The sequence below is a fragment of the Pleurodeles waltl genome, chromosome 4_1 (genome assembly GCF_031143425.1).
Source record: "Pleurodeles waltl isolate 20211129_DDA chromosome 4_1, aPleWal1.hap1.20221129, whole genome shotgun sequence".
Taxonomy (NCBI): domain Eukaryota; kingdom Metazoa; phylum Chordata; class Amphibia; order Caudata; family Salamandridae; genus Pleurodeles; species Pleurodeles waltl.
Window position 1 is genome coordinate 276369922 of NC_090442.1, and position 72089 is coordinate 276442010.

Below are 72089 nucleotides of genomic sequence, written 5' to 3' on the forward strand. Positions count from 1 at the left end.
TTTTGTTGCAGATCTTTGACATCGTATGGTGCTTCTTTGTTCATTTATCCATATGTAAACTGTTTTTGTGGTCATGCCTATATATTTAGAATTAAAGGGACATATGATCATGTAGACACAGTAGTTTGAGTTACAGTTAGTATGCTCTTTTAGACACCATATACTATTATGTCCAGTCTACAACTCCTTACTTCGTGTGGTTAGATTACACACCTTGCACTGGCCGAAAGGGAAATAACCTTCTACAAGTGAGAAGCCCCAACTTTGGGTAATGCTTTTTATTGTTTTTGGTTTTCTTGGTCTCATATGTACTAAGAAGTCCTGTAAATTCTCTGACCTTATGATAGAGAATGTTGCTTTTCAAGTTGTAAATCGCCTATGTTGAGGATGTTCCATCGTTTATTTATAATTTTCTTGATGTCATTCAATAATGGGTTAAATGTGGTCACTCATGTTAATGTCGGTCTCTCTTTGTTTTCTTTAAGTTCTAACAAAGCCACTCTGAATTATTCCTGGCTCTTTTGTGTGCTTTACAGATGGTCTCATTACGGTAATCCCATGCTTGTAATTTGTTTGACAGGTTTCTCAGCTTGTCTGTCATAATATCATGTAACTGGCTACAACCTCACGTACGGGTAGATAGTGTTAATCCAGTCCAGTAATGCTTGTGAGTGGGATCTCTCTTCCTTCCATATGCTCAAGATGTCGTAATGAAGTGACTCCACAATCAAGCATTTTCCTTGTATGGGTTAGAACCATTTAGGATCCTTGTTATTTAAAAATTATATATTTACAAACAGGTAAGACTGGGGACGAAGGTACTTCGGATTGCAGTACCCTGTACCTGTAAATATAAGATGTCCTCAAACTGGAAAAAGTTTTCTTTGAGAGCCAATGTTGCACATTTGATGACGAAATCAACTTGTGTAATTGAGTGCCATTCCATTGATCAAAGGAGGGATTCAACTAGCCCCACAGTGGCATGCTCATGTATAATGTCTCCACATCCAATGTCATTATGAGGTCAGTTTGACCATGGGTCAATTGCAGTGGTTGGCCTATTGGCTAGCGGGTCACAATTTATCTGAGATTGGTTACTCACCATCACAGATCGCTAAGGGTCAGCGCCATAGGTTGTCATGCCCCGGAGTGCCCACTCCGAGACCCTATTCCCCTCTACTTCAAGTAGCCTTGACCTCCTGGAACCTAGCACTAAAATGCAATGTGAATACCATACTGTATGCACTTAATATCCCTTATTGTGGTATCACTATGTCCTCCGGGACACTCACTGTGGGGCAGCTGGATCCCTGGGAGTGGGTGTCAATGGTGGGCTCACTGTTTCAGGACTGGACCCTGCTATCACATGCAGAATTTGTGCACTTACAAGGATTCCCTGAGATACTGTTTCTGAAGCATGCCAGCATAATTCGGTACACACAGCAACACTGTGCCTCAGATGAGCAGGAACCTGATACCCATGAATTAGTAAAGTCTCTGTATCTTATGGGGGGGTGGGAGACATCTCATTCGTTGGCTCTATTGCGGGATCCGTGCACACCAGGGGCATCCTTGAATTTTCTAAAACAGGTATGGGAAGCTGACCTCATTCGTGAAATCATGGATAAAGACTGGTAACGCATACTTGACTATCAAAGACAAGTACTCAATCCTACACAGGGCATTTCTAACACCACTTAGGATTGCAAACATATTCCCTAATGCATCATACAACTGCCCTCAATGTAAGACTCCGGAGGCTGATTTGTTACATATGTTGTGGACCTGTCCTCGATTAACCCAGTATTGGACAGGAGTAGCAATGGCATTATCCGATTTTATGGGGCTGGATTAGAGGAACACACCAGCACGGTGTCCATTAGGGCTCCATCCCAGACCGCAGAGCTCTAAGGTGGTATAGTGCTTTGCAAATCTTTCTCTATTGATGCCAATACTGCTTATTACGCAGCATTGGAAAGCGCAGACAGCTCAGAGATTGGATGCATGGCGTAGCAAGATGACCCATTGGGGGCTTTCGGAGAGCAATGCTGTTCATCGAGAGGAGTACTGAGGCCTCTGCTTGAAACCCATCTCCCTAGAATGGGATGCTTTGTTGGCGGGATTTAAGTCATGTGATATGGCACCAGATTAACCATCTGTAGTATGCAAAATACACACCCCCTAGAGAGGGTGCAGTATAATTGATAATCCCCACCACACCTGGAACACCCACTAGTACAATAGTGAGTGTTTAAAATGGAATGGGTAGTAGCAAGACTGGTTTCTTTTGCCTCCTCACCCCCTGATATGTCAGAGTATATTATGTATCATAACTCTTCTTGCAGGACAATGTGTCAGCTTTATCCCTCTCCATATCGCAACGTGTACGAGCCATAAGAAATGAATGGTGTGGCCAGTGGGTTAGGGTGGGTGGGATGGTTCTAGTTTACTGTTTCTTATATGCATACTCACATGAAAGTCTAGATAGTATATGATTAGATACGTATGAAATATTGTATCCCTGTGAAATGTGATCCTGACAATACGATGGATGTAAAAAAAGGTCATGTATTACCAAAATGCAATAAAGTTTGTGTTAAAAAAATGAGGTCAGTTTGACTGGTTGATCTCATTGATTAGATTTAGTAGTCAAATAATGTTGACAGTGGTTCTAATAGTGATCCTATCCCATATACAATTGGTCTACCAGGTGAAGGAGTCAGTTCCTTATGTATTTTGGAAAGGGTGTAGTGTAGAGAATTTCCGGGTGTTGGTTGATGAGGAAGTCTGCTTCCTTTTGTGTAATTCATCCAAGAGTCTCAGCCTCATTGATCATTACCCTGATACATTGACTCAAGTGGACAGTGGAACCTTCCTTAATAATCTTACAGTATCTTGTGTCATGAAGATATATCCAACATTCTTGTCTATATGCTGTTGTGGATAGAATCACTGTAGTTCTGCTCTTGTCTGCCGGTTTTATGGTGACGATCTGGTCTTCAGCAGATGATTTAATTGGTCTTTAATTGCTCTTCTCTCTTTATGCGTTGTGTTCTGAAATGGTTTCTTCACTGCCAATTTCTTTATGTCATTCAGTACAGCCATTTTGAATGTGTATTGCTGCTGTTGGTTGATGAAAAACAGAGAGACTTCTTAGACCTGTGCCCATGTGTTCCACTTCCATAGTTTTTTCCTTAAAAAAGACCCTCAGTCTAGTCTTTCTGCAGAAATTCTACAATTCGCAATTAAACCAAAAAATAATCTTCTGGTGGTGTAAAGCCTAAGCCTTTATTGAAGGCCTGTCTTTCTACATCCATCAGCTGTCTTTCTGAAAGGTTGACAACTAAGTTGTCATCTTTGTATTTTTCTCTTTGCTCTGAGTAACCATCTGTGGTTCCTCTAGGATCCGCTGGGCATGGTGTCCTTTTCTTCGATGTTTTCCTCTTCCTTTGTCCCTCCTTCTGCCTAAAAACGGTGGTACAAAGGGTCCTATGGCTAGTGGTGTAAAAGAAAGGTGTTTGTTGAGACCACATTTGGGGATGCTGCTGTGAAGCAAAAGGTTCCATGTTGTAGCCGTAAAATCTTGGGGGTGTTCTCATTTCATCTTCAATGCTCCATTCTTCTGAGCTCGAGAATCTCCCTTATATTTTTCCTTTCTTTTTGTGGTGTGTTGGTCTCATAGCCCTCCCAAATAGAGGGATATACCTCTTTCGGCCACATTTCTTCATGTCCTTCAGTAATTGAGTGACTTTAAGTTGTATCAAACATTCTTCGCTCCTATTAATTTCGGTGTTTGTTGTTGCCTATTTAGACTTAAATGGAGTTATTTGGATACTGCATTTTAAGGTGTTCTCTGCTACTTGTATTTTAGCAATAAGAGCATCCAATAGTCTTTTAGCTCTGTTTATGATTACCACAAGCCTAGTCTCAAGTTCATTTGCACGCTATTTGGGACCAGTCATTGCGGAACAACATGTCCTCCAGAAAGATGTGTGGTGCATTGGTGACCAACAAGTTGTTTATTGCTATGGTTGCACGTAAGTGCTTGGTCATTATCGACCCATGGAGAGCGATTTTTATTCGATTCTCTTTCATGCTGGTAAGTGATTCCCAATCTTCTTTTAAGCTACTGGAAGGTGTATTCATGTCATCCCCTAAAACAGATTGAATCTTAAGCAAAGCAACTACAATATCCTCATCAAAACTGAGCCCTGAGTGTCAGTCATGGTTGCGATCTGGCTTTTGATCAAGGGGACAATTGCTATATGCCAGTACAAGCCAATCCTCCACAGAGAAATTTAATATTTCTTGTTTTTAATCAAAAGTGGAATTTCCACAAGTGTGACTTGGCAGTGAAAGATGGTGGTCACTTTGTAAAGCACTCCAGCCGCCCCGCACTTCATCCGTCAGCATCCATACAGGGATGATCTAATTTGGCGGTGCTACATGCTCGCTAGTGATGCGGCCATCTCCAGAGGGTGAAGGCCACCCTTCTAACTCAAAATTGCAGCACAGTCAGTGAGGACTATGCATATCCTTAAGGTCTGCCTTCTGGGAGGAGAGACCTCTGGTGAAGTCGCTGCCTGGAGGTCGATAGGCCCTTCCCTCATGTGCTGCACCTGGTGCCCCTGCCCCCCCTTTCTTCCTGCTCTCCGATGACCCCTCTGCAGAGATGTGTGACTGTAGGTGGCAAGGAGGCCAGCATCTACTCCTAGGACTAGCTGCGGAGGTCGGATCTCCGGTCAGGTCTGGGTGACCAGATCGAGTCATGCTGAGGGAGTAAAATGGAGATGGAGGCCCCACATTGGTGGGGTGCAGCAGCCAGATCGGACCGCGGAGTAGGTTCAACATGCACAACACCCCTTTTGGGGGTTGCCATCTATGTTTGGGGAGTGTGGCTGGCTTTCTCCCCCACTGGCTTATTTTCACCTCCCCCCATGAAGGATCGGCAGCCGGGTCAGGGGTGCAGCCCCCCCCTTCTGGTGACATGCGGGAGGGCCCGACACTCTGTTGTGGGCTGCCCTCTACGCTTGGGGCATGTAGTGGGGTTTCCCCCCTCTCCCCTGTTACTTGTTCTCACCTCCCCCTGGGAGGGAATCAGCAGCCACATTGGGCCTTAGGGTGCTTTTTGCAGTCCCCCTCTCTCCTCTTGCTTGGAATTGCACCACTCCACCCTCTTCTCATGACGTGTCGGGGGGCCGTGGATCTTCCCCTGCTCCAGCCCATTCAGCGGCCTTGTCGGGGCGCAGCACACTTGTTCGCGTGACTTGAAAACAGGGATCAAAGCTGCCTGGTGGCCATTTTCAGGCCGCAGTGACTGCAGTGACATCTGGTACACCTCTACCTGTAGGTGGGGGAGCCGGGGACAGTCCTCTCACATTGTTCACCCAGCCCTGCTGGATTGTGATGAGAGAGGGGTGGGACATACGCTTGTCAGGCCGATGGGAGAGCCTGGTTGAGGGGTCGTGGCAGTGGATTGCGCGGGCCGCCCTCACTGCAATTTTCCAAGAAGCACCTTTGCTTACTACCTGCCATATGCTAAAACTGTCTAGTGTGTGCTGAGACACCTGGGATGCCCTACTGGCTTGATTGTTCAGGGGGTGCCCAATGTGTTATTTGGGAGAAAATCATTGTTTTTTATACTCCTGAGGCAGCCTGGAAATGGGTGGAGGAGAGGCCTTGTCTGGAGAACAGAGATGCGCCGTCGGGTGTGACTCCACCTCAGATCCAGGGGCCCCTCTGGAGAGATGCCAACTGCGACCCCACCATCAGCAGCCCCAAAGAGAGGTGGACTCCCGGTGATTCAGGGCAGCGATGGGCCCGGTCCTTCAGGCCGCCTCAGGAGGAGATGTCTCCTCATCCCTCGTCACCACTGCCGAATTCAATTTGCTCCCCCCCCTTACTGATGAACACTAATCAGCTGTCTAGACCTTCTGTTGCTGCACTCACAACATTTTGCATGCCAATCTGCCTTATATTTATGCTGTTGACCATTTCATGTGCTGTGAGTCCCTCACAATTATGATTGTAGAGTGCGGGGTGAGTCTCACTACCTTCTCTGTGGACTACCGCCACACGTTCCCTGAATCATGGGTAGGGTTTTTCGTTGGGGTGAGTTTCATGCAACAGTCAGAGAGAGGGTTGACCTCTAGTGAGCCCGCTTGGTGGCACCTTGATGTTTGTACCATGACAGATACGTCTCATTCTCAAAGTACGGTCGGGTGGGAGTGATGGTTTTTTCATGGTTCATTTAGCTGTTGTTTTTGTTTCTGTTAACATCAAACTGCAAGCGTGCACGCTGCTATGATGCTCCCTGAGAGTGCTCACTCCTCATGTCACACATGTGGCTTTATCATTTACCCCCATTGCGGTTGATTTTCAGACGGGTGACAGGCCCGGATTTTTGCGGCTGCTCACCTGGAATATCAATGGATTACTTGACGAAATTGAAAGAGGTGTGGCCTTGAGGGCCGCACGGAGGATGGGTCCGGATTTCCTGGTCCTGCTGGAAACTCACTTGGTGGGGAATAAATGCCCCTTCTTGGCATGCCTGGGGTTGGAATGAGTATTTCACTCCTGATTTCATAGGGGGTCCAGTGGTGGGCTATACTCATTTTAAAAATGTGTCCTATTCCATCACATACAGACTTGGCATGATGCCCGGGGTCGGTACGTCTTAATCTTGGGCCTCCTGGGAGGCAAGCCCTTCTCCCTACTCAATGTATATGCACAACCCCCCCGCCCAGTTCCCCACCCCTCAACACCCCCCCGTTGTTGAGGCATTCTAGTGAACCATACGCACCCTTGTAGTGGAGTTCCCTGCAGCGCCCTGGCTGCTTTGAGGGGATATGAACTGTATGACCCATATACAACTAGACCAGTCTTCCAGGGGCTGGGAGGCTCCCCCGCCTCGGACAATCCTGGTGTGGTTCCTGGACTCATTAGGCTTGCTGGATGCCTGCTGGATTTGTCACCCAGCGGACAGGGGTTACACTTTCTTTTCGGGAGATCACAAGACCTTTTCACAACTTGACTAAATCACTAGGTTACACGATCAGCGAGGTACAGATTGGACTACATGGACTGTCTGACCATGCACAGGTTGTATTGTGGGTGGCGCTGGGGAAGAGAGGCAGCCCGCCTTGATGGCAGCTCAATAATTAGACCCTAGTGGACCCTAAGTTCAAGTTAGCCCTTCATAATGCCAACCAAGACATTCGTCACCATAATCTAGGTTTGGTTGTGTCCTCTGGGCTCCTGTGGGAGGCTTGGAAGGCCACAATATGGGGTTTCATTAACAGTTATTGGGTGACCCAATGCAATTGCACGATGTCAAGCTAGAGGAGTTGGCAGTACTTGAACTGGAGGTTCAGTACCTGGCCACCCCAGACCCAGCAGTCCTTAAGGACTCGCTGCACACTGGAACCATCTTGCCCCAAACCCTGATGGATGAGGCATTCGCTTGGATGGCAACGCAGAGTCGCATCTATCAATGGGTAGACAAATTCAGCAAGACATGTCACTGGCTCTGCTCCGTTGCACTATTGCGGGACCCCATACCCTATGTCTTCAATGCTCGGTGGAATGTGTGTCTGGCTAGCAGCTGATTGCAGATGCTTTTGCAGATTACTATAGAGCACTATATGTCGGACACGATGTAGAGAGCCCCTTGGATGTGGAGTTGTTTGTCCATGACCTCTCTACCCGAGCCCTCTCAACACGCGAGAGGGAATCCTTGGAGTTGGATTTTATGACAGAGGAGCTAGAAATAGCCTTGATGCAGCTCTGACCGAGGAAATCTCCAGATCCTGATGGTCTCCCGGATGGATTTTACAGAGCCACTTAGACACTTGTGGGCCCTCATTTGTTGGGAATATTCCGGGAGGCTCTGGGGGGGAAATTGTTTCCCCTGACCCTTAGGACGACTGATATCATAGTCATTCTAAAACCTCGTCAACCACCAGACTGCTGCAAGTTGTATTGCCCAATTTCACTTCTTAACACTGAGGTCAAGGTGTGGGCCAAGGCACTAGCTAATAGGCTGATTAAGGTCAAATCTACTTCGGTCCAACCGGACCAATCAGGTTTCATGCCAAGCTGTGCTATGAGGCACAACATTTGCTGGGTATGCATTGCTATTGCTTTCACGAAGAGCCACCGATACAGAGAGTGTGCTCTTACAGGTGGACTTCTGCAAGGCTTTTGATTCAGTCTCTTGATCTTTTATGTTCTTTCTCCTGACCAAAATTTACTTTGGTTTTGCTTTAGTAGTTATTTGAAACTCCTCTATACTGAACTATTTGCACAGTTCAGAGTGGGTGGGGCCACTTCCGGCCCCTGCCCAGTTGAGCAGGAAACACGTCAGGGATGTCCCCTTTCCTCGCTTCTGTTCATTTTGGCCGTGGTACCCATAGCGGGCTTGATCTAGGTGGACGCGCAGATGTGTGGGTTCGAGTAAGGGCCAGGGGAAGCAGAGAGGATTGTGTTGTCACTGTCAACATGCACATTTTCCTAACTGACCTCTGTAACTCGGGTCGCGTGCGCTGTGGATACTTGACACATTTGGGAGATTTATGGCACTTTGGACTCATCCTAGTAAGTCCTCGGTTGACCTGGTGAATGGAGCCTAGTGGGTCTGTTCTGGACGACAAGATTCTGGGTCCTTGAGCAGAGATTCCGACACCTGGGGGCGTACATTACTACAAATGAAACCCAGGCGTGGGCCCTGACAATACAACCACAACACTTAAGACTGACGGCTGACTTGAAGTACCAGGCCACATCACCCCTGTCTCTCCTCGGCAGATCTGCCATCTTTATATGAGTAGCCCTTCTGCAGCTTTTATACCAGCTTCAGAACTTCCAGTTTCCCATGTCTATGTCCCACCTCCCCTGTATTGATTAACTTTTGCAAGGATTCTTGTAGAAACATAGTCTGCCCAGGATTGCTTTCTCCAAGTGCTACAAATGACCATATGATGTTGGCATTGCCACACTGGACCTACAGTCCTACTATAGAGCTGCGCAGCTGACAGTCCTAAAGGACTTATGGTTTGGGGGTTGCCGGGAGCCCGCCTACGAATCTGCTGTATGGAGAACTGATCCCTCAGGGCCTTCCCCCAGCGACCAGGGCGGTCCTCGGGGTTTGGAGGGTGGCGGGGAAGTCCATGGGGTGGGGAGGCATCTTACCAGGGAAACCACCTTGTGGGAGGTTACTGCCTTGTGCATAGGTTTAGACACTGGGACTTAATAGGAATCTCTAGATTAGGCGATGTCCTTGACGGAAACTTGATTAAATCTTTGGCTGCTCCTTAAGTGGAATTTCAGCTTTGTCAGACTCAATTTTATAAACACTTGCAGTTTCACCACGCTTTTACACAATATCTCACAGGACAACCCAGAATTTGGTCCTTTAGAACCCAAGATACTACTGACCAATATCCCACAACACAAGATTTCAGTCACATACTCATCAATTATCATTAATGGCCCGGACACTTTGACGGCCCTTTGAAAGGCTTAGGTTTACAGTCTGGGCCTGGTGGAGGAAGAAGACTGGAGAGAGGCGCTGGCATCTCCCCGTGAGCGGCCATTGCTTACCAGTACCGCCTCAGGGGGAGGCTGTGGAGGAGAGTGCTGATCGAATCCGCCACTTGCCTGCGCTGTCAGACTGAGACAGGGGACTTTGTACAGTTTGGGTCTGTGCGGTTCTTGCCGCCTTTCGGAATGGGGCCTTCGACTGTTTAGAAGGGGTGTTGGGCCTGACCCTGCTGCGGTACCTGCAGTGTGTCTCACTACATATAGTGGATGATATTGATGGGAATCGATACCGGCGGAAACTCTTGTGGCTATGCCTTACTGTGGCTAAACATGACATTGCTAGGGCCTGGAAAGAAGCTCCGGCTCCCTCGTCAGGTGCTTGGAAGGAGGGACTGGACTGGTGCTTAGGCCTGGAGAGTCCTATTTATATTGCTAGAGGCTGCACTGAGAACTACTACAGAATCCGGGAGTGCTGGCTGACTACCCATGGCATGAGGCTGGGACCATGCCCTCGGGAGGGGATCTCTGGAATCAGAACGTCTATATCCTGAATACCTTATAGAATGGGGGTGGACGGGTGTGTTGTGAGGTGGGGAGCACTTTCCTTCTTTTTCTTGCTTTCCAACTTGCTAATGGAAGCAGCACTGACAGAGATTGCCTTGTGGTTGTTACTGTTTTTATATTTATTATTTTCGCTGTTTTGCTGAAGGCAGTCAATACCGCCCACATTGCCAGGCAGGATGGCCTTACACCTCCGCCCAACTTGCTGATGCGTCGATATTTTTACGTGTTGACTGTCTGTTAACAATTTACAATTTTCTGTTATAAAAATCTAACAAAATGTTTGGGGAAAAAGTGGAATTTCCACTGGTAACTGAAGCCCCCCAGCTAAGCTGCTGCGCAGAACAATAACATACGTACCAGAGGACAGGCACAGTTGTGGTACAGCACACGTTCTCCATAACTGGAATTATATTAAGTTAACAAAAAGCGTGTAGTTTTGTTGTGAGGAAAAGGGGGTCCCAAAGCCTACACTGTGTCTGGGCCCACACGGCCATCAAGGAATGGCTACTTTTAGAAGCACAGGCCCTCACCCACCAAAGGTGGCATGCTTCATCGTGGTGCACCGCCTCCACTCAGGGCGCTGTGCAGAATATAAACACTATCCCATGATACGCTTCCCCTTCTTTGTTGAACCCACAGAAAGATAAGCGGCGTTGAGAATTCCTCGTAGCTGTATTTCCTTGGCTATAATGGGAGGTCAGGTTCTATGACCTTAGTTGTTAAAATGATTGCCTCTGCCATAAACGTCGTTTAGAGGCTTGAATTACATAATTGATAACTCCATTTTTGCTTCATTTGACAGATTAATTGTAGCACTGCATCAGTATAATTAAGGCATATCTAAACCCTCTGAGTGATTCTACTCCACTGAGAATATGGAGTCTCCTCAAAATAGGTTGTCAGGTGGCAAGCAGCACTCGAGGAAGACTAAGCATTGGGACATGCCTTATGTTTTGGAGGCTGTGGGTCTAGCTGTTGCTGTGGGAGATGCTAATTAGCCTCCTTTTAAAAAAAAAAAATAAGACAAACACTATGGGAGAAGATGCCAGGCTGACTCTTTCTTCTAAGCAGTGGAAAGTTTATTTTGCTACAAGTGTTTTCTGTGCCTCACTTGACGTTTTTCAACCAATCACCACTACTCATTCTGATGGCAGTTTAATGGTAGTGGGTCACACCTCTTCAGCATCCTCTACAGATATAAAGGCAAAGCTTTTTTTTTTTTATATTTTGAGGGTCAAAGCCTAATCCAACATCCAGGGTTATCTGAATGAACGCACACCTTATCCATTTAATTTTCATTCTTTAGGTAGTAGTAATCCTATAGAAAAGTCAAACAGAATATGCGCTCCGCGAGCCCTGTTCCTGGCTCTCCCAAATAAAGTGGCAAAGCCCCCTGAGACTGACCTATTAGTAGTTGCCTTTTTGACCAAGAAAGGCAAAGTCCCCAAAAATGTATAAGTAAGACAGTAATGTCTTGCCAGGAGAAATGATTAGATTTCTTCTGTCCTTTAACCCAGATTCTTGAATTGGCTGATGAAGCAGCAGTTAAGTTACTACCTGTAAATCTCCCCATGCTCCAGGGGTGGTGTTAGAGAGCTGTCTAGCCAACCGGTAATTCAAATCCTGCTTTTCTAAAGGAAAACCACAGGTCTCTATTAATGAAAATGAACACAATATTAATGGACCTAGTGAGAAGGCGTTTGGTCCAGATGCTAAGAGACTTTTGTTCAACGATCTATCCGCAAATAATATTTCTGCTTATGTGCATGCTTTTACAGGTTTGGATAAAGTTCAGTAATATTTGTGGAGTTTTAATCAAGGCTGAGAAAGGCTTGAGTTCACTTGCTCGGACCCTATCAGTATTCATGAATATTGGTGCTTGTACCTTATTCGTTTAATGGCTAAGGACCATAGGTTCCGTTCTATCTGCAGGGCGGTTTCTTATGGAATGGGCAGTATAACAGAGAGCAATATAGATCCATTTCAAATAATAGTAGGTGTTTCCTAATTCATACTTTTTCCCCTGAGAAACATGGGTGACAGACTTGCCATGTTTCTTCATGAATGCCAAAAACTATATTGGACACTTTGGTGGTCCTGATGGTACAGGGACATTAGGCAGAAAGTTATTCTCTCCATTTCAATTCTTTCAACATCGCCCGTTGTTCTCTGGCACATCTCAGATGTTGGTGGACAAGTAAGTGTGCAACTTACTATTGAAGAAGGCAAGAGAGTTAATTCCTCTATCATTGACAGGTTTCTCAGCAACTTGTTTGTAGTAAAAAAACAACAGGACAATGGTATTCAACCAGCCGTAAATATAAAATGGTAAAAGGCTTTATATCTCACCACCATTCCAATTTAGAAGGCATTTACTGTCTCATGAATTCTCTTCTTGACTGTGATTGGACAGTGAAAATAAAGATGAATTAAGTTTGCCTATGGTGACTTAATTTTGAATATGTGGAAGATTTCAGAATGAAAGGAATGTATGCATGTATCTGGTATTTCTATAGCACAGACCTAGCCAAAAGACATTGGAGAGCTGTACAAAGTCAAAGACAAGCATAATGTCAACAAGTGGTCTGAAAGGTAGTGGGGTTGAGAATGCCTAATGCATTGTGATTTAGTGTTCCTAAAAGAGGTGAGCCTTTAACTCTTTCGTTAATTGGACCTGTGTTGATGCGGTCCTGGTGGATACAGGGCTCTTGTTCCAGGTCTTGGTTGCTGTTAGAAATGGGGCCTCTAGTTGGCAGTGGTTTGCACCCTGTCCAAGTAGGGAACCTAACTCTAGTCTGGGTGAGGGAGTCACACAGCTAAGATAACCCCTGCTCACTCCCGTGGTAGGGACCAAGACTCCAGTGCAGGCAGCGGCCGGTTCCAAAGTCGCTCTGCAGTTGTTATGCCTGGTTTCTTCTTGGTTGCACCAGGACTCACTTCCAAGGACATAGAAACTGGATTTTCACCACAAGGAAAGCAAGGTGCTGGCAGATGAAGCCTATGATGTCCCTGTGACATCTTAACAGAAGGCAAGCTCAGCCCACGCCCTTGGAGAACCTTGGAAAGCAGGATGTAGAAAGGAAAGTGCAGTCCTTTCACTCCCAGGACAGTAGCAGCAAGGAGCAGGCCAGCACAACAAAGCAGTCCCATACAGGCTGAGTGGAAGTTCCTCCTACAGAATCCAGCTCTTGTTTCTGGCAGAATGTCCTAGGTCCAGAAGGATTCTAACTTTGTTGTGTCAGAGGTCCATTACTTTTACCCATTTCTATCTTTGAAATAGGCAAACTTCAAAGAGAAGTCTTCGTAGTGCAGGAGACCCTGTCCTTCCCTGCTCTGGCCCCAGACACACTCCAGGGGGTTGGAGACTGCTTTGTGTAAAGACAGGCACAGTCCTATTCAGGTGCAAGTGTCAGCTCCTCCCACCACTCTAGCTCAGGATGATCCTTCAGGAAATGCAGGGCACGCCTCAGGTCCCTTTTTGCGACTGTCTAGAGTGAATTCACAAGCAGCCCAACTGTCATCCTGACCCAGACGTGTATTCCACAGACAGGCAGAAGCACAGAATGGGTAAGCAAGAAAATGGCCACTTTCTAAAAGTGGTATTTTCAAACTTACAACTTAATCACCAACCTCACAAACAGTTGTATTTTTAATATGCAAGTTCAGAGACCCCAACCTCCACATCTCTATCTGCTCCCAATGGGAAATAACAATTAAAATATATTTCAAGGCAATCCCCATGTTATCCTATGGGATAGATAGGCCTTACAAAAGTGAAAACTGAATTTAGCAGTATTTCACTATCAGTACATGTAAAACACACCAGTACATGTCCTGCCTTTTAAATACACTGCACCCTGCCAATGGGGCTACTTTGGGCTTATCTTAGAGGTGACTTTCATGTAGTAAAAGGGATGATTTGGGCTTGGCAAGTGTGTACAATTGCAAGGACGAAATGACAGTTTAAAACTGCCCACATAGACACTGCAATGGCAGGTCTGAGGCATGTTCGCAGGGCTATTCATGTGGGAGGCATAATCAATGCTGCAGGCCCACTAGTAGTATTTGATTTACAGGCTCCAAGCACATATAGTAAACTTTACTAGGGACTTACTAGTAAACCAAATATGCCAATCTTGGAGAAACCAATCACCAATACAATTTACACAGGGAGCGCTTGCACCTTAGCACTGGTCAGCAGTGGTAAAGTACCCACAGTCTCAGCAAGAACTAAATGCAGCACACAGTCAAAACAGGAGATCAGAGGCACAAAGTTTGGGGATAACCCTGCAAAAAGGGTCATTTCCAACAGGTGCATAGATTGAAGTCATCTGCTACCTCTGTTTTTTTTCTTTTTTACTCTTCTTAGTCTGTAGTCTGATTGTGTCCTGGCTGCGGATGAGTTGAAAACCACCAGAGATGATGAAGTTGTATGCAAGATAAGTGGTGTGCTAGTCGTGATGGCTTTGTCAATGATGCAGCTGGTTTTAAAGATGGTGAGGGCCAGCATTGGGAGCCAATTGATATAAATCTAGATGTGAATTATATGATCATATTTCTTCAGGCCATGGATGAGATGTGCTGAGGCATGTAGGATGCCCAAAAGGCTGGGACTTAATGGATCAAGTAGTTACCACCCTCCAGATTCTGAATTTTTTTTCTGAAACAAAGGGTTTCACTTTCTTTAGTCAAGAGAGTTGGTACTGGGCTAACATTGTGTTTTTTGACAGTGTGTTCATTGAGATGAGGCTGGGGCCCAGGGTGAATCCAAGTGATGTGGCATTGGGTGAAAGTTGTGGTTCAAAGCGGTCAAGGTTCATGTCATTGAGCAAGGTTTGTACTTGTTTCTAGTATGTTGTTCTTGATATAGAGCAGGACTTCTGTTTTGATTGGGTTGAGCACCAGGTAGGTGCTGGACATCCAGGTCTGGTTAATATGCTGTCAGTGTTTAAGATGCTAGACGTGAACAAATTAAACACATATAACTGAAAAGTACACAACTTCATTGCTGGATAACACGCACAACTAATGCAAAAATTTGTAGTAGATAGTCACACTTAAGCATTATAAAAAAACACATGAATTCAAATATTGTTTTGACTTAAGTCAGCCTGACTACTAATGCCATGTTAAATGTCAATTTTACATGTTAGGAATAAGAGGCCTGTTTTTTGCATTAAAATATTGTTTTGCACAAGATTTATTTCTCTTTCCACTGCAGATGCTGTAATTTTCCAGACGCCTTCTATTAGTTAGTGAATAGGCATTTGTTATGTTTCAGACAACTCATAGTGAGGTTCTTATTGGGAGGAGAGGAGACGGCAGGAAGAACTATCTGAATCAAAAGATTCAATCAAAGTAACAAACCAAGGACAATATTTTATTGTGCGAGGTCAGATTACTTTTATTGCACATAACTAGGGAGAGAGGTGGCCTAGACCTCAGAGGATTTGGCTGGTGCTGGCGGCGGGGTGGCCAAGAGCAATATTGTGAGAGCATGGGGAGGCAACGCAACCACCAGCTCTCCTAGACTGGAAGAGAGACCTGAATTGGTGCCAAAGGGCTGAACAGGTGATCCACAAGAGTCATGGATGCCCCAAGAAATGTGAAAAGATATGGACCCCCTGAGTTGAGTATAGAGGCTAATATAAGGCACTAGGGATGGGGCTGGGAAGTGCCTGGGACAGACGTGTACCCTTGGTAACATAATATTGCTTAATTACTGGTTGTGAATGTGAGAGGGCATTTATTATCTATACAATGCTTCCCCCTATTGATTCATGATGATGCCAAATGTGTACGCTGAGCAGTTGTTTAATTAAAAGATTTCTAAAAAAATATTCCATAGTGCACTGTGAAGACGTGAGGAACTAGGGAGTTCACCTGCTCCCATAGTCTGCTGGAAACTGATTGGTTGGTGGGAATGGAGAATGTAAGATTTATTGCTGTTGATGTTTGTTAGCATTATATTAGTGTGTGTTCCTTAGATCAGTCAGAGAGGGCCCTTCAGGGGCCTTCCCAGAGAGGCTCTTTCTTTCAGGGAGTTTTCTTTTCTCATCCAGAAAGGTAAGGAGACCTTGCTGCAGAACTTAGAAAGTAAACCTTATGGATGTCTGCTAATTTAGAGCTAATACTTTCCAATGTTTCCTAATTTTGATTCTTTAAAGTGTTGAGGCTTTACGCCTATTCCTTTTTATTTTCTCATCAGAGCCCTTCATTTGGGTTTCTGAAACTGACACCTTACAATCAATTATTTTAATCTGTAACAATGATGACTAAATGTAATACTTACTAAATGAATACATTGATTTGAATTAATTTGTTAATAAACCCTTTACACTCTCACTAAATCTTTGTTGATTTCTGTGAAGACCCAATCGGACTTCACTGTTCATGGTTTTTTATGTAAATGATTGCTCCTTAACATTTCTCCTTGGTATCTAACAATGATCAATGGTGGGGATTGTTTAATGATTATACTCAATGATTGAGATACAAGAATCCCTGCTCCAGGAGATGTCTGAAGCAGAGGTGTCTCTCAAGTAGAGGTGTGTGCCAGCATGTTGGTGAATCTTGATGCTGTTACCTCTGAACAGAGCACTAAGCGTCTCCATGTAGATTTTGCAGATAGCAGGAGACAATATAGTGCCCTGAGGGATTCTGCAGATGCTAGGGATCTTTTGGGACCTGGAGGTGCCCAGGTGAACAATTTAGTGTTGGTTGGAAAAGTCGGAGAAGAACCAGTAGAGGACATTGCCACTGAAACCCATTCATGGTCACATGGTGAGTATGAGGGGATGGTTGACTGTCAAAGGCAGCTGATGGGTCCAGCAATATCAGGAGAAATGGGTCACCTTTAAGGAGGTGCTAACCCCCAGGGCTTTTGGAGGAGGGATCATCAGTCATCAAGGAATCGTGCTTTCTGTCCAGTAAACTGTAAAAACGTCACACTTGTATAGCACACTATTCACCCGTTAGGGTCTCAAGGCGCTGTATGCATACCACTGTGGAACCCCTCCTGGCTTTTCCATGTGAGGCGCCCACTCCTGGACAGCCCCAGGGTGAAGCCAGGCATCCAAGCGCTGTGAGGGCCGTTGCAGAGATTAAGCAAGCTATTGCCCAGAGTTACACCCATTAATTAGATTAGGCACCGAGGCGAGAATCATCTGGTCCAAGGGAATTGAGCCCAAGATCAGCCGAGGTGGGAATTGAACCCTGGTCCTGGGCCAGATCTCTGCATCAGGGTCTGACGCTCTAACCATTGTGCCACACTTCTCCAGTCAGTATATAGGTATTCTTGTGCATCATTGATTAGATGAGATCAGGGGAAACACCTTAATCCTGCCTCAACAGTAGAAGTTGCTAATTTCCTGATCTGTCTTTTGAAGGATGGTAAGGTTTATATGACTATTAATGCTTATAGGCCAACAACCTCAGCAGGTAACAAACTAGTGTTTGAGGAACCAACTGAAAGGCCCATAGCTCTATTAGGATGAATGTTCCTACTAAGTTCAAATTTTCTACATTAAGATACATTATGTATACAAACAAAGTTGGAACACGCTCTAAAAGAAGGAACAGAAATTATACAAATAATATGAAGAATCCATTTCAGGTTGTGGTAAAGTCCATAAATCCTTTTATTCCGCCTCAGGAAGATGAATAAAAGGCTTCAGCGTCTACATAAAATGGTAAGCATTTACAATACAGCAGTTCTTTTCTTACTTTAATACTTAACATGGCCTTATTCTTACCTTTTTACTGACCCTAGCACTTCTATCATGATTCTAACTGGCTTTTGCGTGTTTGCCTATATTACTACTAATTTGGAAGTCCATCAATTCAGGAAGAGTTTCTAGAGTTTTTGTTGTCTTCCTTGATATATCAAGTACTCACCCATGTTATATTTACAATACCTAGCCAACTATTAAGATAGCTTCCTGGCCATGAAGAGTAGGCAGGCCCCTGGTACTCGACACAAGCCTTGCTTCTTCCATCCATTTGATTTGATCAGTCTATCAGTCTTGATAAGGTCCTGTGTGGAAGCAACAGGTGTTGGCTGTTTGTTTTTCCCGTGTGTTTTTCCTTGTGTTCACTGACTGTATGATCTTTTCATCTAAAAGGCTTCATAGACTCAAACAGAAGCTGAGACTGATTCTTCATATTATTGTTGTCATTACTTTTACTACTTTTAAAGTGTGCTCTAGCCTTCTTCGTATACGTCACTATCGTAAGCACCACATAGCTTCTTCAAAAAAATTACGTGTGTTTATTAAACGTATTGTTTTTCATGCATTAATACACAAATCCGGGATGTGCCACTGATCTATTCAAGGCTACCATTAAGATATGTTATGTTGGTACATACACTGTTGGTTTTTTGGTCCTCAAACAATAGCTTTTCTTTTAAATGTTTGTTGCTGAATTGACTATGTCACCGTGTTTCATTTCTTTACGTAGAATGTCTGATTTGAGGATGTGGGCAGTAGAGTTTTATATGTTTCCAGACATACTAAAATGAGGTATTCTTCTATTTCTTACCCATGTTTTCCACATAATGTGCAATTGTGTGTTGTTCAATGTTTGAAGTGTTATGAACAAAAGCACGAACATTCCTCTCTTTCAGCTCCCACTTTGTCTCATTGAATTAATTGGCTTATGGTAAGTAGGGAGAAGAGAATCAATGTATGTTTATTTGCAGTCTATCCCTCTAGAGGAGTCTTGATATTATTCATTTTAGCTTTATCCAGCAGGTTAGTGGATATTGTAAAGGAAGCAGATTGGTCTTATGAGTTCACTTTTAGTATCTTTTATCAAGTCAAGTCAAGTCATGTCAAAAGAACTTAGTTAGCCATGATGGCCATAAAATAATAGTAATGATGCGTGCAGTTAAAAAACAGTTAAAATACAGTCAATATATTGAAATGTAATACAAACAGTTCAAGGCTTGCAATTTGCCAATGTCCCCATATATTTTCTGATTGTGAATTAATGACATATAAAGACAATAACAGCATGGCAGACAGATTCAGTTATCAGACGCTGCAAGAATTTAAGGCTATGGGTCTGATTTAGAACTCGGCAGATGGGTTATTCTGTCACAATGGTGACGGATATCCCATCCACCGAAATCTAAACCCCATAAGATATAATGTGATTTAGATTTTGGCCCACAGGATATCTGTCACCATTGTGACGGATTAAACCAAACACCAAGTTTAAATCAGGTCCTTTGACTGGCCGATCTGGAATTATGGAACATGAGATGGGACGTAAAAATTGAATTCTACGAATAGTATGAAATCTACAAAAAATCATAAAGTGCATAGAGGATTGCTGGCTAATATTCTTGCAGGAACAAATGAGCAGAGAAGAAAACCAGCTGCCCTGTTGAGGAAAAGCAACAAGAAAATGTGCAGTTCTCAACCTACAGCGTGTTTAATAAAATCTGTGCCCCTGGTAAGGAATCCAGACAAAGTATGGTTCAGCACATTCGAGGGAAGTGATCTCCATACAGTAAAGCACATTGTCCATTACCTAAGACTTATTACACCACTTTAGATTGCTATTAGTTTGAAAAAGAGTATGTATTTTATCAGTAGTCAGTGTTTCTGGATCGCTGGTTACTGGTGTGCTTTAAATTGCATAATAGAGCAAAAGCATTATTGTGGCTTCATTTTAGCAGTTTGCTTGGGCACACTTATTTTAGCCTCAGGCCTGTGCTCTTTTACCTAGTTTATTTCATTGATTCCGTTTTATTATGTTAGCATGGCTTCATTTTAGCTGGGTTTTTTAAAAACATTTTATCAGCTGCCTTTCCACACAGGCATTTGTTATTAGTCCCTTTGCATGACATTTCACCTACTGCCTTTGCCCAAGATTGTACATGATAACCTACCAAGTATTGCCTGTCCAAGAGTACAGACTCAACCTTACACAGAAGGAAGTATCTTTCACATCAGGCCAGTACTTAGAAAACAATATGTTTTATTATAAAAATATCACAGTGGCACAATTAGGTTAGAGGGGACATTCCAGCCAGCCATCTTGTACTGGATCATGTTGTTGCAGCTCTCCTGAGCCTGGCCTCGTCGCTTGGGAGGACTGCCAGAAGATCACAGGTAAACCTCTGCCTATTATTCAGGTATGGGGTTGGGTTTTCCTTTCAAAGGCTACCAGGGGCAGAAAAGGGCTATCGCTGCCGTGCTGTCATGTAGAAGCTGGAAGTGTGGGTAGGGATTTAGATTCACTAGTGTAACAGGATGCTGGAACTTTTTACTATTTTCAAGCTCATAGTCACAATAATAATCATATTGTAAATAATTTTCCTAATAATTGCAGCTCATGCTTTTTTACATAGAATGCAGTTACTTCAATTAAATATATTGAAAACTCTCCTGTGTTTCTCTGTCTGTCTTCGTATGTATGAGACTTATGTAACTGAGAGAAAGGGATAAGATTTTTTCTACCACCACTTCCCTGAGGAGTCAGCGTGTCATGCATCAGGCTGCCACAAATCACCTTTACTGTCTGGGTTCGGGTTGCTAGCTAGTTGAAGGAGTTAAGCCGACAGTTGCCAGATGGTGTGGGATTGATTCAGTTGTCTATACGCGGTGGTGCTGCCACTCAAAACCACCAGTCATACCTCCATGGTAAGAGCCCCACAACAGCTTTTTGCTATAGAAATGTACAATCCCTAGAACCCAAGTGGGGGGTTAGATTCTATTGAAGACAGGGAGGAGAGTATATTTTCCTTCTCTCTCTCTCCTGATGGCATGTTGTTCCTTCTCAGTTCCGTTCAACTTCATTGGCTCACATCTAACATTTGTTGGTTGTGCTGGTCATTCCAGTTCTTCATTCAAGTTAATCTCTGATGTTTGTGTGAGTTGTGGTATGAGCTGTTAATTTTCTGGTTCCATGCTTGAGAATCATATCCAGTCCTACTTTTTAATTAGCATTTTAGGATCGGGTTGATCCCACTATAAAATTAGTGCCTTAACTACTCACCTCAGAAACTTCAGAGCTCAACATGGTTTTGACTGTATCGATCTTTTGCCTTCCATGGGATTCTGCAAAGTGGTACAGTTTATTGCTTTAAACATAAGTAAGAGGAGGCAATGTAGGAAGGAAGGGGCTGTATGATTTGGACAGTGTCAAGATTCGAGGGATGTGACACTACTACAGCCTCTCTACAGTGTCCTCTTAAAATGACATTGTTTAAACTACTTTGATGTTTATTTTGTTTTGTTTTTTATTTTCTGTTATGAACACGTTTTATCATTCTTTTCTTTGCGTGTGTTTATGGGTATTTTTTGCTACTTGCCATAAACAGAAACCAAAGCCGCCACTCACATTAGTGAGAGGGTATTCTATATTGGCAACATCCACTACAAGTCCTTATTGTAAAATCTGAATCCTGCAAATTCGAACTATGTCGCAAATGCTTTAAAACACAATGTTAACGATGCTCTGTGAAGGCATTCTACGACAGTTAGTAGCGGCACATACGCAGATACAAATTCAACATTTTTGCAAAGGAAAGTTATGTATTCTAACATGAGGTCGTCTAGAGGAAGGGCGTCTTGGGCTTTTACACTCCTTGCTCTGTTAGCGGTCTAGTTATTTATTGGAATGCTCCGTTGTAAACAATAGAACACCGGCAACTATCTAAAGCCAGATTAGCCGCCATTTTAAGATCAGGCTGACGGTTTAGGTCATATAGCGGAACAGAAGGAATTGTGCCTGACCTTGATATGGTCGCTGCCCAGGCAGTGTTGCCCATGCGCACGTGTGGTCGGTGCCATGGCCGTCGCTACCGTAGTCCGTGCTGGACCCCACAGTTTGCTAACAAGGATCAGGGGTCTCTCTGGGTCAGCCCCTGATAGCATTCCCCGAGGACTGGGGCCAGAGAGGTTGCAAGAGCTGTTGCAGGGCACTGAGGATGCTACGTCTCAAGAGAGGCACAGCCAGTCCCCGGCGGACCGCTGCGTGCTGCTGTTCCCCGGCCAGGGCAGCCAGCACCCGGGCATGGTGGGCGGCAGCGCCCTGCGGTACCCGACGGTGCGCGCGATGTTTACTACCGCAGAGCGCGTGTTGGGCTACGACCTGCTGCACCTCTGCCAGCACGGACCCCGGGAACAGCTGGATAGGACTGTGTACTGCCAGCCCGCCCTCTACGTCTCCTCCTTGGCAGCCGCCGAACGACTCAGCCAGGAGCAGCCCGAGGTGAGAGCCCCTGTGCGGACGGTAAACCGCACGTGGGCAGTCAAGGGCAGACAAGTTTGAAGCTCCGTCAGGGATCTGGTCTTGTGTGCTGTGCAGTGTTGCCAGATTTAGAAACCCCTCCAAAGCCGAAGCTGTTCACTACCAGCTCAAAGTAAGCCCCAAAGGAACCAGTCGTAGCCCAAATGCACCCAGAGTTGTAAGGCTCAAATAATGCAATCCTAGGCCGTAACAAACATTTAGACGCATAAACCCAATTTCAGTTCAAGTCAAATGCCTAGAACTCAAAAGCAAATCAAAATTTAAGGTGGTATAAAGTAGTGTGCTTTGTAGGGAATATTGTGTGTAGAACACTACCAGCAACAAACATGTTACTTAACAACCTGGATGCCCTAAGAGTGAACGCTCGTTTTACACAAACACGTTATGTCATGGTCTGTATTTAAGAATTACTCAATGAATCGCTGCTCCTGAAGCCAAACTTGTAATCATTTCTCAGTTCCTGCAATTCATACATTATAATCTCTAATGCACTTTAAAAAGTGGCATTTTCCCGCAAGGGACTGCATGCCTTACAATGCAAGTACATCTTTGTTTGGACAGCGCACATATTTCAAGTAGGGATGAGCGTAACTCAAGTCTTTTGACTCAGTGAAAAACACAAGGTTCCAGGGAGTGAAAATAACCACGTCCGGCTGCTTGTGCTGTGATTTAGTGATAAAAGTGTAGGCTGCACTGAAAAATCAGTGTGTGAACGACACTGCGCGATGTGGCAGAGGGCGCGGCTACTCGAGTTGATTGTGCAGCTGATGAGTAGATTTTCTGCTCGAGGGTCTGTCTTCAGATTGCAAATGGTCGTGACCGCCCGAGTTAGAAAAATCGTGCAGAATGTCCGCCTAGGTATTGGGACTCGCACAAGGGGACGCCAATTTGGAGAGAGTTCTATGTTACAAAAGTAACGGGAGTCTCTAAAATTCTGCCAGCAGAACAGAATGTATCGCCCACCTCTAACGTCAAGACGCTCATATTTGTTAATGCTGTCTTTAGCACAATGGAGAGATCCTTGAAACACATGAGCTTAGGATGTGGCGCTGTGCAAAAATGCTTTTTTTTTTTTCTTTCTGTACAGGGCACATCCTCAGGTCATGTACTTTAAGGTACTCCCATGTGTCAATTACCTTACTAACATATATAACAGAGCCTTGAAATACTTAAGCCCAGCATGTATGCTGTACAATAAAGGTTGGCAACCCAACAATTTATCAGGAAGAGCCAAACAGAGTGGGCTCTGACTCGAAGATCTCGTGCACAAGCCTGAAAATAACTGCCAAGTAAATCATGCCTCAAATATATTCGACTATAATGAGATGTTTACAATTTTAAAGAAATGTATTTCTTTAACACTAAGACGATTTACACCTTATCTAAGTCAGTCATTATAGTGAAAACAAAGTCGATGCTGTCATGTATATCGCATTTTTTTACAATGCAAACTGTTACATCGCATTGAAATATACCTTAATGAAAAGAGCTTTAACAACACTTGGATTAACATTGTGGCATTGTAAATGTAGGCGTTCCTTTGTAGAATTCCATCTCACAATGTGCCTGATGCAATTAAAGTACACTAAATGGCAGGGTTGAGCTGAATTAATGACCGTGGAAAGCAGACCTTACTGATTCGGAAACCGACCGATTCTAAAGATGAAAATATTCGCATTAAGAAACCGTGCCTCAGCACTTATTTGAAAAGACAGCTGCGCTTCAAAAGAAAAGGACATTCCCATACAGACCAGTGAACTCCTACAAAATGAGAAGATCCTCGAAACTGAAGAAATAACAAATTATTTCCTTCCTTTTTTCGGTGCTGCCCTTTAAGCCCGGTAGAATAGTTGGTAGCAACACATTGATTGTCACACGATATTAGGGTTAAGTGCACAATTGCTCTGTTCGTGGGACGTCACATCATACTAGGCAGGAAGACGACACAAGAACGCCTGTGACTTGTGAAAATCTCAGTATGCCATGGATTCCAAGAGGCCGAGATGGCGAAGGTATAGGAGCAGGACCACTGGAATTATTTGGGGGGCTAAAACCAAATTACGCGCAGGGTTGAATACATTTTGCGACCTAACGCTGCACATTTTATGATAGTATTACCTAATAGTTATCTTTTTGTCACATATTAACACTGTCTGGGTAAAGGTTTCACCTCATTAGTTCCAGTTTAGCTTACAAATACAATAATAAGCGACTGAAAATGACAAGCCAAATTTATAGCGGGTCCTTCTACTCCATGGCATGAAGGGTCAGCACAATTTTAGTAACTTTTGATGCGTTTAAACTAGAAATATTTTTTGTTGGAAGCTGCAGATTTTCCACCTGTATACTTGTGCATATTATATGTGGGATAATGTACCCCCTGCTGCATATTACAAAGATATTGTAAATCACCAAGGTTTTTGTGACTAAGAGGAATGAGGCTGAAGGCTGTGTTTTTATTGAGTTATGACACTCCGAGGTGACTTATAAGGTTGTCTGGGTATACTTTATTCCGTAAAATACATGGCCACACCATTGTATTGTGATGTCAAAACTCAACTGTAATCAGTAATTACAGTTGAGTGGCTATGTCATCTCTTTATTATAGATGACAGTGTGAGTGTAGGTTGCATCTAATAAGAAGATTAAAGGCAGGTTTTTATAAAGGGATTTCAGTATCTCAAATAATACGAATTCAGTGCAGTTTTCTTTGTGTACTGACTATTTTGCGGTTCTGGTTTTACTTCATTTTATATTTATTTTGACATTTTTTACCCTTTTATAAATGTGACTTTACTGATAAGTTATCAATATGCAATAGTTCTATCTGAAAACTTGGGAGTTTTGTAAGTGGACAGAGGGGGGAGCGCAATATGTTTCAAGACAAATGTGTTCATGGGCGGTCAGAGACGCACAGTTGTTATCGGCAGAAAGGAATCAACTCAGAAACTCATTGATGCTAAGAAGACACTAGTGGAATGAGTACAGCTTGCCAGTTGGAAGGAGAGAACACAATTTCTATGCTTTCCAGCTTACAACGTCTTGAGAGCATAAGCTCTGTCTGAAATTCTGTGCCTGAAACCGATCTAGGGAATGTTGACAGGATTTCATTGGCAGCCAACTACTGCTTGTGTTGCTTCTTTTTGTTGTTGCATTGTCCGAGGCATTGAAACCCGCAGCGCGCTTGAGTGCGAGCATGGGTGAGTTATATCCTATAAGGGAAGCTTTGGGGGTTGTGTGTGTGATGTTTTCTGATAATGTTCGGGCCAGCTTGATGCTGGGGCTAAGCGTGATTGCATCCAGAAGAAGTGTGGTGATCACTGGCAGCCGGCAGTTTTAGGAGGGAGGAGGGCGGGCGGGAAGCACACACACACACACTCATTCTTTCACACACACACTCACGCACATCCATTAACAACATTCAAACATGCACGCATGCACCAAACATTCATTTAAAAAGATCACACACACACACTTACCTTCAGCCTCGGAGGTCCCAGGAGGGTTGGGACTGCTGCCTGCCCTCGCTGGCTGACCTTAGATCAGCCAATGAGGGACGTCAGCAGTCCCAACTTCGTTACAGAGTGGGATGGGGGTCAGTGAGACTGCTGATCCCACCAATCTGTGACGAGGTGTCACTGATTGACACTAGCCCTGGGCGCTTCAGGGCTTAAACCTGAAGCTCCCAGGTCGAAGTCAATGGTGCTGCTTCCCTCATCTCCCAGGGGATGGCCTCGAGGCACCTTTGCTGAGCCGAGGAGGTCACGCCCACAGGAGCTGTGACCTCTTTAGCCCAGCAAAGTTCAGCTCATGCAGCCAGGAGTCTGTGCAAATCGTGCATGTCTCGCTCCTGGCTGCCTGACCTGAACATGAAGAGTGTCTGTCAGGCTGACCTTTGTTCAGCCTGACCGGCACGCTTCATGAAGGGCAAAATGTGGGGTGGGCGTTGCCCCTACGCCCTAATGGAAGGGCCGCGACTGGAGGTGATGAAGCTGAAAATGTCTTGCTTGATGTTGGTGTTCTTGTGGTTAAGGGTGTCCTCCACGGAAAGAGTTGGGTTTTGTGCATTAGGGTAAAGGACGTTTTCCAATTTTTTTCTAGTTGTATTGTAGCAAACCTGTCACTATAGCAGTGTCGTCTACAGTCGGAGAACGGTTTAATAGATTGATCATATGTTCCTCCATACATGCATACCACAGTGATGCATTATGACTGTATGAGGAGATGTGATAGGATTGTAGTGCAGAGATGATCCATATGGTGATGATAATCACAATCTTGCTAGCAAATCAGATTCTCTTTTTTTAGTAGTTGGGAGGGAAAGAGCTGTAGCTCTCTAGAATAAAATATGGTCATTCACATATAGGTATATGTTTTTTTTTTTTTTTTAATGCATGGTGACAGCGATCGTCATAAAGTATAGCCTCCCAGGTGGATCTTTGGTAGAACAGGGATCATAAATCATAGCAGCCACGTTTCTCAGGTCCAGTCCTGATTTTTGTCTTTAAATTCTAGGACTTGTAATTATAGACTTATAATGGAATAAACAGTGTTACAGGTCCAGTATTCAAAGAATAAAACCTGGACTGGATCAGCAAGTCACACATGGAACAAGGAGACTTGACAGTGCAGATATATCCTTTATTTAGTCTTGGAATGGAGGCTACATATCTTCTCATTTTGTAGGGCCCCGGGCTGCATTAAGTGGAAACATAAAGTGGAATGCAGAAGGCCTTCAGGAAGATGTGTAAGATGGGTATTACTTGGTCCCACGGGTGTATATGAAGAACGAGTTGTGCATTTTATGTCTGAATCTCTTGCAGATTACTGTGGTGATGTAGTAGGGTGCTGAGGTATTGTTCATTGGTTTAGTCAAGAGTAGAGAGAACAAGAGATGTGGTGCCTCACATGGAATTATCATAGAATATGAATGTATGATTTTACCAATTAATTCAGCTGTGGTGTCAAGGTGAACTTGCCACCTCAGAGGTGTTGAAGGCACTTTATGGTTTCTGATGGTGCAAAGGGGGTGGGCCAGCCGGTCAGGCAAGTAAGGAGCAAGTACTTTGAAGCAGGGACATGTGCCACAGGCCATGACTCTAGTTATACTTTCGTCTACCTTCAAGTGGTTCCTGCTCATCTAGTCATTGACCGTGAGAAGACACACTCCTGGGTACACAAGTTAAAGCAGGAAGACTGCTCCAGGTTGAGGGAAAATTAAGTGTTGTCTGAATCATTGTAGGGAGGAAGGCCAAAGGACATGATCAAAAAGTAATGTCTCTCAGCTAGAAATTGAACTGTAGAAGACAGTAGTGGAGCTCCTGTGGTCACCAAAGAAACTGATGGCAAAACGAGAGATGCAGTGGGAAATAGATATAAAAGCTACCTGTGATTAAGGAAAGTTGCAGACATGGAGGGGAAAGGATGGTGCCAGTCACAGTTGATAGATGAGGAAAATTTGGAGTCTGCCTGTGAGAATACAGCACTGTGAATGTGGAGAGAATACAAACTCCCTGTGATTGTGGCTGTTCACACAATGCTGTGGAAGTAGGATAGCAAGAGTTAAGCAAAAACCTGCAGTATGATGTTGAAGACTTGTTTTTCTAACATAAGAACAGTGATGCACAGACCATATACATAGCACAACACTTGAAATCTTAAGAATGTGTTGTTTGTATAACAATTATTTATTGCCTAACTTTAACAGAATACATTGTCCTTGAAGACTGGGTTATGTTGACACACTTAGAAACTGTTCTGAGGTTGCTAATAAATGCCCGAAAGGTAGAGTGAGATCGTCGCTGTCAAAGGAATTATCAGCCCAAGACGTTGATCTATAAGCAGAGACTTAATTTGGCAAGCACAATTTTACTTCATGGTGTACTTTGCTGCTTTCATAATTTAAAAGCCAACAGCGACCGTTGTGTTTACAGTTGTTTGTACACAACTCTCAGCCTCAGCTCTGTCCTCTATTCATCGATCTAACCAACAGGCTGCCAGTTGCATGTTGAACCATTTCAAGCAAGCCATTGTCACCATTCTGAAAGAAAAAAATTACCTTGCTAGCAAAAGGCCAATTTCAACAATTCTTTAATTTGGAAGTTATTAGATAAATGATCTACAAACATTAGTATCTACCCGAAGCTCTTCCAGTTGGTATATACTACATCTTTACCCAAAACATCTGGCAGACGGTGTTTTTCAGATTCCACAGTAATTACAGCACCTACCTAAAAGTCAGTATCCTTTGTGACTGAACTTTGTTCCCTTTGCGGGTTAAGATTAGAAGACTTGCTAGAAGCATTGCAAGTAGAGGTTGTAGTAAAATGAATAATGTTGACTGTTCATATAGCAAATATATCCAACCGAATCCTCTCTCAGATATGAATGAACATATTATTACACAGCTCTTGATTCTTTAATCACCCTTAAACTGGGAATTCCAAAATGACTGAGCTGTTTTACCAACATGGAGTATTTCATCTGTTTGTTTCTAAGGTTTTATAACGCACGCTCCAGCCCCCTTTGCATGTCAAAACGTGATACATGAATGGTCGACAAGAGTGGGCTGGGGTGCAGAGGAACCCCTATGTTGGTTGCACCAAACAGGATGTCAGCAGTCCCCCTGGAAGAGAGAGGGATCTATGTTCATATAGCCTGCTGCGTGCAGATTAAGGAAACACGTTAGTGCAAAAATACAAAGTTACGTACATTGAAGGAGCACTAGGAGTAATAGGCATGGCTAGCAAACCTCCGATGACCGTAACTGGCTTTAACTGTGCATAAGTAGAAAATATCTCATACACAGGATGCCTTTAAAAGCCAACTAGCGATGTCCGTCATCAAGGAGGGAATGGGCAGTCTTGGAATGAGCAGGTAATAGCATGGAGCTGAAGAGCGAAGACTGAAGCATCGCGAGCAGTTTTGTGAGAGAGGCAGCTGTTCTCTGGGCCTAAGCAGGGAAGCAGGCTTTGTTTGCTTTCAGAAGCAAACTTGTTGCATACATTTGTGCTGTGGAAGGTAGGGACTAATGTTAACATGTGCAGAGAGAGCTGTATGAGAACCAGACAAACTACTCTGATCCTATGGCCAGAACTGAGGCAGTGCAACTCCATACTTCATATTGGTCATAATGGTAGTTTTCTTGCTGGCACAGAGGCAACGGTTCTAATCAACCTTTCCTTCACCAGAGCCACCTTGCAGAAACTTTGAAAAACCTTGGGTCCACAATGATGATATTCGATCCATAACCAAACTGATATCTGATTTTTGTGGGCTTGTGCCACCCACTTGAGAAAGGTCTACTCCCTCATATTACTGACGTTTAAATGGCAGTTACACCTTTATTGCCTTCTGTATGTTCTACGAAAATGCCCTATACCTATGACTTGCAAGACACTAAATTAAATTCTTCAAAATTGTGGCAAGGCTGATCTTTGGATTGGGTTGCTGGATATAGCACAACACTTAGCTGTGCCCTCGTTTGGTCCTGATGCCAGAGTGTGCCTGGCGTAGGGTGTTTGTCATATTATTAAGAACCATACCAGTCCGGCACATAATTAATGCAGCTGTTTGCAGAAAATCGAAAGGTTGCTTCTTCTTTCTTCTGCTCTGTTTTTCTAGCTGTACATTGGCAAGAAGAAAGTGATCATCTATGGCAACATAATTATTTTTTGCACTACTTATGTAATTATGAAAAGTTGGAACCTTTCTGCAAGTTTCTCCTGTGTCTCTTTAAAAAAAGAAAAAAAAACATGTATTAAATTGCTTGCAATATATTTTTGAAACAAATATCTAACAGCTTTTTGATGTTTAATTTTGCACAAGGCATTCTATTTTGAATCTTCATGTTTGCGAAGTTGCACTCTTTCATTAGAAGGAACTACGCACCAAGGTTTTAAGTAGTTTGTGTGAAAGGTGATGGTGTGGCCATGTATTTTAATTAATAAATTACCTCCTGCCATAGAATATTACAAGTCACCTCGGAGATCCATAACCTTCTGCCTCGTTCCTCTATTTGTACATGGAACGTTTCAGTGACTTGCAGTATCCTCATCATGAACGGCAGGGGGTACTTTTGCCCATAGATAATGGGCTAGTAACAGCGTACATCTTTCAAGACTTAATAGTGTTGACAATGCTTATGTTCATAAAATACAATATTCAAATTCCAATCAGATTGTGGGAAAACAAGCAACATAAAAAGTTTTGCCATCATGTTCATCAGATACTTTAGCCTCCTGAAGTTCTAGCATACTATTGGTGATCTTCAGCAAGGATCCATTGATCCTCTTGATGACTATATTTCTTTTTTAATTTCAAATGGTTTTAGTGAATTTTCATAAAAATCACGTGTCGAGCACTCAGTTCTTTATTGAATGTATCCCACTTTCATCTTTTAACTCCTTACTTTTTAATATTCCTCTGCAGCATAATGCTGAGGTTTGTGAACAAGCACTTAATAAAAGCCACAGCCAAACATCCAGTAGCATAATATATCAGTGTATAAGGTTTGCTTCTTTCTCTCTAATAGTTCTGTTGTTAACTCTTTCTGTCCCGTCTTAATTATTTCTCTTCTTTGTATATGACTCTGGCCAACTACCTTACTTTTGACATCTCTTCACTCCCACTTCCCCTCACCTTCGTCAACTATCGTGGCCTAAATTTCCTTCGTAATGCAAACTTTGATTTCCATGACCTGTCTTCAAATGCTGACACTTTCTTGCTCTTTCTCGTCTAGTTTCTCTAATGTTCCCAATTGGAACTTGCACTCTGCCTCTTCTCTTACACCGCCCACCCCGTTTACCATGTGCACCCCCGCGTATCTGCTTATTTGCATTATTAGTCCTTGTTTATGGAATCAGCCCCTCTTTAGTTGTTAGTTCTGGCTCCTCTTGGCTCTGTTTAAAGCCTTACTAAAAGAGCAGCTGTTCTCTGCCTCTTGTGTATCTGTATCATGGCTGTGTAGGAATGTAGCTTAATTTGCTTTCTCCTGTTTTGTACCTTTTTGTATTGTACAACGTACTGGCTAAAAGTGATATAATCAATGTAATAAATAAAAAATAAAGCAATGCAATTATGAAGTCCTTCAGACATGAGTGGGTAAAAGCCAAAGTACATCAGAGAAGCGAGATGCAGTAAGTACTGCGTCTGTACAATTTAGATTGAGCGTGTAGTTGGAGCAGAGACAAATCATATGAGCGTTAGTTTGTGTCTGCATCATATGAAGTGGCACAGGGTTGCAGTAAACAAGGTTAAAATTACAAACATAACAATTTCGAATCGGCGTTGGGCGTGGATCTGACAAACCTCTACTTTACAAGTTTTCCAGACTGAGGTACACATTGATTTATTTGTTAACTATGCTTCTAATAGAACCAGCATTGCCAAACAATGATTAATACTGGAAAGTATTTACCTTGGACCAGTAAATTAAACTAATTACAAACGTGAAGCTGTGCCAGCAGCATGTGTGAAGCAAACAGTGTGTTTAAATAGAAATATGTCTTGTGAAGTTATTACCAAATATAGATTCATTTTTAGCTTATGTCTTCTTGTTTTTATTGTTCGTTCATGGAAATGATAAAAACAAAATGGCAGCTAACAAGTATTTTGTTGTCCTGACCTCTCTGGCTCATGAGGCACATTGGATAAAAGCACTATAATGAATACAAATAGAAATCACCTGGCTTAAAATACTCACTTACCAAATTCTTAACTACCTAAATCAAATCCATTTGAAGTTAATTTACCAGCACCTTTTTTGACTAATTGAACATGAATGTGTCAGCCGTAATCTCTTACTAGACCATTGGTTGGTTTAACTTCCTCTGTACTTTCATCTTCGGTCTCGTTCACACCGGCCACCTGTATCCTCAGAATACACATGCACACACATTTATACAGATGCTGGAATTCCAGCACCAAGAAACATCTTTTTGATACAATACAATATTTGTAAGTATCTTGTAGTTCAGCAACTAATCTGTCTTGGAAACATGATTTTAACTTTTTACGTTAGACTCTCCCTCTATCTTCTCTCCTCTGGACTCTTTTCAACTTTTGTACTACCCCAAACCTTTCCACCGTTAACTCTCCGCCCTAGAAAACACCCTCCTCTTCCTCGACATGGCCCAGCCTCATATTCATCTAAAATCTTGCCTTTCGTAAACAAACCCCACATCCTTCTTAAGACCTCTTTCCAACCCTTCAGACACACCCTCTCCAGGGCTGACCCGCAAATCCTGTGCTCTTCCAAACACCATCTTCTCTTTAATGATTAAACCACTAGCAAGTCATAAAGCATCCTCTTGTCTCGCCTCCCCTTGTAATCATTCTTTCCGCCTTTGAATCGACTCAGAATCTTTACATCTATGGCTGTCCTCCCCCTGCTGAAAAAGTAGATTGCTGACCCCTCAGTCCTCCAGTTATCATCCTCTACCTCTACTTGCTTCTATTCAACATTTGGTTTTCTCTCGACCCTTCAGCACCTCATCTTTCAACCTACTAGATCAGCTGTAACCTGGGTTTTGAATATTCCACTTTGTGGAAATAGCTCTTGTCCACATCTGAAATCTTTTCCACTTCTGCCATTCACACTCACTAGTTGTTCATTCTGCTTTACCCAGACGCTGCATTGGACATTGATTGTTCAGCCTTAGAGTTTGCATGCAAAGCATTAAACTAGTTCATCACCACCACTATTACTCAGTCTCCTGACAACACTTGTATGCAGTACATCATCCCTGTGGGTTGATTAACTCAAAGTTTCTGTCTTGGTACCACTCCCGTTTGCCCTTTCTTGCCCCCTCTCCCCCCCCCCCCCCCCCAATTTTCAATATCCGCCCTCTTTTGGTTTCTTGCATCATCAGTAAGCCCCTGGCAGACAATCTGACGGCGATGAGGCCCTGGATGGTTCTCTGCTCACTAACGTAGCAATTCTCAAAATTATACATTGGTTGTCTGCTGGCCTGATTGTTTCCTTCAGGTTGGTCTATTCATCTATAGTTTATTAACCTGAGTTATAAAGTTTCAACCGTTCTGAGAAATGTGATGAGCTAAGCACCAGGAGGCTGCTTCCTGCATTTCCTTTCCCTTTCCCAACTGAGCGCTCCTCTCCCCTTCCATCAAGCCAGGTAAAGGGGGAACGGGACGTATTGTGCTGGTTAAGAACAAAGGATTGCCCAGAGGACTGTGCCACAAAGTATTGTGGAGGGATGAGGATGAAGGAAAAATTGCACTATATGGTTTTCTGTTGCAAGTAGTCCTGTTCTTCTCACATAACACGAATCACTAATACACATATTTATCCTAAAAGACATACGTAGAAGCCCTCCTTTCCAATTTCCTTCTGTTCCTGTATCAGGCCAGCATCATCTTCTGTTTTCTGACTAGGTGTTATTGATTAGCAGACACAGAGGAATCCTGGGTGTCTACTGCCATCTGATGGGAGGCATGATCATTTAGATTTTCTGAAGGGTGGTTAGTTATAGCTTTAAGTTTTTATGTTTTATTTTTTTATTCCGTGCCTCCTAATTAAAAACAATATCCAAAGAAAAGTGGACATCCACCTCACTGAGTGGCTAAAGAGCAACATTTCTATGTACCTGGGCTCTAGGACCCTACCTATAAGAACAATGTAAATTGCACTACCTACAAAAAGATTATAAGCCACGGTTGTTGTGACTAAAATGGACGTGATGAGATGTGTGTAGCAGAATTACTGCACCTATGAACCCACGTGACTGCCAGCCACGGTATACCTAATCTCCTGTATGGAACTCTTACATTTGTTTTTATGAGTGAACTGGGTGAACATTGCAAAACAGTAAAGTAATATGTCCAGTTAATAGGTCTAGTAAAGTAATTGTTAAAGACTATGGAGGAGATGCTGATTAGTTAGTAGTAGTGTGACTATTGAAATGACCCTCATCAAAGTCAAGCTTTGCTTATTAATCATGTTGATATTTGTCCTATTCATTTTATGTAAAACCCTTCTGTCCTCATGTAGGCCATCGAGAAGTGTGTTGCAGCTGCTGGTTTCAGCGTTGGAGAATTTGCAGCTTTGGTCTTTGCTGGCGTCCTAGACTTTACAGAAGGTATGCTTAGAATATTATGGACAGTTCAGACTCCGAGGCAGTATCTTGTAGATTTCCAGTCCTGAAGCAGATGTGTGAAATTGTGCAGTTTCAGATTATTTTATAGCTCATCCTAGAAAACATAGCAGTTTATAACAATTTATAAACCTGTTACAACAAGAAACATCCAACTTATTGAAATTACAATCAAGCTATTCTGTAGTGGGGAGACGTAGCAGTATTTATGCATCCGAGCCTACGTCAATCAGAAATGTATCCCCTTTTAGAGGAAAGTCTGCACTGAGACTTTTTGAATAGAGCAATATGTGCATAGAGAGCAGCTGAATGTAACTGCGTCCAGTAGAAATGTGCTGTTTGTGGATTTAAAAGTAGCCCAGTGTTGTGGTGAGGCTGATTGGTAGACTGTCGCTTCATTGGGTTTAAAGAGACCAGGAGGATTTGGAAAAAGCAAAGGAACTGAGTCCTGAGTGTGCCTAATAACTTGCCCCTTGCCTGCTCTGTTCACCTTAACATCTAGCGAGAAGCTTCTGAGGATGTTGACCTTTCAGTCTTCAAAAATAGACCTATTTCTGTTGTCCTGACCCCTGCTTTGTATACATATTACCTAGTGTCACAAATGTCAGGGTTTCACCTTCTCTTTCATGATGCTTGCAAGAGAGGGAGCAATCGAGTCTTGCACCTCTCACCTCCGTGCCACACAGTGCGTAGACCAAGTTGATGAGTAGTTGCTTTCCTACAGTTGCTCCCTTGTTCAAGTGCTTCTCAGGGTGTGCGTAGCCTTAGAGCTTTGGGCGCCTTCCACCCACTTCTTAGTGTTAGACTGAGAAGCCTTGGACGCCGCTCCCGTGACCATTCTGTATTGAAGCAGTTTTGAACAAGGCTAACTTTTTGAGTCGGTGCAGGGAGATCCTTCTGGCAGCTAATAGAAACTGCTATGTTGCGTGATTGACTCATCCAAAAGTCTGGATTTTATCAGGTTGAGGATGCTTCAAAGCTAGTAGCTGAGATCAGTGCAGCAGTAATGCATAACGAAACTCGGTCCAATTTACGCCTGGTTATCTGCCACCTCATGTCAGCAGATACAAAACATGGATTCATGTGCGTTCCGAGCCCTTCTAGCAGTGGGATCACTTAGGAAACCAGAATGATAGTATATTTATGGCAGAGGGCGGGGGGGAGCTGCAGAATTTGATAGGACTGTGAGTTACTTAAATGGCAGCCTACTAAACCGCTTGAAGACCTAGCCGATAGAAGATTCATAAGTCTGTAATGCTGATATCCGTGAATTTTTCAGAAACAGTGGATTGCTAACCTTTACTGCAAGGTCAATGCACTCCGGCCTTTATATAGCAGTCAGACCTTGGAGGATGCAAGTGTATGAGAGACAGAAATGAAGATATAGAGTGGTGAGTGTGATGTTGGATAGCTCAGTCAGAGTAATGCATGAGTAGGATGGCACAGCACATTCTGTAAAACTGATCTGCTTCTGTGGGTGCAGAAATGAGGGCACGAGAGGCTCAAAGCTTGATCACGTGAGTTACATTGTATTGACTGTCCATAAACTTCAGGGCCTGCTCGAGAGGCTGAGAAGATGCTGCAGATAAATAGGCTGTAAGAGAGAGTGTTAACACTTGCAAAATCACTGCATCTCACTAATGCCTAGTAGCTACAGGCACCATCCTGAAGGGGGCCAGTGGCACAAGCTGTTGAGGGCATAGTTTGTGCTTTAGGTTGCACTGTACATGGGAAAGGAAGGTGCTGAAGATTGATCCTTCAAGCATGACGTCCTGGAAGCTCTGACAAAAGTTTCAGATTTTAGGAAGCAAATTACTCATAGGTCAGTGACCGATCTTCCCTTTGATTCTCCTACTTTGTCTGCAGTTGTAGTCTGTGCGCAATCCATCGTCTCCATGTTATGGTTTATTTTGAGTTTTGTGTGGCTCAGTTTTGTGCATGCCCGATGATTCAGCATGATGCAGGTGTGAGCGTCCTGTGACATGTTTTCTTTCTGTGCTGCTAGCACTGTATGCAGTGAAGGTACGCGCTGAAGCAATGGAGGAGGCGTCCCAGGCTGTCGCGAGTGGAATGCTCTCTGTCGTTGGGAGCGCACAAACGAGATATAACTTTGCTTGCCTTGAGGCCCGAGAGCACTGCAAATCTCTAGGCATAGAGAGTCCCGTTTGTGAAGTTGCAAGTTACCTGTTTCCAGATGGCAGAGTCATCGCTGGACACCTTCAGGTAACACATGTTTATGCATACGCTCATTATCCCTTTTATTGTAGTAACCGTAACAGTAGTGGGACCTGGTCTGAAATATTATAATGGATTTATTCTAACGACACTGAACGCTTGTGGGGAGAGAGAAGGGAGAACAAGAAAAAAGATACACTTCTTTGTTAGTATTATTTTGTTCTTCTTACTGCCTTGTGTATCAAAGTTGCAACAAACTGCGACCCTGTCCTTAACCCCTTCGCTGCCAGGCCTTTTCCCCCTCAGGTGGCAAGCCTTGGGGCAGTTTGCGCTTAGGCCCTCATAACTTTATCTCCACGTAAGCTACCCACGCCAAATTTGTGTTCTTTTTTCCCCCAACATCCTAGGGATTCTAGAGGTACCCAGACTTTGTGGGTTCCCCTGAAGGAATCCAAGAAATTAGTCAAAATTCAGCGAATATTTTGTATAAAAAAAAAAAAAAGGGCTGCAGAAGAAGGCTTGTCATTTTTCCCTTTAAAGTGGCATCAACAAAGGGTTTGTGGTGCTAAAATCACCAGCTTTCAGGAACAGGCAGACTTGACTCGGAAAATCAAATTTTTCAACACAATTTTGGCATTTTACTGGGACATACTCCATTTTTACTATTTATTGTGTGTTCAGCCTCTTTCCAGTTAGTGACAGAAATGGCTGTGAAACCAATGCTGGATCCCAGAAAGTTAAACATTTCTGAAAAGTAGACAAAATTCTGAATTCTGCAAGGGGTAATTTGTGAGATCCTACAAGGTTTTCCTACAGAAAATAACACCTGAAATCAAAAAAATATTGAAATTGAGGTGAAAAAAACAGCCATTTTTCTCAACGTTTTACTCTGTAACTTTTTTCCTGCAATGTCAGAGTTTTGAAAGCAGTATACCGTTACGACTGCTGGATTCTTCTGGTTGCAGGGATATATAGGGCTTGTTGGTTCATCAAGAACCCTAGGTACCCAGAGCCAATAAATGTGCTGCACCTTGCAATGGGTTTTCATTCTATACCGGATATACAGCAATTCATTTGCTGAAAAATAAAGAGTGAAAAATAGGTGTCAAGAAAACCTTTTGTATTTCAAAATGGGCACAAGATAAGGTGTTGAGAAGCAGTGGTTATTTGCACATCTCTGAATTCCGGGGTGCCCATACTAGCATGTGAATTACAGGGCATTTCTCAAATAGACATCTTTTTTACACACTGTCTCACATTTGAAGGAAAGAATGTAGAGAACGACAAGGGGCAATAGCACTTGTTTTGCTATTCTGTGTTCCCCCAAGTCTCCCAATAAAAATGGTACCCCACTTGCATGGGTAGGCCTAATGCTCGCGACAGGAAACGCAACATGGACCTATCACATTTTTACATTGAAATCTGACGTGTTTTTTGCAAAGTGCTTCTCTGTAGATTTTGGCCTCTATCTCAGCTGGCACCTAAGGAAACCTACCAAACCTGTGCATTTTTGAAAACTAGACATCTAGGGGAATCCAGGGTGGGGTGACTTGTGGCGCTCTCCCCAGGTTCTGTTACCCAGAATCCTTTGCAAACCTCAAAATCATCTGGCTAAACAAACACTTTTCACTCACATTTTGGTGACAGAAAGTTCGGGAATCTGAGAGGAGCCACAACTTTCCTTCCACCCAGCGTTCCTCCAAGTCTCCAGATAAAAATGTAACTCACTTGTGTGGGTAGGCCTTAGTGTCCGCGAAAGGAAATGCCCTAAAACAGTATGTGGACACATCAAAATGATCAAGTACAAAAGTACCAGTTTTTTATGGGGGGAGGGGGGGTGGAGACTTGCGTTTTTGGTCCTGGGCTCAGCACCCATATAGGGAAACCTACCAAACCCAAACATTTCTGAAAACTAGACACCTGAGGGAATCCATGAAGGTGTGACTTGTGTGGATCCCCCAATGTCTTCTTAACCAGAATCCTCCGCAAACCTCAAATTTAGCTAATAAAGCACATTTTTCCCACATTTCTGTGTGGGGTCGCCGCATTGGGACAAATTTCCCACCACCCAACGTTCCCCTCAGTCTTCCATTAAAAATGATACCTCACTTGTGTAGGTAGGCCAAGTGCCTGTGACAGGGAAGAGCCAAAAACATGTCGAAATTGAGGGGGAACCAAAGCGGGTCCAAAAGGGCAGTTTTGAAAAAAAAAAAAAATTTAGGCTGACAAGTGGGGCAGAATTTTTATCGGTATAGATGAGAGAACGCTGAGTAGTAGTAATTTTGCGGATTCCTGCAGATTCCGGAAGGTTCCATCACAAAAATGTGGAAAAAGTGTGTGATTTCCAGCAAAGTTGGAGGTTTGCAGGGCATTGTGGGAAAGAAAATGGTGCGGGGTGCATGTGAAGCACACCACCCTGGACTCACCCAGATGTTTAGTTTTCAGATGTGTCTAGGTCTTGTGGATTTTTCTACATGGCAGCGTCCCAAAGGCCAAAAAGTGCAGCCTTCACCATTCTAAGTGACACGATTTTGAGAGTTAGCCAAGCTCTCATGGCCCAAATGTAAAACCAAAACCCAAAATAATCAAAAGTCCTCTTGCTTGCCGTGGGATAAGATGTTTTAGTGTGCCGGGGGAGAGCTGAAAGACTGTTACCCCCTTCAGTTGGGGTGGGGGCATAACCATGCCCATACTGGTTGGTAGTCACCACCACACAATGTTTTTTTTTTTTTTTAATTCCCTGGCATCTAGTAGAATTTCTGCCCCCAGGGGAGCGTCCCTTGCCTAAGGGGTCGCTCCCCTTATGACAATTTCAGGAAGGAAAAAAAATTCCCTGGTGTCTAGTGGCTTCCTGCAGCACGATCGCGATGCGATCGTGCTGCAGGAATGCTCAGAGAGAAATGAAAAGGGAAGGAAAAGCCTTTCCTTCCCTCTTCATGCCTCTCTGCCTCCTGTGCCCCCATACAGAGGAGAAACTGATCAGTTTCAGCGTAACAGGAGTTGACATCTGATGGTCAGAACGCGTTTGCGCGTTGATGTCATCAGGCTTCACTGGGGGGGGGGGGGGGTGGATGCGGTCGGGGTGGAAGGGGAAGCGATTCCCCTTCCAGCCCTGCCCTGGGGGTGAAGGGGGTGCGCGGTGTGCCAGCAGATCGACCTAACAGACCACCAACCCCCCCCCCCCCCCCAGGGGTCACTCCCCTTATCAATATAAATCAAAATAAAAAAATCCCTGGTATCTAGTGGCTAATTAATATAGGCCTATTTTTTAATAAGAGGCAGTTAAACATTCTGTAAGATGCCTGCATTTATGAGCACCCGTTTATAGCACAGAGCTGCTTCATAATGTTGCATTGTGAATTCTTCCAGTTCTTCAGAACCATAATGAACTTTTGAAGATTAAGGGATGCAAAATACAGATCAAAAGCAAACGGTATATGCAAATTGTTGCCACTGTTGAGTGATAGGAAGTGATTTGTGAGGAGGAGCCCATGATGAGACTGGCAGCACTGCACCTTTACAAACATGTTTTGCAGTTCTTTTTGCTGCACAACAAACCACTCTGCTGGAAAGACCCTTTCAAGCATCAATGTTCTGTTCTTTAAAGTGGGTGAACGTCCTGATGGTCACTGTCAGTTGGGAACCTACATTGTGCATGGAATTTCTCCGTTTTAAACATTGCATGTTTTGTTCATTCACTGGTAGCCTGTAAGAGTGGAGATTCAAATAGGTATTCCAGATGTAGGTTCTGTCTGAATCCCGTTGTACATATTGAGCTCTCTTTTGAACCCTTGCATCCTCAAGTTAAACCCTGATCTGTGAATTGACTGTCTGTGGTGTGGACCCAGTACCTAGTCAGCCCCTACTGAAGTAGCCCAAAGGGATTACAGCATCCTCTTCAGAAAATTGTAGGGTGACAACCACTCCTCTGAAGCTCACACTTTCTAGTATGCCTCATTTATTTCTACTAAAGAGCCTCTACCCCCATGCATAACTTAGATGCTTGCTCATTGTCTACCTTAACATCTGGAAGACTTAACACTTGTTATCACACTGAGATACACAGAAACATGACATCAGGCTAATAGAGGCAGTTGCTTCCTCAGAATGTTTATATATAATAAAATTGGCACATCTGTGAATATATATATATATATATATATATATATATATATATATATGTGTGTGTGTGTATATGTGTGTATATATATATATATATATATACATATATATATAACACAGAGTACGCTGCACTTCAATGATCTTCGATTTCAAAGTTATTTATTGCCCAAGACAATCGCACAGACACGTTTTGACCCAACTGGTCTTTGTCACGTGGGTCAAAATGCTTCAGTGCGATTATCTTGGGCAACACATGTTTATCGCCATGACTTGCCTTCTGCAATCTAATCTTCCTTTATCTTTGCTGTTTTTAATTTATTAGAAACAAGTCTCTTGAACTGACATCTGTAATAGTCATAGCCTAACATTTCATTTCAACTTAAAGACACTGGTTTGGGCTCTTATTTAAAAAAAAAATGCAACTACAGCATTTCTCAGTTGAGAGAATCAAAGAATAGAACTGCCTCATTGAGTGGGCTGCCTATAAAATTTAATTATTCGCGTGCAGACTTTCTCCCTGTTCTGTAAAACCAGTTTGATTGAATTAACCAGCTTTGTACATCAGACATGACATAATGCAACGAGTGTCAGTTGATTGATTATTCCTGTTACTGATGAGCCAAGATATCTTTCAGAATGTTACATTAAAGAGTGAAAAACAGGTCCATAATCAAGGGACCAAAGAGTTCCACAGTTGTGCAACCTGTAATTGTAATCTTTAGTGTGTTCCTCTTTAGGGTCAAGCGTGCAAAGCTCTGTGGACTTTTAACCACGCTCGTGTCACGCGCATCAGCTTAGTTGGTTCGTGGGCTTGCCTTTTAAAATTCACTTGATTTAATTAGGGAAAGGCATGCATTGTCATGCCTTTTCCGGTGTTTAGCCCTCCTCGAGCGCACCGGCCAGCTACTGAAAATATACGTGGCTCCATGTTTTCCATGTGGTTTCTGGACTTCTTCTCTTTATTTCATAGGTAGCCTGATCTCGCTGGGCAGTAGTCGAGAACGTTGCATGACAACGACTCTGTTACATGGATATTTGCACTTTTGCCGGTTACATGGATGATTGTACTTTTATCGATACTTTTCACTGCAAGAGAACTTCTGTTTCCTTTTGTGTGTCTGCTTCATGCTCATGGGGGCCGTCTGATCGTTTATGTGAAACTGTTTTATTTTTCATTTTCAGTTTATGTGGCAAGGAAAGTCCGGTTAGGAGTTTACAACGCTAATAGCTTTAACTTGAGCAAACGCGAGACCCATTCCATTGCAAAGCTTGTTTTGTGCTGTGTTTAGACTGACTGATTAATCTTGTCCTGTCAGATCTGAGGTTCGGGCTGTAAAAACCTACATAGCATTTGTTTGTTTTTAAAATATCTTTTATTGTTTTTCACAACCATAACTTATAAAACATGAGGAAATACAGTATACACATAACCAATCTTAAGGGCTAATACAAGCATACATTATGCGAACGGTGGGTCACACATAAGTTGCATTACACCCACTCTGCTAGGTTGTGTTTAGGTCTGAAACGTTCAGGAAGGGAGTGTGTCTGGTGAGTCTGTGACGAGCTGCAGCATTTCAGTCCATTTAATTAGGTTGTCTGCCAGTTTTTCATCTGTGCTTGTGTTCTTATTTGAATCTGTTCCGCCATCGCCCGTTCCATTACATTACGTTTTTTTTTCCCCAGTTGATGCCAGTTCTACATTTTGCAGTCCCGTCCCCAGCAATAGAAATTTTCTGTGAATTGTATTTATTTTCCTTATTTTATATAGATGTAGCAGGCAATTTATCATAGTTTTGTCTATTAAGGTTCCCACCACTGATGTAAGCGCACAGCTCTGTTATGCTGTTATGCTAGGGCAAGACCAAACCATGCTTTTGAAGTAGACCCTCAATTCTCCATATTTACGCAGCAAGCATCAGTGCCTGAGTATGTTTTTACCATTTTCAGGAGTTTGAGGTAGGTTCTGTGCATGCTGTGAAATCATGTCATCTTGAAACGAGTATTCATGGATATTTCATAAATGTGTTCACATGCTCTTCTCTTTTTCCTGTCTGTATGTGCTCTGTTCTGTTTTCCACACACCTCTGTTGCACATGTCCCACCGAACAGGAGTTGGAAAAAGGCATGCTGGAACCACGCATGCCTAAACAAAGCTGTCAGAACAACGACCACGTTGTTACCACGAATGCATTAACAGCGATGTGTGTATTTTTTTTTTTTTTTTTTTTTTTTTTTTTGGGGTGTTTTTTTTTTTTTGTTTTTTTTTTGTAAAGGCATTCCTGGTAAAGGCATACATGAACGGCATGTGTGGTTTCAGCATGTGACCCCCCCCCCCCCCCCCAACCGCTGAGACAATCGGACCCCAATTCGCCTCCTAAAACAACTCTACCACTACCCCAACCCCATAAACTTAAAATACCCCGCCCCTAAAACCATTGCGACCCCCAGCCCCTAAAACCCCCACCCCACCCATAAGAAATAAAAATACCCAGCCCCTAAAACTACAGCGACCTCCTCCTAAAAACTAAAACTACCCCGACCCCGCTTTTAAAACTACTGCAACCCCCAACCCGCCCCTAAAAATAAAAAATACCCCAACCTCTACTCCGCCCCTAAAAAAAAAAAAAAATCTCCGACCCCTCACCTCATTCCTAAAACTACAGTGACCCCCACCTCACTAAAACCTAAATTACCGTGACCGCCCCCTAAAACTACTACGACCCTCCACCTCCCTAAAAGCAAAAAAATACCCCGACCCCCACCCCTAAAACTACCGTGACCCCCCATCCCCAAAAACGAAGAATACCCTGACACCCCTGCCCCTAAAACTAGTGATTCCTCCCCCCCCCCGCACCCCTAAAACTAAAAATGCCTGGGGTGAGGGAGGCAGTGTTCATGGGAAAGACAGAATGAGAACATTTGCTGCATAAAGCTCCTTACTTGATGCTGTGACGTTGCCTATAAATTGCAGCACAGTCGTAACTCCTTGCTAAGATAGATCATTGGTTGTACGTTTGAAGTATTATTTGACATTAGCATTACATACTAAATATTGTTTGCAAACATATTGTTCGATTGGATGTTTCTATTTTCTCCAATGGGTGATATATGTATAAATGACATTGAGGACATAAGATTTGTTCTCATTTCTCTAATCCTCGCCTTCCTTGCACTCTTTGGGCCATATGTACGAACACATTTTCCCATTGACACAGAATGGGAAAAACCCTTTGCTACATCTGGCCCTTTGTTTCTGTGTTCTCACTTAGCCCTCATACCATTGACTCCCAAAGGGGGTGTTGCCTGTGACTGGACAGTAACATGCCTCTGCCAGAGACCAAAACGAACAGCCCTGGCCCGGTTTGTTGCATGATATGCCAGGGACAGGAAGACTGATTGTAGGACTCTGACCCGTGGCTGAGGGTCCCCCTCTTTTCTGAGTGGAATGGCGACACCACTTTTTGCTCCATAGCCAGCCCTGTTGGCCTCTTCTAAGGTGACTTTAGCATGGTTTGCTTTTTAATGTTTCGCGTCCTTCCAACCTCCATCTCGCCGTTTCGATCCTCTTGGTTTAGAGAGAACTAGTCATAGTTGACACGTTATTAGGCGCATTCGTATCTAGTGTGAAAGAAGTTACAGTGTGTATATTATGGGTGAGACATGGAGATTGCAGAAGCAAACGGGGCTATTACACTTCCATGGCAAAGATGATGGCTCCCGTCTTGCAGAATAATAACCTTTTCTCTGTTAACGCTTTTATCAAACACTTTACATAAAACTTTATGTACACACTTAGTTGTAATTAATCTAACACAGTAAGCCTTTCTTTGACCCTGGAAAGACACTAGGTTTTGTTAGCCCCACGCATGATCTGGGGCACACACTTAACCTCTAGCAATGAGTGCTTCATCAATAGGATTTATTAACATATGCTTGCAAGGGTTTATTGATGAGATGAAACAAACGGGACACAAGACAAGAAGCCGGAGACTAGACTGAAACTCCCATTAGACAGCTACAGGCCGCGAAATAGACCATCTCCTGCTATAAGCAGTGAAACCTTGGCGTAGTCATCAGAAGTCTACATGTGATGCAAGCACGAAGCCTTTGTATGGAAGCTAACACTGGACTCTATAGGGTTATGGCAGAATATATTTGTTAGTGAACTGTACTTGTCTGAAGGTAGAATGACTGGTCATTTGTGCCTCACTGAAAGGCCATTAAACAGCCTCACCCCAAACTCACATACTTTCTCAACCCTGTACTTTACTAAGAAAAAAGATGCATGTCCAAGATAAGCATCCTACTGCCAATAAAACTTCGAAAAACTCACTCCTTCCTAAGAACCCTAAAAGGCCTAAAGGCACACCTGTTTTATCTGTTGTTGCAAGACGGTTTTAGGGGAATCATGAGTCCGATTACATTTTTACCTCTTTCCTTTTATTTCAGACTGGTAGGTCTGTGCCCTCCTGTGTGATATTAATCTCTACTTAAAGTACGTCAAAGTCAGAGCCATATAGCAGTGCTTTGAAGGTAGTAAAAGTCAGTATTCAGCACTGTTCAAAAAGGAGACCTAATATCAGGACATAACAATGCAATCCCCCTTTTTTTTCCTTGCCTCTTTACTACCATCCCTTTTCATTCCCCTCACCTTGATGTATATAGCCAAATGTATTATTAATTTGCTTTGCAACAAAGGATCACCACATAGTTCCCAGAGAGCCAACATAGTCACAATAAGACCCTCCAAGAACAGCTCCCGGCGGTCCAACGGAAAGTTAATTCAAAGTCTACAAGTAACCCAACCAGATCCCCCTCACGTCCCACACCAACCTAAGATGCACCCCAGCAGACCTGCTCATTAACCTCCCACCCGTTCTTGCCATGTTCACTAAGCAGCAATACAAGTTTTAATGTAAAACAGAACAAACGTTGGTCAGGCTTCCTTTATTGGTCATAAAGAGATCACGTTTCGAGACTGTTTGGAGGGTCGGACATTTGCTGCAGAATCTACTTGTAAATAGCAAGTGTTGCATATTGGTGATAAGATAGGTTAGATGGTTAATGCGTTTGCGGCAAAGCCCTGTTACCAATCTGCTCCCCCACATACCTTTAAAACAGACTCCAGGAACAGGTGGTAATCCATCTAGTATTCCTTTGTAGTCTGTATTTTGAAAGCTAATTATTCTCCACAGTCACTTAGATTTTATGAGATGATATGTGACTCCTTCCCCCCCCCCCCCCCTCTCCCACGCCCCCTCTTACACCTGTTATGGTGTAAAACGGATTACTCAGTGTATGGAGATGGGCTGCTTCTGGACCTACTCATTGCTTGCCAGAAGGTGAGTTCTGGATGTTTAGTTTAGTTTCTCAAATTGACTTTTAACCGCTATCTCTTGCTTCTCCGATCTACTTCCTAATCTGATTCCAAGGGACAAGAAAGTGGAATCCTCCCGCCCCGCAATTGCAGCATGAGGCCTACCTACATAGATAGACCTAATCATCCTACCTACAGGGGGCCCCACCCACTCCTGAGCAGAACATACCTAGAGCCCAGGACCTCTTCCCTGGACAAGGCATGGCTTCCTAAAAATTGTTATAAAGTTTCATTTAAACTTTACACACTTGCAGCGCAGCTTCAAACCTGTCACTGTGTGCACAGGTTGTACAATTTAAATAAAACGAGGCAGCTGATTGCTGTAGGGGCCTGTGTTACACACTGCTTGGTATGATACTTACTCTATAGAGCATTCATTCTTAACCTGTGTTAAGTGTTGTTTAGAAAATTACATGTTAGCAGATTAAGGAAGTATGTATACATAAAAAAACAAAACTGTGTGAAGGAATTTGAAATTGGAGGATAAAAATTAGGTTGATATCCTTCTCTTTGTTGGAGTAGCGTAAGTACAGCAAAAGGGATCTAGTATGAACGATTGGTGGCCCCAGCCGAAGCACTGGTAAATGCAGGCAGAGCGTGTGCATGCATTTGGGGAACAAAAGACAAAATGATATATAAATGAAATATAACTACATTTTTGAAACGCTCCAACCTTCTGAATAAAATTTCGATTATTGCATACATTTTTGTTTGTAGATTAAAATGTTTAATAATTTGTATACTTGATTTACGTTTTCGTGTACTGTTTTAAGGTTCAAGTCCTAGAAATTTCAACTCGGGTGCCCAGGATTTCAGTAGTGATTCGGGGGGGATGGGGGTGGGGCGCTTCTATGGAAGTCAGAAGGTTAATAGCCACCACTGTAGAAGATACTCTCCGCTCTCCTGCAGTTGCTATGGATCGCACGAAGCAGATATGTCAAATATGTAACGCATATTATATTAGTAAGATCACTGAATTCTTAAGTGTGGCATTTCTTTATGTTTAACAGTCTCAAGGCCTGAGGCATACAGGGTAAAGCCCTGGGTTGCTTTTCTTCATTTTCTTAATTTCTCAATCCAAGCTTAAACTCCTTCTTGGTTGTTCTGTGTTTTGTTGTGTCATTGTTTTTTTTTTGTTTTTTTCTTTTCCTTGAGCCCTACCTTACTCAACTTTTTCATCATCTCAGGTGTCTGTCGTCTGTTAGTATGTCTTTCCTCTACTGTTGTCCGCTGATGATACAGCACTTGTTTTAGAGCTGGATGGTGACACTGCTCTTTCTGAATTTGTGATTCTCTCTTAAGTCGCTAGCGGGATGAGCTACAACCATCTTGCACTCAACTCTGTAAAACGTCAAGTGTTTCAATATGTCAGGACGTCACTGTGGTCTTCGGCATGGTGGCCCTCTGATGTGAGCTTGGCACCGATTCCTTGCAACTCCATTAGAAATATTGGCATCTATTGTGACTCTGCTCCGACTTTCTCTGCCCATGTCCAACATTACTCCTTTTATTATCTCTGTGTTCTTTGGACCATTTTGCATCTTCATTTTGTCGGAAGTCTGTCGTTAAGGCCTTCATTCTTTCTCGCCTGGAATTCTGTGTATTTGGGCCTCACTCTCTGCCTTATTAAACAAATTCTGATGGTACAGAACACAGCAGCCCACCTAAGCTAAGTGTTCTTTGTGTTCGCAGAAAGGAAAACAAGCATTGTGAAGAACTCATATCCACTCTCCCCAAATAAGGATCTGTGATAACTCAATTTTTAATTTGCTATCTGAAACTTCTGAATGCTTTTCTTTTTGATGATTAGTGCAGCAGTACTAAAACTCTACTTGCTCCACACAAAAAATATGATTGGCGCTGTTCTGGTTAGAGCAAATGTTGCTTCTGGACCTGGCCCAGTGCAGGCTAAACCCTCTAAAGAAGATGCTTTTTACAGTTGCAGAAGGCTGGCATTTCATATATTTTATCCTTTTGACTGCTAAAGCTGACGCCTGTGGTCCTCCAAACTAATTTGTGTTTTTAAGGATGGGGTGGTCGCATAGTAGCAGCCACTCGGGGAAGGGGCCCTACTGCAAGCACCAGGGTTTGACCTTCATTATACAAATCCTCTGATAGCAAAGGAGTTTCCTCTGCTGCTATATACTCAAACTCCTTTCCTGGCTCTTATATTGCAGCCCAACTTCATTATTGACTCTCAGGCCACTGTTGAACGGGATTGCAAGCATTTGAGTCCATAGTTACTCATCCCAGTGGTCCATGAACATTGTAGATAAAAACAGAACAAAAATCTCCCACTTTTCATCTGCTACATCCTTTTCCACTCCAACCTATTCAGTTCTGCTCAGAGACTGCCACATGACAGTGATTTTCAAGACCGAGTAGATGGCATGTGATGGAGGTTGGGAGTTAGTTGTTGCCCCAAGGCCTCTGCACACGACTCCCTTTTTTCTGCTCTTTTTGGGAGTTGCCATCCCAATGCACCTCATAGCAAGTTTGGTTTGTAGAGACCTTAATCACCCTTTTGTGCCTCTTGGTTCACTTTGCAAGTAATGAGTGTTTACTATTAACCATCTGAGTGGTACTCATTTTATTTACCTTAAGACTAACACCTATATTCAACCTGGGAACATGAGATCAAACCAATGGATGCATTTTTACCCAGTGCCACCAACCACAAAAATAGTAAATGCATTGAGGATGAGGAAGGCAGCTATCTGTGCCCACCAACTTATATCTCTACTCTCTGATGGGACACAGACAATCTGGTTATTCAATGGCGCTGACTATAGAGAGTCCTCCACGTTTACTTTGTTGTGATTGAGTGACTGCCAGGCTCCTCCCAGGTTGTGATTTAGTTTGTAAAAGAGCTGGTATGTGGGGTGCTGGTGTGGAGTTCAAATGGGGAACTGAGACGAATCATCAATGTGGCTCTTTAATTTTAAATGCCCTTGCCAGAGGACCACAAAAGACGTGATCAGCAACATTGTTTAAAACCTTTATGAGCCTTGGGAAATAGACCTGAGGGCAATATATCTTTTCATCATTTTTTTCAATCTACTGAACAATTACTTAAGAACATTCCTGTCTATCTGCTCCTTGCATTATGTGACCATATCCAGCTAGGAGACAAGTCCCTCCAATTCTGAGAGAGATCCTCAACCCTGCCACTTCTACAAGAAACTTAAGTTGTGATTTTATGAACAAGCGATTTTAAAGCTCTCTCTCTCTCCTTTGTCTTTGCTCATTTCACATTTTACCAGTGCCCTGACGTGTGTTTTACCAATGATCAAATAAATAAAACAAAGTACTATTCCAGTGTTTCAGCACAGGATTTGTAGTGTCTCCTTCCCTTCTGTCATTCGCTTGCATGGTTTCTTTTACATGCCACTAGCATAGTCAATGTGCATGAAATATTACTCAGATGAGAGATCACAGGTTTGACATATCCTAGTACCCTGTTTGGCCGATAGCACAGCGCCTCCAGCTCCCAGCTCAACACCTTCATAGTCCTTTCTGTTACGCACATAATTTTGTCATACAACATGAGATTTTACAAGACCAAAAACAGTAGCACAAGGAAATGTTATTGGGTTGCGGCTCTTGAGCTCCATTAACTGATCAAATCAACAAGGAGAACTGGGATGCTTCCTCTAAAAAGTCTGCCCGTGGAATGGGAAACTAGCATCTTAGCTTTTGAAGAGTTAGCAAACAGATTACAACATGGAAGAAGACGTTTTGAGAAAGTTCAATAAGGCACCCAGTCTTGGGTAATTTCCTCTACGTTTTGAGGCAACACTAAACAACCAAGTTGATTCTGGATATCACAAAACTTGAAGGCCTTGGTAAACCGAAATCTGGTGAAAACATAAGATCTATGTAATTCAATTGCCAATGAGCATGGCCTGTTTTTATTTTTGGCTAGTTCAGCTTGAATAGTAAGGACACTTATGTGGGAGGGAGATTATAAGGGCAGGTGATCAAACCAGATTCTGGGCACTAGGATTACAGAGAAAATGGACTAGAGGTCCACCGTCCACAAGGGTGATCTCGGCTATCTTGGAAAAAGTGTGTGTGGGGGGCAAATATCTCAGAAAACGGGATTGAATTATCTGTTTTAGACGTCTGAGTTGTAACTGGGTGTTGCCTGTATGAACCTACGAAAGTCAAGTTAGAAAGGCTGAGACAAGCACCAGTTTAGTTAAGATTTTCAGAGCCAAGCTTTGTAACTGGAGGACACAGTGCATCTTAGTTTCTCTATGTGGGTGGGAGAGTGACTGCGGCGCTTGTGAACAACGTTGCATCAAACACAAAGTATCTTTACAGGAAGCCATAGAGACTGATCATTAGCAGTCTGAGGGCAGCGTCACCTAACTAATTTGTACTTTAAACTAAGAGCCAGTGCCCACCACCTGCAACTGCTAGGAAACATTTGGTTCTGGTCACCAGACTTCATCTGATCGCCAATATTTGTATTCTTTTTTTTTTTTTTTTTTTTTTTTTTTTTTTTTAAATCATTGAATATTCTGGTAAAGGTTGCTACTATCTACAACCTAACTCTAAATTGATGTCACCATGGTTTTAGGATAGATTTCACACCAACACCTAAATTGGTGGGAAAGGGGGTATAGCAGGGCTTTTTAGCAATTCTTGCCATTCATAATAACAAGGTGAAGTGCGGCAATACAAACTAATGATGCCTGTCTTCAAACTACGGGCCGTAAGTAAACTACTTTTCTGCATAATAGGATGCTTGCACAGATGGTCATGGGCTCCTTTGCAAGGTTGCCACACCACATTTAAGACATTAGAGGGTCCAGTCGGTCTCTGGCGAACGTGTTCATAGTTTAAGATTATTATCTAGACCCTCTTTAATCAGCGTAACTGTTATATCATCTCTGCAATTTCATTCCAAAGTGATCTTAAAATATGATTGAAAGTGATTACGAGAACCGAGTACAAATTTATTTGATTTGTGATGGGTCCAGTTAGGGCAGCAGACATGCTCAGAACCTGTAATGTGAGTATTCATCTTAAAGAAGGTTGATGTAAAAACGTTCTTGTAAACCTTCACAAATCATTCCAGGGTTATGGTTTGCCCTTCACAAATACCATCACAGAAAGAACACATCCTGGCGCAGTCTGTAAGAGGAAGGTTTTGTGGCGCAATTGCCAGTTAAAAAGTCTAATCTAGTGATCTAAGAAAAAGCCACTAGTTCGGTGTTACATGCGCACTTTTTTTTTTTTCTGACCCATTGGACACGCGTGCTTCATCTGGGAGCTGGTTTGGTTAGATTCGGCGCATCGGCTGGCCGAGCAGCCTGTATGTAAGGGTAGTGTCCCCACTGTAGTTTTTAGTCTACACTTCAATGATTAGAAAGGGGGATGCGGAATGTGGAATTGGAGTTAATGTAGACCTTTTAATACAGATCGGTAGAAGCAGATGAAGAGTCGATACTGAGGAAAGTGGACAGACAAAGGAGAGAAGAGATTGATGTCTGTGGCCAGATTTCTGACCATTGAAATATGGATTCCAGCTTCATCAGTCAGTTGAACTGTGAGCTGTTGTATCAATCAAGTTTCGTGCTGTTGCTCAGTTTACCAGTTTGTCTTAAATAAGAAACTGTTTAGTTGATTTAGTTTGTAGAGTATAATTAACTCCCAAAGGAGTTAGAGGGACTAAGGACATTGAGGGAAGGGAGGGGTATTGACTTGACTATGGGTGGATAAAGGGAAGATGGGAAAGGTGAGACGTAATAAGAATCAATAATTTACTTTACATTTGCATCCATGCCAGACCCCACGTGTTCTCAGCTATGGCCGCCTTTCCCCGCCCTGGTCATGCTGCCCTAGTACTAGAGCAGAGGCTTACTGGTGTGTAGGCCATGCCTCTTAAGCAGTAGAGGCTAAGGCTGGTGTAATTATGTCAGATACAACTCTAACTCAGCTGGCTGTTAAATGAGCTGGTCTGTCATAAAAAAAGAGCAATGTTTCTGTAATTTAGAGTGGCAGTCATTTAAAATGAATGAATTAAAAATCGAATCATCAATTAATGAATTTTCTGTGCGCCTTTATTGGTGAGATTGTAGTGCCTTAAGCTATGTGTGATGAAGTTTATTCTGCCATTGGGAGCTTGGAAGTGGGCCAGAGTGCAGTTTTTGTTGTGACGAGCTTACTGACTTTTTTTTTTAATTGCCTCAGATAAGTGTGAAACACCCAGTAACAGATTTGTTTCCTATGTTCCCCTCACTAGGCATTGCAGTTTTTGCAAACAAATTCTCGAACATACCATTTTAAGCGGACCCGGATGTTACCCGTCAGTGGTGCTTTCCATACAAGCCTCATGCAGCCTGCCGTGGAACCTTTAACCGAGGCGCTAAAAACAGTTACATTTCAGAAGCCGCTAATTTCTGTTTATTGCAATGTGGACGGTAAGAGGTATAGGCATGCGGAGAACATACAGAAGGTGCTGGTGAAGCAGCTCGTGTGCCCAGTGAAGTGGGAACAGACCCTGCACGCGCTCTACGAAAGGAAAAAAGGAACCGACTTTCCAAGGACATATGAAGTGGGACCTGGAAAACAGTTGGGAACAACACTGAGAGCCTGCAATGCACAGGCCTGGAAGTACTACGAGCATGTGGACATAGAGGCAGATGAAACTCAAGCGACAGAAGAAGCATAGCTGTGTATTGTAATTCTATATTAACTTCATTAAACACACATTCATATTTCTGGGTCGTTAAAATAACTTTTCCAACTGTGCAGCTTTCCCAGTTTCAACAGTCGGCTCTAAGAAGGTGAATGCATGTTTGCTCTCCTGTGTTTTCCATGTTTAATTATGTTGCGCAAGCAGTAAATTAAGCTAGGGGAAGGCTCTACTAATGCAGCTCTGAGCTGCAGACCTGCTTTTTGATTTGAACAGAAACGATGTTGTTGAATGGTTGTGGATTGTGGTGCCAGTTTTGTTTTCCACTGTTCGCCTGGTGTAGTAGTGTTACCGTTGGATTGAATTCAAGATGGATGAGTTCTTAGGTTCCTAAGAGCAAGCAACCTACTGATGTTTAAGTCCTTTTAGCCGAATTGGAAAAGCTATCTGCTATACTGTCGAACCCTTCACAGCACCACCAAGGAATAACGTGGACTGGGCTGTAAATTGAAAAGTGTTTTGAAAACGTTTTTTTCCACAATGGCAATTTATTGAGCCCCTGGAAGGAATGACATTTTTGTGAAACTTGTATCATCTTATTGCCTTTTGTCTCTAGGTTTCGATATTGATTAGATAATATGCGTACGTAAAAAAAAAAAAAAAAAAACCTGAGCAGATGTGAAAGTATAAAAAAGTGGGCACAGCAGTGTAGTTTACACAAACAATCTGAATGATGGGGCTGTATCAACCAATATAACGGAAATAGATACATGTGATAGAGGAAACACTGCATCTGCTAATCTAAGACGAGATTTACTTACCATGGGCGTATGTGCTGCAGATGGAAAATAGGCCAGAGAAATCCCATTCTGGTGAAAGTACTATACGGAATCAAAAAGGAAGGGGGGGCGGGTGGGATGATGTGTGTGTGTGTGTGTGTGTGTGTATGTATTTATATATGTATGTGTGTGTGTGTGTGTGTGTGTGTATATATGTATATATATGTATGTATATATATATGTGTATGTATATGTATATGTGTGTATGTATATGTATATGTGTGTATATATATATGTATATATATATATTTTTATTTATTTATAATTTTATATTAATACCCTCCCCAAAGACGCGTAGGTAGATTTTGCTGTAGATATCATTGCAGGAAACTAAATTGTTATCCTCTGGGTGAGAGAGAACATGAGTGGGGGCTGAACTCTCACAGAACCGAAGCCAATATCTTTCTTATTAAACAAACTGTTTTGTGAGGAACCAGGGCTTGCACACAATTCTGTTTGTGCTATTCCCGCATTCATTTCATCCCCTGTTTTGTTCCAAGAAAAAATTGTAAAGAAGATTGAGGTCTCTTACCTCTTGGGTTGTTTTCAAGTTGAGTCAGTCTTTTGCTTACACATTTTCCAAAGGAAATGGTGTCTGAAACAATGTATTCTAAACTTATTATGCCGGGACTGAGAGACTGGGCTCAGTCTGTCCTCTTTGGTGTGCTGACAGGCCTACCCTTGCACTTCCTGTGTAGCAGGTGTAAAGGGTCACCTTATTCAGGTTCTTGCGTGCCTTCTCGTCGTCCTAAAGGAGAAGGATCCTTTTCCTTGTTGATACCTCATGCGTAGGAGGGCTAAAAGACCACTCTAGTAGCTGAGCACGTGGTGGAAGTCTCTCCAGTGAGCAGTGGAGTCTGGGTCTTGTTGTCCCCACTTGTCTTACAACAGAGAGCAGTCCCTCCCTTTTCTTTTGTCATGTCCCTGACAGTGAGTGGTAAAGGGCCACCTAAGTTGCTGAAGCATACGCTTGTAGAGGGATTCTGGTTCTTCCAAAGCCCTTCTTTGGTGTGTCCTGTGCAGCAGGGTGTGTGGCCATTTTGCAGTCTGAAATCTCTTCTAGTTTCATGTGCTATGCATTACTATTCTGTCTAGTGAGTAGGTCCGGAAGTGCTTATTCTGAAACTTTTTATCTCCCCTGACGGCACTGACGTAGGCAAAGGCCTTATAACTCACTGTAAGCCTACAAGGCCCCCTAACCTGACCACCATTTTGGATTCTCTTATTCCACCTGTGGGTTTGGAGGTGTAACTAGGGAGATTCTGGAAGCTTGTCAGTGCAACTCAAAGGACCATTGAGGGTTTATCAGAACGTTGTTTGAGGACTGAGCGCAGTTGATTGAGGATACCAAGTTTTTTTGTGGGTCTTTGAAGTAGTCAGAGAATGTTAAATACACAGAAGCTGGTATCTCTGAGACTCCCTGATGCCATTTCGTAACATGAGCATGACCTTTAAGTTCTGTTCTATTTGCCACCAGAAGTTCTCTTTTAATGATGAACAGTCTGTATGTATGTTCTAGCCCACAAGAGACCATAAGTCAGAGGGCTATTGTGGGTCTATTTTTTAAAACTGTAGTGCACCAGATATTTTGTAACTTGAGAGGTAGAAGATGAATGCTCCATCTATGGAGAAAATGGACTTCTCTGAAATAGTGAGTATGTTGAGTAGGCTCAGGAGACCACCAATCTGATTCAGAACTTGAATCATATCCCATGACGTAGAGGTTCATGGGTTATCTCCAGACCTGCCAAAAATCACACCCGTGTGAGGAGGGGCGGGGCATTGAAGGGGGTGAGACCTAGTATCGAAAAGCACCTAAGAGGCACTTAGGCCCCAGCCCGATCCCCCGCGTCTGAAAAAGAAATAAAAGCAGTCTGAGGCTTTTGCTGATGTCCTCGGGTGTTTTCACGCCCATTAATGGACATCTACAGTTAAAAGCCTCTGAAAACGAGCTGAATGCCACTCGTTTACCTGCCAGTGTGTGCTATCCGCTCCTCACCGGGTGGCTGTGATGGGAGCGGATAGCGTGTGTGACACGCTGGCACCGTGCGAGTTGGCAGGTCTGTATCTTACAGGAAGGCCGATCCTAAGCTTACCGTGCTCCACAGTGAAAGGCTTTTGCTTAAAAAAGAATCCAAAATATTGACTGATCAAGAAAGGAATAATACTGTGCTCTAAAGAAGTCGGGGAAGGTGTCAAATGTATCCCTACCAACTGAGTCTAAAGAAAACTTTACTGGGAAGGAATTTCCTGTGGTTATCGGCTCAACATCAGAGGACAATTAAGTTAAAAAAAAGGGAAAGACGGCGATTCAACCTCGAAAGAGAAGCAGCAAGGGAATAAAATCTTTTCCGATGCCTTCGATTTTGAGAGGGGATAAAAAAGAGGATGCTTGAGATCGAAATTGGCAATTTAGAGAAAAAGAAGACATTTTTCATCCATGGTTACACACAAAACAGAAAAGGCAAAGCGATGAAGATTGCTAGGGAGGAAACAAACACCCTAAACTGTGGGACAGAAGTAAAACAATGGAAACTATGTCGCCCGAGTCTGGACCAAAGGAAAAAGGCGGTGAATAAAATCCTGTGACACAGGAGATGGACCAAGAGGCGATATTGTATGACCTTGAGAAAGACAAAGACGCATTATTAGAGGATGCTGTTGTAGACGTTCCACAGGAGAAGGATGACACATTTCCCCCCACCACCCCGAAAAGAGAACATCATCCTTGCTGGCGGACATAGACACCCAGAGGACACTTGCCTACCTGACAGTAAGGAGGGTACAAGCAATACAAAGTCAGATTAGGCTTTACCAGAACTCTTAGTCTCTGATGGTAGTCGTGGTCATGACATTGTTAGGCAGGATGGTCTTATGTATTCATTTGATTGTGAATGCAAGATTGACTATGAGACTGTTCCAGGTTGAACAGTTAGTGGTCGCAGATACAAGGGGTCTGGGAGGGTTTAGTGGTTCTACCAAGCAAGGTCAGCAGGTAATTAAAATAGTGATACAAAAACAATTTGTTAAAGGGAAGATCGTTTAAGACGCAAGAACACCAAGCCATCTAAACAACAGATGCATTACATTAAGGGGCAGTGCGTGCATGAGATATCTCCAAATAAGGGGACTTTGGTATCTGCAGGAAGCAGTCAACACACACATTACCTGCAGCTCAAGAGTGTCTTTCCAACACTCCGGGCCTCCTAAAGGCATGTCCTCAATAGAAGAGTACTGATTTTGACCGCAAAACTGCTATAGGAGATTTGCAGATGGGCAATAGCAAAAAAAAATCTTCTTTATAGTTACCCATGTACCAGAAGTAGAAAATGTTCATACAGATGAACTAATCAGGCAAACAAGCACATCTCACAAATGAGAACTAAAGCAAGTGAGAGGAAAGTTGCTCCTACTATGGGGTATATCTGACATAGATCGGTTTGCAAATGTAGACAACAATAAATACAAAATCTTTGCAACCAGGCAATGCATCTTCTGTCTGAGGAGAATGCACTGTCGATAAGCTAGTGATGGACGATTGCTTAAATGTTTCCACTGATACCGCATGTTCTAAAAATTATAAAACAAAAAAAAAAAAATCAGTCTCGAACGTGGCACTGACTCTAGTGTCACCCAATTGACCACATCAGATATGATTTTCATACTGTATGCAAATAGCATGGATCAATGCAATCCGGATTCCAGTGCACAAGAACATACTGATGAAGCAACGGAGGGGGTAGTTTATTCTAATCCAAACTAAATGGGGTTAGCAGCTTAACTCCTGATGTAGCTAAATTCAGTCACTTGGACCGTCCTGAAAACAAATTTAGGCACTATAAAGAAGGCTCATAGACTACAAGGTAGTGTTAAACTAAAAAATGGATCAGATACATTAAATGCTACGCACACAGCAACTTTCAAAAGTGTGGGACAGGCAAATCTGTGATAGTAGGATATTCAGTAGATTGGAAACCTAGGTATCCCTCTGCAAGAGTACATTTTTGGCCGTTGCTGCTTATAGTGGGGGTATAAATAGGTAGCAAGTTTTTTTTTCTACCGCAGTAAAAAAAGTGGATCGGGGGAAGCAAAAAGTTGCAGTTCCACGACCACGCTGGAACCCGAATTTGATTTTAGCAAGCCTCAAGAAACTGTTTGAAGCTTATGAATACGGACCCATTGAAGTATCTTGCTCGGAAGACATTATTGTGACTACCTCTCTAAAACGGGTATGTGTGAACAGGCTACCCTAATACAAGAACCATTCAAAGTCAAGATTATCATCAAGTGGTCTTACCGTTTCATATCAAAGGGCAGTAATATATTATCCACCAGAGACAAGTTTTCACAACGTTTAAACAGTTCTTTGTGGCTCACGCGCCACAGAGGTTGGGGACAGCTGTCATTGAGGGTACTGGGATAGTCCAGACCCTTGAATGGTTGGCTAATACAACTGATGAGGTGAAACCAAGGGCTCATTCTACTAAAAGAAAGAGGCAGCATTAGCCTTTATTTCTAATGTGTCCTTGCTATACATAGGCATGGCTGCAGCATGATTATCTAAACACACAATCCATAAACACTAGTATGTAGATATAGACACTCACAGACGGCAGTGGGACAGCTAGTGCATTTGTTTAGTACCAAACCCTCGTCACACCCACCTCCTCTGGGGGAAATAACGCTCAACAATCAATGCACAGCATGTGAATCCAGAAGAGATGTCACACTGTAAAAGATACCTATAAGAATTGTTTTGTAGCTTGATGCTGTTCTAGATTAAAGCACCACCTATCTCCCGACACAGAAAGGGAGAGAAAACAATATATAAATAAAAAAATCTAAAATGGGGCACTTTAGGGGTCATTGTGTACTTATGGGCAATCAGAGTGAGTCATACAGACTTCACCTATGTTGACCTCAATCAGGGGAACAAGGTTTATAGATAAAAACTTAAAGTTGCTACTTGCAGATGGCAGAATAATGCACAGCATGTGAATCTACAAGAACTAGATACTACAAAACCATTCTTACAGGTAAATGGTTTCCTCGAGCTGCAGCACAGGTGGACGCCTCCTTTCAGCAGGGGATTTAGGCTCTTGCCACAATAAGAAGGATCATCTTCTTTGGCACATCTTGCAAATAGAGGTAAGAAGCCACTTAAGAAGTTGCATCATAAGTGGGCAAGTATTCTGTGAGGAGGGTGTTCTGGTTCATTTGGTCCCACTCGGCCTGCAACTGCTTTGCTGCGTCCCATGCAGCGGTGGTAAAGGTCTGCTTAAATGGCTGCAGGACAGGTGGGCAAGTCTTTCCTGTGAGTAGGGAATGCTGGTTCTTGTAGTCCCCATTCATCCTGCACTAAAGAGACGAATCCCGTTCCCCTTTGATGTAACCTGACCAGCAGGGGCTAAATGGCCACTTGAGTATCCTGAGCACTGGTAGTCAAGTCTCCTGCAACCATGGAATTCTGATTCTTATGGCCCACTTATCCTGCAACAATGAGGAGGCTCTCCTTCTCCTTTAGGGCATATCACCATACAATGGTTGCAGTTATTTATTAACCCCCTGCAAGCAAAACCGCATGTCATGTTTTTAACTGTTGTCCCCCCTCCCCCAGTCATTGAACAACCATCAAAAGCAAGATTTTTTTTCACAGCTAAGAAATAAGACCATGCATTAGCTGCACACCAACATGGGGCAAGAAAGTAGATTTTGATTACTTCAATAGACGTGTAGTTTGGATTGACAACTCACCTAAACATGGCTGTAACAATCATAATTTGAAGAATTAGTCTGATAGTTTATTCCACTCTGTTGAACGGGACTCTTACTATTATTCTAGGATCAAACTGGTTTTGTTTGGTTATTTTCATATATCCCACCTATTCTCCACCTGAAATGAGCATTCTGTTTGGTAACAGGCCAACCTCATCTGTTCGCCCCTTACTTTGTGCCATCTGTCAAATAAAATTACTCCATTAGAATGTTTGGAATATGATTGACTATGACATGATGCTTAAAATCTCCTCAAATCCAGGTTTGTGATTTTTTTCTACCTCGAATATATCTGTTCACTCAGACACAGCGATTGAATCTTTATTTTATTAATGTCAATATCCTTTCTAAGAACATTGCGGGGCTACACTATAAAATAAATATCGTGGAATAGTATAACTTTTTAAAATGCGAATATTAATAGGCGGCAGTAGACATGAATGACCAGCACTTTTCGTCTAGATGCTGTATGTCATATATGAGCCCATCTTTATCATCTTTAGTTCTACAGGAGGTCTTCCTTGATTAGTAGCTGCACTTGTCGTTCCTGGGCTACTGAAGTGTCAAATATTCAGGTGATGGAATAGAAATTTACAAAGGAAGGCAACGTTTTTATCTGTTTTATAATGACAGTTTTATACCTTTGTAACATGGTTTAGTAAACTATCTAGTATTTTGAATAATGTTATGTCCAAGTGCATTTACCAACACCTTTTGGTATCGATTGCTCGACACCCTATGATGTGGGTGGTCCCTTCTACACAAGAAGTGTTAGAGGTGCTTTGACAGTAATGTAGTCTGGGTTTGAGGAAGACCCTCCTTTTTTCCATTCATTGAAATGCATACAAGAGATGGGGCCCAGATTCATATAACCCCAGTTAGTTTGCTAGTTTTTAGGTTCGATTGGGTGGTCTTAACCACACTCATACCACGGGTTGTGCCAAGAGCTGTCTATTCACTTCAGATGAGATTTTGTGAAAGTGTAGACACCTAAAGTCCTCTATTAATAAGATATCTAAATAGATCACTGTTCAAGTGCAAACGAAAAAAATGGTGGTGTTGTTTTATATTCCTTGGATAAAATAATCAACTCTCCTGGAGTGCAACAAATCAGTTGATTGATAATTGTCCGTTAGATGAATCTTCACGAAATTTTCAAAATAAACACGACAGTCACGTCAACTGGGGGGTTAGAAAAAAACAAAAAACAGGGGATAGGTGTCCCAAAACGCATTTTCCCCATGCATGTCACGTCAACTGGGGGGTTAGGAAAAAAAAAAAAAAAAACAGGGGATAGGTGTCCCAAAACGCATTTTCCCTATGCATTTTTCTATAGGGTAGTTAGATACAACTACAGCCCTAACCGCTATACCTAATTACACCAAAGTTTGCAGGAAGCTAGATCTTGGTGCTCAGATTGTGCTTTTTTTATTTGTTAAATAGTCTTGGAGTTATCAAAGGAAAAAGAAATGTAGACATCTGGGGGGAACCTAACCATGGATTTCATGGTGAGATCTGATTGGCTGTCAGCACTTCAACCAGCAAGTACTGGCGGCCATCTTGGGACCAATATACATGATAGCATCCCATAAAAATGCATTATAGTGAATGGCAGGTTTTGAGGGTCACAAAAAAGAGAACATATACAGGGTGATAGCAGATTTTAGTTACAATATAAATCATTTGTTGATGGTACCTTTTTTTTTTTTATAAAGAATCTTTATTGGATTTTTACCCCTTTTTGCACCCACAGGAATAAAAGCACTTATGGAGGGAAAACATACATAACCTTCCAAGATATGGCCATATTACATAAAATAGAGATCGGCACAAACAAGAAAACAGGTCCACTGTTTAAGCAGTGTAAAAGGTAATCCAAACATCGATATCAAAATTCATATGCTGATCAGGTACCAGAAGATCTGCCTTGCCATTTGCACAAATCACATGCCTAATATATCATACCACAAGATCACAAAATAAAATGATGGATGGAGTGTTGAAACTTTTCAAACACTCACTCCCTAGTCACAGATCTGGGTTTAATTCATTGTTATTTTGCTTGCCACGTCACCCCAGTTCGGACCCAGCTATATGCAAATCAGTCTTGACCCTGTTCCTCATGGGAACAGTCCAGCCCGAACTGCCAAGCAAGGTCCTCCCTGGACTGGAAACAAGCATCCTGGGACTGGTTTCAGGGTATCATCCTTCATCAGGCTAGCTTGAATCCAGTGGCACAGAGAGCACAGGACCCACGTCCAAACTGGGGTGGCATGGTGAGCAAAAGAACGATGGATTAAACCCTGATCTGTGACTGGGGGTGAGTGTTTGCATTGTTCATCACCCCGTCCATCATCCTTTTGTGTTGCTAAAATTATATATCATACCACCATCCAGTTCCCCCGATCCTTGCCTTCGTGTTAGACCAATTCTGGCAGATTAACAGGGGTCGACCCAGCTAAGCCAATCTGATAAGAACGCCCATATCCTTTTCCACGTCCAATTGGATTTTTTGCCCATTATTCCATACAGGGCCATTTCCAGATAAAAAATTGCCAGAAACTGGGCAAGCCAATGTTTAAAAGTCGGAGGAGCCTTTTTTAACCTAAAAGATGCAGTACACATCTGGGCTACGTCCATGGCTATAAAGATAAATCTCTGGGCTGAACTAGGGACCATATCACCTTGAACCCCCAACAGAACAAGCGGATTAGTTAGCACCACCCTCCTACCTATAAACATGTCAATGAATTGAGGAATCTCTCTCCAAAAGGAAGTCAAGGAAGGGCAGCTACTAAACATGTGAACTAGGTCTGCCTCGCTAGAGCAACACTGCAGAAAAGTGATGCCAGCTGTGCCTCCCCCATCTTGCAATTTTCCTGGGTGTACCATAGAGATGAAACACAGTTTTATAATTCTGAGCTTGCAGGTTAGCCAACAATAGGGTGGAGTTGGCTAATTCCGCGATTCAAAAAAAAAAAAAAAAGGGAAGTTCCACCGGCCCCAACCCCAGCCTGGTCACCCACTTATCAGATTGTCGTTCAAGACCATCAGGTGTCAATGAATTTAACTCCCTATATAGTTCGCTGATCGTACAGTGATCTGTCCCCGTCAGTTGATCCGGTAGGGCTATGTTCTGGAGGCCAAAAACCCCTCCTGCTTTTCTGGTTAAAAAATCGCAAATTTGTAAGTACTGATTACATCAAATTTGTCCTGCAACTCCTCATAGGAAATTATTGCCCCCTGCCTAAAAACTCTCCAGGTCTCTGAATACCACCGGTCTTCCACTCCTAGACCACGGGTCCATTGCAAAATATCCAGCAAACATAGATTCCGATGCATGGGGGTGTAATAATGATAACATCCTAACCTAAAAATAGCTGGGTTCTACTTGCCACAAAAAGGAATCCCGTGCTTCACTGCCAAGCAAAATTGTATAAATAGATGGAGTTCCACCTACTAATTCATTACTCCCCCAGCCCTTAAACAATGGACACATGAATTACAGAGCTGCAGCCCAATAGTACAGTTTAAAATCAGGTAAGGCCCAGCCCCCTCTCTCTTTAGGGAGGGTCAAAAACGTAAGCGCCCTTTTGGGTTTAGAATATGCCCACATAAACCTCGTAATCATCACATTCATGGACTTAAACCAGGAGCTGTTAAATTCCAGAGGGATAACCCTAAAAAGATACAATACTTTTGGAAGACAGATTATTTTAATGATATTACTCCACCACAATCGACAAATGTAGGTTATTCTATATCTGGAAATTCTTGGTGGCTTTCCTAATTATAGGGGCTAGATTGTGTTCAACCAATTGACTCACATCTGCTGTTATAGTTACCCCTAAATACACTGCAGTCTCAACAACTCTGTTATCGCACACTTGCAGGTATCTGTTTGTAACCACTTGGGTCTTGTCATGATTAAGCAGATAACCCGAAAGGTGTCCAAAAGCCTGTGCTTCGTGCTCTAGTTGTTCCAAAGCCGAAGTGGGATCTGGTGTTACGACTGCAACATTCTCCATGTAGGCCAGAACCTTTGTGTCCCAGCCCCGATTTTGCATAGGTGCTATCAATATACTTGGCTCTAATTTCTGGATTAACGGTTCAGTATAAGTGCAAAATATAAAAGGGAGTCCCTGCCTTGTGCCTCTATGGATTTGGATATCCCCAGATTGACCCCCCACCAATCAATTGCAGTCTGGCAATGGTGTTGCGATATACTGGCCTCGCCATTTTAATGTATCAAGAACCTATGCCAAAGTGGCCCACGAAAGTCCACCAAAAGGCCCAAGACATCCTGTTAGAGACCTTTTCGGTGTCTAAAAGTATAAAAGTCTTGGGGTTCCCCAATATGGAAGCTGCATCCAAAAGAGTGATTACTCGCTGAATATAGTCCATAGTTCCCCCTACCTGGAATGAACCCATGCTGCCTAGGTGATACCAATTTGCCCATCACCTGACTAAAGTGTGAGGCCAAAATTTTACTATAAATCTTAGCATCACTGTTTATAAGGGTTATTGGCCTATACGACCCCAACTCCTCCGGGGATCTACCCTTTTTCAGAAAGACGATCATCTTTTTAGCTGACCAGGAATCTGGGGCCAGTGAGCCTTCCTGCACCTGCGTGAGCGTAAACAGGAGCTCTAGCTTTATTTGTTAAAAAAATACTTTATGAAATTTGAGCGGAATCCCATCCCCTCCTACTGCTTTGCCCGAAGGCAGATTTGCGATGGCGCTTTGGACTTCCTCCAACAAAAAGGAGGCCTGGAGCAGGATCTTCTAAACTAAGCCTCCCATTGGAACAAGATCATCTAAAAAACACCTCCCATCCACTTCTAAGTTATCATTATCTTCCTCTTCTTTATAAAGCCTTTCATAAAAGCCCCTGAATGCCTCATGAATTTCAACAGGATCAGAAACTAGACTGCCCTGCCCATCACTCACATTTTAATTTCAGTTTGAGTGCTTTCATCTCTAGCCTGAACCGCCAACCCATGTCCCACCCGTTAACTGTATTCATAACATTCCCTTCTCCAGGTAATATATTTCTCAGCTGCTTTAAAAAAAATCTGATATTTCAGTGATCGCGCCTCTGGCCAGTGCAAACTTAAGCTGTGCCCCTTCTACATTATCCCCGGTTGCTACTGCCGCCATAAGCTGCTATTCGGCTTCCTCCAAAGCGCTATACAGTTCCGTAAGTTGCAGCTTTTTGTTATTTTGACAATTCCATCCAAAGCTCAAAGTTTCCCCATGCACCTCCAGCTTAAAAGCATCCCACGCAACCACTACCGGGGCGCTCTCTCGATTAATCGCTAGGAAATCAGTAATCCAAACCTTTATATGACCTATATAATCCTTGTCCAACAAGAGTGCCCAATCAAAAGTCGAACTCTGTGTGACCTGTCTCAGATTCGTCCCTGTTAACTTGAGGACCTGCGGGTTATGGTCAGACATGACCCTAGGATATTTCTCTACCTTGGCCCCAAACAGAAGGGTATGCGAGATGAACATATAGTCCAGGCGAGTATGGGACCAGTGCGGAGCTGGATAGTAGCTATATCCTGGATCGGGGGGAATTTAATTTGCCCCAAATATGAATCGGCCCATGATTCTTACCTAGGTGAATCAGGTAATCTAAGACTTTTGGCTTACAACCAGTATACCATTGAGATCCCTTCTCTAGCCAGCCCCCGGCTCCGTTAAAATTAAAATCCACACATACGACAGTCGGCGTGGGCCAGAGAGCAAGCTTAAGGTTTAGCCATTCAAGCATAGACGTGTCATCCTATACCGACCCGTACAACATTGCAAGGGTAAATTTACCATTTAAATACATGCACAGGGTAATCACCCACCTTCTGGACCTGCCAGATTTCATACTTGTAAACCTACAACCACTACCCCGAGCCAGGATGGCGATCCCTCTGGACCGAGCCCCCTATGTTGTACTCTTCACCAACTTAAATCCAATGGATCCTAGCAGGTGTTTCCTAGAGCCTTCAATGTGAGTCTCCTGTAGACATAAAATATTAGCCTGCAATATAATCAGGTCGTAAGCCACTCTTCTCCTTTTGGTGAGATCATTCAGGACACAAATATTGGTAGACGCTATTTAAATCTTGCCCATGGACCTTACACCGAATACAAAACAGCACAGCTGGTCTCGTCCATTTAGCCCACTAGCACCTCTTCTGGCCGAAATACATCGACTAATAGAGGGTTTGCTCCCTTCCACAAATGTTTCTCCTGTCTCAAACATCCCCTCCCTTCCCCTACCAATTTTAACCCCACTCCCCTAACTCCCAGCCTCCCCCCACCATGGAGAGGCAGTCAGGCCCGCCTCCCTCGAGTATGAATGATTACCATCAAAAACACTCATCTATCTCTCTCCCTCTCACACCCGAGTCCTGACAAATATATTGCTGGCTAGGAAAACCCTGCATTATACCAACACCCACCCCCTGCGGGAGTTAGAAGGAGACAACAAAAGCATACTACCTCTGAAGAATAGGGGGAACATTTCGCACATTCGTCTCCCTAACACCCTTCATATCCCTTTTCCACTCAGTGCTTTAACACCCCAAAAGTAGAGGCTGTGGTGCCAAGCCTAGAGAGGGTAGCCCCTACCCCAGTGCCCTGCAAGTTTTGCTGCATACCCTGATTACACTTCTGATGCACCTTGAGAAGCTTTCCCATTTCCAGGGACCAAACTACTTAAGTACATTGAGACTTTTCTGTCTGAGGTGAATGTGCAAGTCTTCCCCTCCCAGATCTTGAACAGACTTAATAAGATGTCTCAGCAACCACCTCATCTCCACTGTACTGTGGAAGAAGTCAAGGAATGCAAAAAAAGAATGACCGTCATAACACCTCTTGGAATATGGGCGTGCCTTTTCAAAAGTTGTCTGCCATAACAAGATGTTTCCAAAATATATTAGCACGGCTCTAGGCCGAACCACTTCCCTGGGTCTTGGCTTTTGGAGAAACAAAAGAAAGCGAAATGCCCATTGCACTTCCAAGTCCCAGTTCCACACAGTTAGTCCGGGAGAAGCATCTTTCAAAAGGCCCACCACAAAAGCCCTGATGTCATTGCCTTTGATTCTCTACGGACGGCCCAGAAGTCTTAAATTAGGCCTACGATGTCTATTTTAAAAGTCTTCCAGCTTCGACATCGATTTCGACATCTGGGCTTCCTGCAGCTCGGCTTGACTGCGTAATGCCCCTACATCTTGTTCAAGCACTGCTGCTCGTTCCACCACAGAAGAGCTCCTCACCCCAATCTCTGCACATGTCTTTTTGACCTTTCTTATAGAGCTTTGAAGCTTCTTCGTATTCAAGCGTGCCCTACTGCTCTCATTGCGGGTCTCATCCTGTAACTGCTTTATAGTACTGTAAATTAAACCCAGCGAAGGTTCTTCTCCACTAGAGGCAAAAGGCTGTGCAGGGCCCTGGGGGAGTGTGTCCTTGTGCATCTGGGGTTCATCCAGAGACATCAGGTCTTGGTGCTGAATAGTCCCATTTCGAGGCTCGGGTAGCCATATAGCTATCCTGCTCTTCAGACATTTTCTTTGTGCTGCCACTACTAACTTTTTTTTTTGTCCGAAGTTTCGTTGGTTATGCTGCTGGACCTGGATTCGGAGGTCTCTATATCCTTTATGGCTTTTGGTATCAGACCTCTATCTTTTATTGATTCACTGGAGTTCAAGTAGATAGATTCTGTCCCATGTGTGAGCAAGAAAAAATTATCTCCATGCTCTGGTGAGTCTACCCTTGCATTTTTGGGTGCCTCTCACTTGGACTCCCCTCTCCATGGGAGAGAAGAGGTGCACCATGTGTCTGTGGGGTGCTAACGCGGGATCAGGGGACTCTGAAAGGAATGCCAGCAGTCAAACCAGCTGCTCTTGACAGGTACTGCCCTGCCACTTCCTTCCTTACACCACTTGCGGTGGCTGGTGCCACATCCAGAGCAAAGCAAAACACAAATGATGCACGGAATGCGGAACCAATCAAACATTCACCTCCAGTCACAGATCTGGGTTTAATCCATCAATTCTTCTGCTCACCATGCCACCCCAGTTTGAACCCAGCCGTATGCAAATCAGTCTTGACCCTATTCCTCATGGCAACAGTCCAGCCTGAACTGCCAGGCCAGGTCCTCCCTGGACCGGAAACAAGCATCCTGGGACCTGTTTCAGAGTTCCACCCTTCATCAGCCAGGCTAGCTTGAATCCAGTGGCACAGTGAGCCCGGGCCCCACGTCTGGGCATACCCAGCGCACTTATGGCGGCAAAAGCAAAACACAAATCCACATCCAGAGCAATATCTGTCTAAGTCGCAACCAATCTTTGCCGAATTAGATCAGCTTCAATACCTTCTGCGCTATTCGTAGCGGAGTTATTTAATGCAAGTTGGGTGGCGAGGTGGCAAGATAACGATTGAGTAGCACAACCATCTTGGAACCCCACGAACTAGCTATAGGCCAGCCTGAGTCAGCGTGAAGTGGCTAAGTAAACTAAGCTGGAGCTTTGCTGAACAAACAGGGAGTGCTGCAGTTCTGAATTTTCAAGTTACTTTGCTGCATTATGGGTGTCTCGTTGAAGTCCACCTCGGGCTTTGCCAATAGCCCTGACTGGGAAGGCCAGAGGTGTGTTTGTGGCTGCGGTGTTGGTGCTGCGGATGGCTGGTGTCCTTGGTGCTTGGCTTCGTTGTGGTCGGCTGAGAAGCATGCCATTGAAGGTGGGTCGACTCCTGTGAGGGAAAGCGCCTCCGAGCATGGGGCAAGTACACCTAAGGAAAGACTGTTTGACACTGGGAGTCAGAAAATCCAGCAATCTAGAAGGTACCCCTCACTGGTGAGTAATCAAGCAACCAGCAGTGAGGCATGGCAAGGAGAACCGAGGTGCTCAGCTGGGCAATTAACTATTGTATTCTATCTTTCCTCAGCGCCTGTGTCTCTGGCAAAGGAGTTCGGGGTCAAGCTAACCCCTGCAGCTGGGAGACCAGAAGGGAGCAACATTGTAGCAGACAGTAATAGCACAATGCTAGACTCTTCTCAGCCCAGGGGATTGAATACTAGGTATCAGAGCCGGTGAAAAGGTAGCCCGGTTCTCTCTGACAGTGTGGCCACAGGATCTTTAAAACGTCAAGCATAGACAGTAGTGGCTACAGAAATGGAATATCCCCATTCGAAGGGGCCTGCCCGATGTTGATGGTATCATACCAATTTTAGGAATTGTGGTGTGTTCTAAGATGACTTGACCTGTGAAAAAGTCTTATGCTGGGATTTCATGAATCATGTTGCAAGAACTGTTTTCCCATGATTTTCTCATAGAAGGTATGGAAGGTTCTCCGGAAGCTAAAGTTAGAGCATACTTTCTGTAAATTCAAACTATCTTTCTCAGCCTTCCAACAGTATCAGCATGTCAGTTGATTCTCTTGTATTCTACTGCAGCCTCCCAGAGTGTTCTAAAGAACTACTAGACAACTAACAGTCTTACATATGAGAAATGTGTGGCACGCCTGAAGCAATCTTAATTGAATCAAATTTCTTAAAACGTATAATATTTAAGGGGTTTCATCTTGTCATAGAAATTATGGTTAATGCTGTAGAAAGAAAAATTAGGACCTGTTTTAAGTGAATTCTCAAATGTCTTCCTCTTCTGTTCCATTGAAACATTCTGATATGCAGACTGAAACATGCACTTTCAACACCAGCAGCACACTGCCAGTTAACTTCCTGGTGATCAGCAGCTTTACTAGAGTGTTCTAATGAGCAACTAGTGATAACATTCTGAATTTATTCCAGAAGTGTGGCACATATAAACACCATTTGATGGAATTGAAGTGGAAAATTGAAAGCATTTTCTACTGAGGATACTGCAGTAAATGAGGAAATTAGGGAACCTCATAACAAATAAGTCTCCCTGGATGGCCAGCAGAGAAAAAAGAGCCCAAATGTAGCCCAAGTATAGCCCATGACAAAAATGTGCAAAAAACTTTAGATTTCGGCAGAGGGGTTACTCTGTCACAACGGTGACTGATATCCCTTCTGCCGAAATATAAATTCTGCTATTTCATATGGGATTTATATTTTGGCGGACAGGATATCTGTCACTGTTGAGTAATCCGTCTGCTGACATATAAATCGGGCCCTTAATTGTTTTTGTCTTTTTGCAGTTTTATGTTGCGCAAACTTGACCCAAAGGTATTGGAGTGCTTTACATGAGTTACATTACACAAGAACACATTTGTTTTGTTTTTAGGCATGGGGAGATTACATGGTTTGCCCAGAATCACAGGATGGCGAGCTGACACTGAAACTCGAGCCTGGTTCCCCAGTTGCAAAGTCTGCAGCTTTGACCATAACGCCACAACTTCTCCCCAAAGTGTAACATATAATCAAGTGATCAACTGGATATAAAAACAGCAAATAATTTAAAAGTGCATTGGCTCTATTTGAGAACTCAGAAAATATGTCCTAATTTTAGTTTTTTAGAGCACTAACAATAATTTGTATGGGAATGAGGCCCTCTCATTTTTAGGTTGAGCATTGCAGTAGGCAAGTGCTGCTGTTAAACCTGTTGTAATCTATTCTGTGGGCTTTAACCACGCCCCTCGCTTTAATTCATTCTTGAGCCTGCCTTTACAAAAATCCCTTGATGTAGTTGGTAAATGTTTTACATTTGTCCCGCCTTGAGGCTGTTTTGTTACCATTTGGAGACTGACCCTATTACATGGATTATTGCATGATTGGCCAGATAGCTTTATGTCGGCAAACTATTTTTTCTTTTGCCTCACAGCTTCGCTCATGGCGGCGTGTTGTTTCTTAGTCTTCTTTGGTTTCGGGCATCTTGCTGTTTCTTTGTGATGTTTGTGGGGTCTTTTTTTATTTTATTTTTTTCAGTTTTCATTTTCCGGGTTAAATGCCAAAAGGTGCCTCTTTGTGGCTTGTTTAGTCCTATAAAGGTTTAGGTAAACACACTAGAAAGGGTTCCATCACAGGTAGTCTGTAGGAATGAGATAAAAACACTCCCAAGATGGCGGCCTTGTTGTGTCCTCTCTCCTGCAGCAACAGGCCTAAGAGGGTTGCTACAACGCCAATAGCTCTAACTCTCACAAATATAAGACCTATTGCATTGTAAATGGTTGTTATAATTTTCGAAGGAAATGCTTTAGGTATTACAGCTCTGATTACATCAAGATAACGTCAGGCGTGCCACACTTTTGTAACAAATATAGAATGTTAGCAATCTAGTTGTTCATTAGAATACTGTGGGGAGGCAAAGGTCAAGGACTCAGACGTGGACTCGGATAATTGAGGGCAGGGAGGAGGGTGCAGAAGCAACAAGCTGAACACTCTGGGCAGGTGGGAGGGGCAGTGGCAGCATAATGGATCAGGGGAAAGTGGGGCAGGGGCAATGAACCACCCTGCAAGACAGGCAAGAGAGGCTGTGGCAATGTAACAGACCATTGAGTGCAGAAGGAAGAAGCAGTGGCAGTACAACTATATATGCCAAAAGACTCGATTCAGGCAGGAAACTTCTGATGTTTGTAAGCACACAAGGGCTTTATTTTATCTGTCTCCTGCCTAAAATCTACTCTTTTTCAGTGCAAATCAATGGGGAAAATCAATTCCCTGTTTCTTTTTTCAAAATCTCCCTCCCACCAAGTTCAAAATGTTGGCAAGTATGGTACATTGGATCATGGCAGGAGGAATGGGGTAGGGACAAGGACTCAGATTACAGAGGGCAAGAGGAAGATAGCCAAGGGCACCAAACAGACCTTACAGGACAGGCGTCAGGGGTTGCAGCAGCACAATACACCAGACAGGGCAAGCGGGAAGTCAGTGCAGCACAACGGACCATGGAAAGTAATAGGGAGAGGCCATGCACATGGACACAGAGACCAGACAGGCAGGAGGGACAGTTGCAGCATAATGGACCATGAAAGGCAGGAGGGGGGTGCAGGGGCACAACAACAGACCAGACAGGCAGGAGGGACAGTTGCAGCATAACGGACCATGAAAGGCAGGAGGGGGGGTGCAGGGGCACAACAACAGACCAGACAAGGCAGGAGTGAGGGGATAGAGGCCTGCACATGGAAAACAGAGGACAGGAGCAGCAAGCAGACCATGTACTGCTAAATACCCCAGATACTACATCACTCATGACATCTTGTACGACATCCTTGATAATATTACTGAAACATTTGTGGTAAAATAATTGATGAGAAAACTGTGCATGGCAAGAGTGCTAATTATAGTTACCTTAAGGCACAATTTATAGTTACTTGAAATAACTGAATTTCTATGGTTTTGTGTGTGTAAAATCTGAACCTAACTATAACTTCCTTGTAACCTTTGGATTTTTAGTGAATTACTGAGTTTTTTTTAGTTCAATTTCCTAACTATAACGACCCTGTAACCTTTGTTTTTTTCAGTGAATATATATATATATATATCTCAAAGGTGATCACACAGCTTGTTCGTGAAGCACACACAATAATATGGGAAGTCTTTTTTTCAAAATAACATGAATAGTAACATGGTACAGAGGACAATAGTCAGTGTATAGATGATCAGTAAGAGGTAAGCTAAAGCTGTAATGTAACAGTAAGTTGTGACTGAGGTGAGAGGGAATAAAGTGTAGTCATTGTACCCTTCCTG

At 43.2% G+C, this 72089-nt stretch overlaps 1 protein-coding gene across 1 annotated transcript; it reads left to right on the forward strand.

Moving 5' to 3' along the window:
- Positions 1-21826: 21826 nt before the first annotated feature.
- On the forward strand, positions 21827-52889 carry MCAT (malonyl-CoA-acyl carrier protein transacylase). The gene is made up of 4 exons (XM_069228301.1): positions 21827-22329; positions 34379-34466; positions 36487-36704; positions 52412-52889. The coding sequence occupies exons 1-4, from the start codon at positions 21907-21909 to the stop codon at positions 52838-52840; spliced, it is 1158 nt and encodes a 385-aa protein (XP_069084402.1). The 5' UTR covers positions 21827-21906; the 3' UTR covers positions 52841-52889.
- Positions 52890-72089: the final 19200 nt, after the last annotated feature.

Bases quoted from the DNA above. Each gene is read 5' to 3' on its own strand.
- MCAT (XM_069228301.1), top strand. From the start codon at position 21,907: ATGGCCGTCGCTACCGTAGTCCGTGCTGGACCCCACAGTTTGCTAACA. The intron at 22,330-34,378 runs GTGAGAGCCCCT...GTCCTCATGTAG, and splicing joins TCAGCCAGGAGCAGCCCGAG to GCCATCGAGAAGTGTGTTGC. The intron at 36,705-52,411 runs GTAACACATGTT...TCCCCTCACTAG, and splicing joins TCATCGCTGGACACCTTCAG to GCATTGCAGTTTTTGCAAAC.